Source organism: Sebastes fasciatus, chromosome 1 (assembly GCF_043250625.1).
Source record: "Sebastes fasciatus isolate fSebFas1 chromosome 1, fSebFas1.pri, whole genome shotgun sequence".
Lineage (NCBI taxonomy): Eukaryota > Metazoa > Chordata > Actinopteri > Perciformes > Sebastidae > Sebastes > Sebastes fasciatus.
In genome coordinates, this window is record NC_133795.1 from 43,489,808 (window position 1) to 43,561,896 (window position 72,089).

Sequence of the window (72,089 nt, forward strand, 5' to 3'; positions counted from 1 at the left end):
GAGTCAATTATAGCAGGCAGAGAACAGGCGGATGGGGGGGGGGGGGGGGGCGTTGCGTGGTGTCCCATGGGTGTCAGGGGTTTATTAATAACGATGGGGATTTTTACGTTTTGGCACCAGGGAAACGTAATCCCTCACTGTCTCTGTAACCCAGAAAAGCTTTGCTCCAAGGAGACTCAGCCAGAAAACTCTCCGCTGAAGACAAAGACGAAGACATATAGTACACAGCGGGACCATGATGTCTCTTTTATTGCACTGACTAAACTTCTAACAGTATGTAAATATGAATAGCTTTATTCACAACTTGATAGCTGCTTTATAATGGTGATGCCTTCATTCTTTTTTAAAGAAATTGTGTATTCAACAGCTTATATTTTGAAAAAAAAAACAATGTATCTTTATACATTTAATGGTACAGTTATTAAGCATTAAAGGGACTGTTTGTAAGGATCAGAAATGTCTTGTTAACATCGACACCTGTGGCCGTTAAGTCAACAAAAGTCAGCGTCCTGTTGCTCGCGCTTTTGCTCGCTCTACATAGACATGAACGAGCATCGCTCAAAACAGTGAGGAGACACACGTCAGCTCAAACCACAATATCACTCTATATTTCAGCTGCTTGGCAGTAATGTTAGCTGACCAGACAAAGGTCTCTCCATGAATCAATGCTGATCCTAGTGTTGGCTTTTCCTACCTCAACCTCCCGACCGCGGCCGGAGGGAACAGGGGAGACGCCAGAGTTTTGGTCGGAGACGATAATGTTTCTCGCTGCGGAGCCCCGTCACTTCACAAGACACGGGAAACCTCTGTTGGTCTGGAGGAGCTGCAGCAGTTATTTCTGCACAAACGTCCACTGAACATTCACTAGATATTCTCAGAGCTAAACTAACTCTTCTGCAGTGTGGAGTGTGCGCGCATGCACGTGAGAGGTGGAGAGAGAGAGAGAGAGAGAGAGAGAAGGAGCGCAATGTGTGAGTGAAGGCAGGCAGAGGAGCATCGTCCTCCGACCGCAGCCAACACTGTTTAACAGACGGGCTTCACTAGATACAACGTCTGAGTCTGAACAGCGTAGCTACACGTGAGCGCGTAGGGACACCGACCCTTTAATGACTAACACATGTTTTTTTTTAATGTATAAACTAAATTATGGAACTGTGTCAGTGCTCGTGTTAATATTTTCATTTCTTACCCAATTCATAAAAGTCTGCATTTCATGGTTGAAAACGTTTCAACGCACCATTTACTGTTCTAAATCCGCCCTAATCCTGCAACACCACGACGTGGCCAAGGACTCGACGGGTTGGCAGGGTTAGGGTTAGGGCTAGAGTTTTGCGCTGGAATTGGACCGCGATGGTCTGTCTCCTCCAGAACTGGCGCCGCTCTCCTACCGGCGAAGTTGTCTCCCAGTGGTGGGGAGTGATGCGGCGGGACTGCAGGGTGCACTAGCTAGCTAATTACTGTATCATTTGTGGTCCAATAAACAGTAAATTCATCAAATTCGGTTCCCCACATCGCTATTTTCAAACTAGCTGTGTCAGATTTGTCGACGCAGCGTCAAGGCCTTCGTCATATGGAAGTGGGCGTGGTTTCATCTCTCAACCCCATGCCCACTTTTCAGCATTTTCAAAGTGATATAGTGGATTGACAAAGGCTCAGACCTGGGGGTGAAGTCACGCTTTAAATAGAGGTAAAACCAGACAAAAATAGACCCAAAGCGACTGCAGAAAGGGGTTAAAACTTGACAGCGATCTTTTCACTCGTGGGTGACGTTTCTGTAAATGAAACTTTCCCACCACTGAAGCAAATTCTGAATTGTTGTGTTCGGTGTCTATTGCTATTGCCATTTTTTTCTATCGGAATCAATTAAGTTGATTGCTTTGATCTCGTAAGAGATTATCATTGATGTTTTGTATATAGGCTACTTGTGATTTGACATGAGTCGTGTCCTCCACCTCGTCCAAGATTTTAGTACTGTATTTAGGTAACTCTTCCTGGATGAAAAGCTACCTTAAAAACAAAAGAGAAAAAAAAGGTTTCAGAACTTCTATCCCATTAATTCTACGGCGCAGACTGTTTTCTCCTCTCTTAGATTGATTACAGTCTCCAGTAATAAGGCAGCAGGGTTTAGGGTTTTTCTCATCACAAAGCGACAAGGTAAAAAATATGAAGGACACCCTCAATCAGTCACTCATATGGACTGTGTCAGTTTGAATAACTGCAGAGCAATCTGGTCAATATGGGAGGCTGGCTGCATTAATGGTAACTGATTGATATTTGAAGTGGCTATGAAACCGTCCTGCTGCCATGCAAACTGATCAGCACGGCTGCAGCGAGTGAACTTAAAAAGTACTCTCAACAAACTCTTTATACACTGCTTTGACGGCCTGAATTACTGATTGGTTATTCAACTCAGAGGTGCGTCCAATCCCTACTAAGACATCACACATGTGTTCCAAATCCTACATCAGTTAATTACAGGTGACTTGGGGAGACTGTGATAGGTAATTTTCTTGGCCAATGGTAAGCAATGAATCAAATCTTAAAGTGACAGTCCACAGAGAACCTCTGATTTTAGGATGGCAGCTGTAGTCAATGTTGATTTACAACAGTTACAATGGGTTCAAAGGCCTGGTTGCACAGCAGGACATGCTGACAACTCACATGTGTATTAATGGTAGCTGCGACCCACTGAAGGGAGGTCCTGCTATTGCGTGTGCTGTTTCTCTGTCACTGTTACTGGGACACTTACTGGAACTGAGCCATTGTTACTGTTATTAAGTCCACCGTTTTTTTTTCCTGCTGTGACAGGATTTTTCCACTAGAGGGCCCTATCAGTGTGAGTCAATATGGACATGTAAATGTCCTCAGGACTGGACCATTATCATGCCTGAGAAATTTGGGGCAGATCGGACTATATACAGTGGAGTTGCAACAACTTCCTGTTTCATGGCGAATGGCTCAAAATGGCCGCCACGCCACGGTCTGGTCATTCAGTGAAAACTCACCATTTGAGTAACTTTTCATCCTTAAGGTCTTAAGATGGTCCTGACCAAATTTCAAGCCAATCTGATTAAATCTGTAGGAAGTTTGTTAAAGTACACTAAAAATCACACATTAAATTAAAAATGGCCGACTTCCTGTTTAGTTTTGGGCATACCTCCAAGAGGCTTTTTTGTGCATCTCCAGATGTTAAATCTATCTGCCAAATTTCTTACATGTAGGTAAAGCCGGAGCGAGGGGCTCAATTCTTCCAATTTTTTAGGGGGCGCTAGCGAGCTATGCCCGAGACCCTTAAAATATCAAATTTTGCACCACGTCTGATAAGTGTGCCAAGTTTAACAACTTTTTGAGCAGGCTTAGGCCCTTAAAAAGGCGATTCATTTTTGTGAAAAAGAAAAAGAAGAAGAATTCCTACAGCTTTGATAGGGCCATCGCTGGCCCGACTTTTTTGCTCGGGCCCTAAATTTCTGCTGTCGTCCAGCCAATTGGCAAACAGAGTGTCCAGCAATACTTCTCAAATATTTAGACCATTTGTATGCTTAGTAAGTTCCAAATGCAATCGAAGACGTTGCTAAACACGGCCTCCTTTTATTTCTAGCGCAGCTACCTTTGTTGCACTTAACTGCAGGGCTTCCCCCGGTGTTTTAGATGGTAACTTATTACACTTTTATGAAACACAACATCAATCTTCACAGTAAAAGTGCAGAGGCACTCGCACAGCCAAGGCCACATATTTAATGATAGAGGCATGTGCTTAACCCTTCATCTAGGAACTAAATTCATCACAAGAGGCCAGGGGCGTGAGGCCAAGGGGCGTTGACGTTTTGAAGCACTGAGAATGAGAATTGTCTGGGAGGACAGGAGGGCAGGTGGATGGGTCCAACAAACACAAGGCTTTCATCCAGGAGACCGCTTTGTGTCCCGCGAGTTAAGTTTCACTTTCACAATCAGCTGTTCGTTCGAGCCCCGTGTTCACAACGTCAAGTCACATTTTCACAGTAAAACAGTCGTTTTAAGCCCAACCATGTTGTTTTTTCCTAAACCGAACTAAGTGGTTTTGTTGCCTGATGTAGAATAGCAACAGGGCACTGTGATGTTTTTTAAAGAAGGGAGTGGTGGTGAAGGAATGTGTTATATCCATCCCTGGAAACATTGAGGGGAAAAAATAGTCAGAGTGAACACAGACTGCTCATTTGCCACCGCTTTCAGATGGCCCACACAGCTCTACCTTATGTCTCTAAAAGACAGATAACACGTCCACATTCAGCTACAGATGGTCGGTCGCTCTTCTTCAACGTCATTGATGAGCTTGTGTTATTTGCATAATGTATTTAAAATTAAATAGAAAGCTTCTGGATCAGCAGTCAGACATTTAACTTAAACAGTGACTTTGGGAATAAATTATCTTTTTAATGCTTTTACCATTTACAGTCACGTCATGCTTATTTCTTTAATGGAAAAGTTGACTGGGGGAAATGAGGGTTGTGGGGGGTGGAGGGGGAGAGTTTAGTGAGAGTTTTAAAATACTTTTTCTGTGTCATTAAGAGCAGAACATTGGGTTGAAATACATGATAGGTAGATATGGTGTGAAAAAAAAGTTATTTCTTTGTTCAGTTATTTTAATTCCTGTCATTGAAAAACACAGCCAACCTTTTCTGTCATGGACACGTCTTGGACATTTGGAGGGAGCAGAGGTAGACGCATGTCTCTGTCAATCCTTTGTGATTTACTGAGCCTCTCATTGTGGGAAATAAAGGCACAGGCTACTGTGAGTAAATCAGTACTATATTTATAGGCTAAGCATTTGGTCTCAATGGCTGAGAAAACAATTCAAACACCCGACCAAGCGCAGGACAAAGACGAGGATAAAGAAACTTCTGAAGGAGATGGATAACATTGCAAAACAGCTTAACGGCAAGGTGGATGGACTGTATGGTTCACTGGAAAAGATTCTGAAAGGAGAGCTTAAGAAGTTGCGATAAAGAAATACGAGAAAATATCAATTTAGAAATCAGTGCACTAAAAGCATGCTTGGATCAGCTGAAAGAAAAACTTCAATCAAGCAACTCAAGTACTCCCAACAAATTTGATCTCGATGTGTCGTTCGTCATTACGGATTTACCATACGACGAAGACGAAGATTTAGCCGGAAAATTAAGTGAGCTGTTGGAGGTGGGTTTGCTTGTGAACAGTTTTTCGAGTTGCAAGGCAGCGATTGCGAGCCAGAGGCACAGGCCCCGGGCTGGTGAAAGTGGAGTTTGCTTCAGTGAGGGAAAAGGTGGCCGTGCTGCGTGGGAAGCACAACCTGAAAGTCAACCCGCAGTTTACAAAAGTGTACGTCCGATTGGCAAAGTCGCACACGGATTTTCACATCTTCATGTTCACTGGGACATAAATGGATGGACTCCTTCAAACTGTAAGCGCGGAATTCCGGTTGGGACACCGACAAGATGGCAGCATAGTGAAAAGCTCTCCCGATCGTTCCCGCCTAGATTATTTTTTAACCATCTTAAAGTGCGAATTTTCCATCTAACCTAACTTGAATTGAAAGGGGGAAACAATGGACACCAGGCTAAAAAGCAAGAAAAACATACATCAACCAGAAATGCAGGACGACGAAGCCGAACAACTGCAAGGCCACTCACCAGCTAAAGCTAACCAACATGCCGGCTGCTAATGTTGACGCCTCGCGAGGAGACTACTGACTTGGACATGATTCTTTGGGAGCTGAAGGGTTTTCGCCAGGATAATGAAAAGCAACTAGAGGACATTAAGGGAGAAATTGTGAGGACGAACACCTGACTAGGTGAAGAGCGAAAAATGAACGTCGAGGAGAGAATTCAAAACACAGAAGATATCTTAACAGAAATGCTAAACCTACAAGTCAAGCTAGATGCTAAAATAACTGACCAGGAGAGCCGCTCCAGGTGTGAAAACATTAGGATATACGGAGTTCCCGAGGGAGCAGAAAAAGAGTCGCTATCCTTGATCCCCTTTGTGGAAAAGTTACTCCGAGAAAATCGCGATATACCCGACAAAGCAACTCTCCAAATCGAAAGAGCCCATGGTGCACTTGGACCGCAACCACCGGGGGATGCACAGCCAAGATCCATCCTGACGAGGTTCCTCAGCTTCAAATCGAAGGAAACAATACTCCCTCTGGCATGGCAAAAAAAAGGTTTTACCTGGCAGGGTAAGCAAACTGTAAGCTCAGAGCATTGTTACTGCAGTCCCTTAACCCAGATAGTATTTGACTAAATGAAACACACTTATCCGGTGATAGCGTAATTGAGTTGACTGGCTATTGGTTTGGAAAATTTCAGAAATAGACATATAAGAGCTCCAAAGGGCTCAGCAGGAGTTTGAGTTCTGGTTAGAAATGTACTTTTTCAACAATTTAAGATTGAAGTTGTGGAAAGATCCATTGATGGTATTATTGGAATATGGTTTGAACATCCAGATCTGCAGTATAATTTTGTGATTTTCTCCTGTCCTTTGTATCTCGGAAGAGGAACGCTAGAACACATCCTCAGCTGTCGCCCAAAAGCCCTGGGAGAAGGACGCTACACATGGCGCCACGACCAGGTGCTGAAGGCAATAGTAGAAGCCATCTCCAACGGCATCATCCAGAGTAAGCCTCCCCGACCAGCAAGGCAGGCGATTGCCTTCGTCCAAGCAGGCTTAGAAGCCCAAGCCCCAGCCAAACGGGGCAGTGGGACTCCTTGGAAACACACCGGACTGGCAGATTAAGGCTGACTTGGGGAAGCAGCTCCGTCTCCCAGAGCACATCGCGGAAACAACCCTGAGACCAGACATAGTGCTGTTCTCAGATTTATCAAAACAGGTGGTCCTGCTGGAGCTGACCGTGCCATGGGAGGAGCGGATGGAAGAAACAAATGAGAGGAAGCTCGCCAAATAAACTGACTTAGTGGAGGAGTGCCGCAGGCAGGGGTGGCGTGCACGGTGTGTTCCAATAGCGGTGGGCTGTAGAGGCTTCACAGCTCGGTCTCTCTGCAAAGCATACAGCCTGCTGGGCATCACAGGCGTACGCCAGAGAAAGGCCATCAAGGACACCACAGAGGCAGCTGAAAAGGCCTCTAGATGGCTGTGGATCAAGAGGGGCGATCCATGGGTACATGCTACCTAGACACAAGTCGGGACCTGATCAATCCCAGCTTGGTCGCCTGGGTAAGGGTGTATGATGTTGAAAGCCCATGAAACACCCAATGATCCCAGGTTCTATCACTGACGATGTGTCTAAGTGCATCGGTGGATGTATATTTAACTGATTTTCTCTGGTTATTTGTCCTCAGAAAGATCTACAAGAGGAAGAGATTGTAATACTTTTTTTCAGTTATCTACTTACTCAAGTGTATTCTCTTGACATGGATGCTATTTATTTATGTGGCGACTTAAATAGTCATATTGCTGATAAAGAGGATTGTATTGGGGATTTAGAAAATGTTCCACCTAGACTTGCCATAGATCTGAGTAGTAATGCACACGGTGAATCATTTCTTGACTCCCTTAGGGATTCTAAATGCTGTGTTTTAAATGGCAGAATTAATCAAAAATAATTATGATTTTACATCTATATCAGAAAGAGGAAAAGCTGTGGTGGACTACATAATAACACCTCATGACTATTGGGCAAATTTGTCTTAGGCGCTACCCACATAATCAGCTGTGCTGCTCATCCAACAAATGCATGATCCTTACAAGTTGGATATCATTGTGAAGGTAAATAAACAGGCTTTCCAACGATGTAAAATACAATGCCAATTAGCATTGTAACAAAAGAGAAATAATCCACCAAACACAAATTTCCAAACTTTTTTTTCCGAGTTTATTATTAGAACAAGAATTGCGGAGAGATTTAAAAAAGGCTTTTGATTGGATTCAGAGAGATTTACTTGCTTTAAAACTTTTAAAAGCAGGGGTAGAGGGCAGATTTTATAAAACGTTAAAATCATTGTACAGTTGTTCTGTTGCTTGCTTAGAAGTAAATAATATGCCAACTGATTGGTTTAGTACTACCTTTGGTGTTAAACAAGGTGATGTCCTTTTTCCTACCCTAGTAGTTTACTTGGATTTTGAAATTAAGGAATCCAACTTGGGTATACATTTGAATGATTTAACTCTGGGCATTTTGTTGTACGCAGATGCTATCACTTTACTGACTGAATCTGAGGAAAATTTACAAAATGTGTTAAATTTGTCAAAGACCTGGTGTTACAGATGGAGGTTGTCAATAAATCAAAGTAAAACACAGATTGATCATTTCAGAAAGAAAGGTATTGAAAGAAGTAGGAAAACATTGACTTTTGGGACTGCAACACTGAAATATACATCTGAATACAAATAATTGGGATCTACACTTGATGAATTCATGACCTATGAAGTTGGAATTAAAATCTCAACAGGTTCAGCAGGGAGAGCATTCGGGTCCGTTGTCAACCAGTTCAAAATATGTAGAGATCTTGGGTACTTTAGTTATTCACAACTTTATGATGCAGGTGTCTCCCCGTATTATTTAAGGCAAATGAGCACAGAGGTCAGCTAACACTAACGGAGAATAACACAGTGAACGTACTAGCATATAAATCTACAAAAAAGACGTGAGTAGCTTTTAGGGTGTTCTTAAGACCTGAGTCGCCCAATTTAATTTAGCCTTTTACTTTTAAATCCCTTCAAAATATTTTAATCCTTATTCACTGTTTTAACTTTTTTCTCTTTTTGCACTAATGTACAATTCTGTTAACTGTATAATGATGTAATATGTTCGCCGAGATCATTCCCTAACCTTAACCATACAGATGATGTCATATGTTGTAGAGTGAAAGGCCTAATTCAGGGGTTTGAAGAGTCATCTGTCAATAGGGTTGTTTTCATGACAGTACACACAAATTACTATATGTGCTTTTGTGCTATACTAACAAAGTTATCAATATTATTTAACGCAACATCACCACCTGCTTCTTTCTATTCATCCCTTCATCCATTATTCATTCCCTACTTCAGCGTGAAGCCAAAGCGCCCCACTTAGACGTATGATTGTCGTATCAGCAGTGAGTCTCTCGACGTTGTCAGAATCAGAATCAGGTTTATTTTAGCAAATGCGTACATGGAATCTGACTCCTCGTTGTGTATGTTATTACTTACCCACAAGACATCACTCCGCTGCAGGCAAGAGCAATTTAGCACCTTTTAATGCTAAGTGTTTACCAGTGTGTGGGAATGAACCCGGATCGATAGTGCATCCCTGTTTCTCTTAACGTCTCTTAACACCAGACTCCCCACGCCGCTCTCAGGCCTGTAATTGTTTCTCTTTGTTTCGTGGAAAATCAATCCAGCAATGATTGTATCTCCCCCTCCCTACCCTGTCCTCCCTTAAATGTCCCATCATGCTCTTGGTGATACATATATACATATCTGATGTTTGTGCATTTATTCTGCATATAGCGGTTCCTTTTTCATTTTCTCTGTCTACTGAACAACTCAACAGTCAGTTGGTGGATCTGTGACTGAATACTTGTAACAACAGGAATAAACTAAAAAGCCTTTAGGTTAAATGTAAACGCTAAAGGACTTTGGAGACAAAATTATAATTTTTGTTTGTTGGCAAAAGTATGCTGGTCACCAACCTGGTCACACGTTGCTGTGGGATGGCATTTCATTCCTCAACCAGGATTTGTTGCAGGTCAGCCAGCGTGGTTTTGTGTTCCCTCAATGATGTCACTGGCAAAACAAGGCTTGTCATCACTGAATGCCATCTCAATGCAGTGAGATATCGGGATGAGATTCTGGAACCAGTGGCGATCCCATATCTCCACAATCTGGGACCTAACTTCATCCTCCAAGATGACAACGCTCGCCCCCACAGAGTCAGGGTTATCACAGACTACCTCCACAATGTGGGGGTAGAGAGAATGGAACGGCCTGCCAAGAGTCCACACCTCAACCCAATTCAACACTTGTAGGATCAGCTTGGGTGTGCTGTACCACATAATCAGCTGTGCTGCTCATCCCACAAATGCATGATCCTTACAAGTTGGACATCATTGTGAAGGTAAATAAACAGGCTTTCCAACGATGTAAAATACAATGCCAATTAGCATTGTAACAACAGAGAAATAATCCACCAAACACAAGTTTACTATCTTTTTTTCCTGAGTTTATTTATTTACTATTGTGTTTTTGAAATGGATGTGGAAGATGGAAGGAATTGACACCAAAAACCACACCTAAACACAAAAAGAGGAAACATCCATAATATGCCCCCAAAGATGCACAGCTAAACAGGTTCAAATATTACCAGACACATTTTGAGTCAGTACCAGGTCCATTTCACTGAAAGTTATCTCTCATGTTTTCTGCTTTTTAAGGCATCACTTTCTGTAGTGTTCTCATTCAGTGTGTTGAAACTCTGACTAAACACCTAGTTAAACCGCAGCCAATGAAAACAGAGTCGTAGTAAGGTTGACCATTTACTGTCACACTTCCTCACTGACATGCTGGTGGAAACTGTAAATAAAAGGATACAAAAATATTCAGTCTGTTTTTAACTAAATACATTGTACATACAGTAGCTGTAAATATGAATATACACTCTATACACTTCTAGTAGCAGTTATCATGGCTACTGGCATTGTTTTAGCTTGTATACAATTGTAAACAAAAAGGTTTTTAAACAACTTATCAAACATAATTTTTTAACGAAATCTTTACTAATATATGATCCTTAACATGTCTACCATCAAATGAATCAATTTACGGCATTGCCTCTATGATGCTTCAATGTGGATGCTAGCGGATTGAATTCAGACTGTGCTCACGTCTGCCATGCTTTCTACAAAACCAGGGGTCTTTCCCATTTGTTCTTTTATACAGATTGACTCCTCTCCTCGACTCCTCTCTTCGCGTCTTAGTCCCGCCCACGGGAGATACGAGCGGAGGAGGCGAGGAAAAGACTCGAGGAGAGAGGAAACGAGGAAATGGAGACGTCGTTTCCTCTGAAGCGTCACGTGAAGCGACGTCCGTTTCTGATGACAGCAGCAGCTGATCACAGCTGGACCAGCTGTCAGTCGGCTTTAACAGCTGTAGAGACCTTAGATGGAGTTTATGTCTGAACTGATCTAATACTAATAAAGACACTCAGTTGTTCTCAGTGGCAGAGCAGCAGTGTTTCTCTCTGTAGCCTGTTACCTGTTGAACAAACACCTGCACATGAATAACAGCTGCAGTCTGTATTTCTACTGTGGACTGAGTCCTGCTTAGAGGACCAGGAACCATCTCTACTGGCACAATATCTTTAAATTATTTATTAATTATTAGCGTCTGTAGTTATTGATATTCTGACAGTAGAAGTTATGTATTAGGCTGAATGTTTCAGGAATATTTAAATGATGTAACTCCGCAGCGAGCTACACCTTACCTTCTAACGACATCAACAGTTACCATGGCTGAGTCACAGGTGAGAAAAATACTTTGTCACAGACCACATTTAGCTACCACGGACAACTTTGAACATATGACAACAGACAGTATTTATGCTTAGTGTAAAATAACGCTGGAGACCGACGTCAACAAAAGCTAAAGTAGTGTAAGACTTTGCTGCATTTGAAGTGTTTCGTTTATAGACCGAATAAAAGCAATTGTTTATTTTCTAGACGAAATGACGAGCTAAACTTTAGAAACAACGTAGCCCAATGTTTTATTCAGTCTATAGCATAGCTAGCTGGCTAACGTTAGCCAACGGCCAGTTGCTTCTTCAAGTTTCAGTAACGCTATCTTTCTAACTTTACTGTTTTTTAGTCTGTATAGATAACTTTACACATCTGAAAATAAATAAAACCATGACCATGTTATTCATAATGGAAATGGTAATTTTACATCTGTTACATATCTATTACTAACAGAGCACCGTCAAGTCAGATCCTGACTATGTCCTGGAGCAGTCGGCTACGAATGGACGAGGAAGAGGGGGAGGAAGAGGGCGAGCTAGTGGACGTGGACGTGGACGAGGCAGAGGGTCTGGCCGGGGGAGAGGACAGAGTCAGCTTGAAGACCCTCTGGCTGAAGATGACTTCAGCAGAGTACAACTACTACAAGCTCGACGGATATCAGATGAACAGGTATCTCAAAATATAACATGTCCATACTTTATGTCCACATTATGATCATTATTGTTTATTCATAAATAAAGTAATACTTTTTCCCTGATCTACTGTCTTTCTAGGCCAGAATTCAGTGTTTGAGCCTGCAGCAGTGTCGGGAGCTTCTGGGGAGATGTCTGTTCAGGGATCCCAGCCTCATTTTTGATGTAATGGTCAGCGCTCCTCCACCAGGTCCTCCTGGCCAGGACTCCAATCAACCTGAGTGGTGTGTCTGCATGAGGTGCAGGGAAATGCCCACTGACGTGGAAAGGAAGTGCTGTGGCCAGCCACCACAGAACTGTATTTCCCTGCTACCTCATGTGGACCTCTACATCCTCCATGAGGGTGTCCTTCGCCTGGCCAGGAGGATCTGGAACGACATTAGGGCTCAGCAGGACGTACCCAATCCCGGAGAGGACAACAGACAGTTCCGGTATGCTGCTTACCGGCAGTTTGTCGTGTGGCAGTATGGAGCCTTGGGGCGGGGTAACAGAACTGTGATTCCCAGCTGTTGTGTGTGGAGGATTAGGGACAAATACCCTGACCCCCACCAACAATATGTGGGCTTTATCCCACGCACGCTCTGAATGAACAAAGAATAGCATGTTAGAATTTTGAAATCAGTTGTTTAGTTTTGACTATAACGTCACACATATAGGCCATATATATATATATATATATATATATATATATATATATATATGCTATAATATTTTTTAAAAGGCTGCTGTTATGCATATATAATAACTTATTTAGCATGCAACTCTATGCTGGTTGAGAAGATTCTTACTCTGCCTCTCATGCTATAGTACCATATTATTTCAATGACAACATGTCAATACGTCTCTTTTTGTGTGTCAATGCGTGATGTCTTTACATTATCATAAATTATACCTTTCATATAACATCTCTGTAGTCGTCAAAAAGCTGCTTGTAATTAACAAAATCTATATGCAACCTTTATCAACTAAAATCAGAATCAGTGTAATGAGAAACTATTTTGTGAAGGCTGCAAGGGTTAGTGTGAAAACATGCAATTTGGGTTTCTGAAGAAGGGATGTTGAATGAGGCCCACTGAAAGAACTTCTATACCTTGTCGTCGACTGACTTGTGTGTGCAGTAGCTCCTCTGTGGTTGGAGGTGGAATACCACATAGCACACCATACTGCCGCGGGTCATCAGGCCTCTGGCGTCTCACACGCGGCATGCCTCTGTCTGCTGTGGTGCGGCTTCGGAGGATGGCCCTCTGGAGGTCAGGAATGTAGCCATAGTCCTTGTCGACCTTCATTGTGTACAGGCTCCACTTCCGCGACTTCTTGTTGTACAGCTTCCGGTATCTGACAAAATGAAATTAGCATATGACCGAAACAGGAAAAGATGGTTATTGAAAAATGAATTTGTGATAAATTTGCAAAACTGCTGCCTGCAAGGACAACATTCATGTATAAATTTGACCTTATATTATAAAACTAATATATTTCAGTTTTTGTGGGTATACTGTTGTCAATTTTAAGAACATACTCAATGGAGCCATCAGCTTTTCTCTGCACTGGTCGGTGGACATGATGATTATAATCCAAACCAGCAAGTAGGGTGCGAGCTGAATAGACGGGCGGGGTGAAACTGAATCTCTTGCTGGCATACATCAGTATGTGGTTGTGAAATGACTCAAGTTCTGCTGTAGACCTAAACAGTAAAAAACAAGTGTTAGATCTTTTATGTTGTCATTAGTTGATACATATAGTCACAATCAGTGGTGGACAGTAAAAAAATAAAAAGGACTTTGATCAAGTCACTGCATGATTTACAATCATCTGTATTTTAGAGATTTTTCAAAAAGGGACCCACTCTCTGCATGATCTTTCCCAAGATTTACTCACTTTTTTCTTCCCTATGTGGGTTTATAGGGAGTAAGCCAGGAGCTTCCTTTGTTTGAGTTAAATACTTTTGAACATAAACATTACATGTAAAACACATGCCCACATACCTAAATCCCAGGTACTTCACTACTTGACCCAGCCAGCGTGCATTTAGCACTATCTCAGTGAGTGCTCTGTGTGCCACAGATCCCTTCTCTATCCATTCCTTGTCCCTGTTGTCCGACAAGGGTCCATGGTGACAGGCGCCAAGAGCCCACTCGTGTTCTCCTGTGACGTGATGGAGTAGGCCAGCCCACATGTCCTAAGAGAACAATAACGCATCAGCAATGATCCGACACATTACGCTGAAATGATGTCTGCAGCTGTGAAATATTTCTGGCTCCACAAGTGTAGCAATATAAATAACAGTTCATATAGTACTTACAAAGAAGTCGTCATAGGTTGCCGACATTTTGGCACAAAACCAAAAGTGGTTACACACATCCTTGCTCCAAATGAGTAAAATGGAGCACCCCTTCTGCTGGCTCGCCTGACCACAGAATGAAATGCAAAAACAATCAAAGAAAATTATTGGTGTAAGCAAGTTTTGTGACGAAGTGACAATGAGTTCAAATGAAATACATTCCATAATATTACCTGGTGGATCTTCTTTCCAAGGTTTTTCGATCCGTGCCACATGTCAAGGGTATGGCGAACTCCCCATGACTTATATATGCCCTTGGCTGTATGAACAGTGAACAAAAGACATTTGTAAGTACAGACATCTGCACGACTCCTGCACAAGTCAACACACATATTAAAAATGAATAACAAACTAAAAACCTATATACGTACTAAAGAGTGCAGCTATCTGGCTATGAGCATCAGTACATATTTCGCTCAAATTTCCTATTTCCTGACGAAGTGTGTCAAAAGTCCGGATGAAGGCTTCCTTCTCCATGATGACACTGTTCCGCGCCGTTTCACGTTTGTCCACTGTCACCATGGAGATGATGTCTTTAGAGTCATTCTCCATCACACTATATGTGCAGTACTGTGCACAGAATCCAGGGCTGTCCATCCGACCATCTCCTTTTAAAACAAAACATAAATAATCATTTCAGAAATTGGAACACACTTTTTTTATGATTCACTCTAGTGGATATGATACTGACCACTTCCGGTTGTACAACAACCGGTATTTGTCAGTATCATATCCACAAATCTATGTCAAAACAGAACTTACCCAGGGCCACGACACTGGCTTTGGGCTTTAGCTGGGAAATAACTAATCCTCGCTTTTCTTCCCAGAACTGTTTTATGGTGTCCACACAGTAGGTGTCCTGTATTTTGAAAAATGTGGACCTTCCCACCATCCCCATGTTCATAAATTTGAACAGTAATGCCACTTTCGCATAATTGTTTCCAGAGAGGAGGATATTGACAGCCAACATGAAGTCCCCTATCAGCATCCCATACTTGAGAGCGGACTGTGAACTCCAACGCCACACAATATGACCAAAGGGACACGTCTAGAAAAAAAAGAAGAGTGACAGAAAGCAAAATGGGTTTTATTGTGCATATCAAAGCTTAGTGCGGTGCTGCATATATTTTGCACTATACAACACATAATATGGGCAAAAAGTACCACACACTCCAAAGTCATGAAGTACATATATTTTCCAAAAATGGCTGTTCCTGGCTGGTGTCAGCTCAATGTACAAGATTCTTCACAGCCTTGCCCAATTCCCACCAAGGCAGTTTGTAACAGTTTGTGATGCAGCAATTACAATTTGCTGCTTACATTGTTAAAATATTTTAAAAGACAACATAATATCAATACTGTAAAATAAATACTCACCCACTCAATGATGGCAGCTGTGGCCCTGAATTTGACCGTCACCTGAAAGGGTCCATGGGCCTGGCACGCTGCATTGGTAACAGGGTCCTTGGCGGTACACATGGGGATGGGCAGCAGAAGGTACTCAGCCAGCAGCTTCAAGTTTAGATGATAGGCAATAGAAGCTGGCTTGCCAATGACCTCGTCTTCTCTCTGGGGCTGGAGCTTTTCTGGCATCTCAGGTGCATCTGTGAGAGTCGGACCGACGTCTGAAGAGTCATGCACAGTATCCTCCATACTTATGGCTGGAAGTGCATCCAAGCGAATGCTCGTAGAGGGGAGGGCACCACCAGTTCTGTTGGGAAAATATTATGAATCACAAAAAAAGCACTGTGAAATGGATACATAATTTCAGACATGTAGGACACCTGTTATGTAATTACATTCCTTGCACTCACTGAATGTGAACATAAGCTATAGGTGTAGAGAACCCCAGCCAGACAATGGTGAAGCGTACTGATGTTTCAGAAGCCTTTTATTTATGTTCAGCCGTTAGCCATATTTTGAACACAAATCACTTTGCTTTCTGTAAAATCCTTCCTTCAGAAAACACCTTTCTTCCTTAAAACACCTTTTCTTCCTTAAGCACCGTAAGAGCTAAAGGACAGACAAATAAAATACAATGAGCTCTTACTAAAAATATAAACATTACAAACCTTATCCATATACTGTATTTGCCATACACATTAGCATTAATCAAACCTTAAGCCTAATATGTGCACATGAAAAGCTAGAAAGCTAGCATTACAGCAATGTCCATGAAAAGCTAATGTTAGCAAGACCGTCAGAATGACAACACAATTAAACACACACACACCGTAAATGCGTCCACCTAAATCACAATGTTACTGCATATAATCATAAAACATATTCAACACACAATACCTTGTTCCCGTACTGGCTAGGCGCTTAATTATCAGTTTATGATGACATAAAGCAGCGCAATTGCGTGCTTTCCCTCCTTCAGTAAATCTCCGTAGCACTATCCTTCTTCCGCCAGGAGGTGGCGTCAAAATAAAAGTCACGTAATGTAAAAAGGCGACTTTCAAAATAAAAGCTTGCAAAAGGTAATTACCTTATAAACAGACCTTAATACACATTTAGGAGTCATTTACACTCCCACCAATCATGAGTGCATAATAGAACATTATACAGTTTGTTTTAATCACGAATGATTTATAACTGAAAATGACCTTCACCCTTAAAGGAGCACAGGTAACTTGTGCTAAAACTAGAAAACCTTTGTTAGCTATAGAAGATTAAGAAGGAGGTATTATGAACTATATGGAGGGGAGGCAGTCTTAGCAAGTCTCCAGCAGCAGGACAAGTTTCTGGACTGGGCGCTCGACTTCTGACATCTTGTGGAGACGCTCACCTTTCTTGCCAAGCTTCCTGTCACCGAGGCAGACTTTAACTCTCCTTACTAGTCCGTCCTTGTCAGTAGTGGTTTCTGAGACTCTACCCAGTCTCCACTCATTCCTGTGTACATCATCTTCCTTCATCATGACAATATCTCCAACTTGCAGATTTCTTTTTGGGGTATGCCAACGCTGTCTGAGAGCAATGTTGGCAAGGTATTCCTTTCGCCATCGACTCCAAAACTGTTCCGCCAGGTATTGAACGTGTCGCCACCTTTTCCGGCCATACATGTCTTCTCGGACGAATTCACCTGGAGGAGGCAAGGCCTTGACAGACTTCGTAGTCAGAAGATGATTAGGGGTGAGTGGCTCGAGACTATGGGGATCACTGAGATTGTTAACGGTCAGTGGACGACTGTTGACGATTGCCATTGCTTCATAAAAGAAGGCTCGTAGCGAGGCATCGTCCAGCCTACCACAGGAAAGGCTAAGTGTGTGCCTCAGGATGCTTCTCACTGTCCTAATCTGTCTTTCCCACACCTCTCCGACATGGCTTGAATAGGGTGCGTTCATCTTGAAGTCTCATTGTTTCTCTGCGAGAAATGCAGCCAGCCGGTCTGCATTAACTTCCTTTAAAGCTTCTTTGAGTTCATTTTTGGCTCCAACGAAGTTGCTTCCCTGATCAGACTTGATCTGACGTACAGCGCCACGTATGGCAATGAAACATCGAAGGCCATTAATGAACGCGTCAGTTGACATGTCGACAAGCATCTCAATATGAATGGCACGGGAGCTTAGGCAAGTGAAGAGAAGTCCGTACCTCTTGTTCTCCTTTCTTCCTTGCTTCGTGAGGAACGGGCCGAAGCAGTCCATTCCGCAGAAAGTGAATGGGGGTGATGGTTCCACACGCTCAGGAGGTAAGTCAGCCATCCTTTGCTCCTCCGTTGGTTTCCGATGCCGACGCATTGACGAATGTAGGATGCTACTGCTCGGTTGATTCCTGGAATCCAGTAGCCGTTGAACCTGATATCATTAATGGTGAGACCTTTACCTTGGTGCTTCATCCTGTCGTGGTGATGAGCGATAATCATCCTCGTGATGTGATGATCTTTGGGAATGATTGCAGGGTGCTTGATGGATTTGGAAAGAGAGGCGTTGCACAGTCTTCCTCCCACCTTGAGGATACCATCTTTGTCAAGGAAAGCATCGAGAGAGTATAACTGATTGCGAGATGGCAGGGGGATCCCTCTGCTCAGTAGTTTCAACTCTTCTCGATAAACGTTTTCCTGCAAGTCTTTGATTATGCAACGTTCTGCATCTTCTCGTTCTGTTACAGTACTGAGACTGTTTGACCTGTTTTTCCTGATGCACCTTAGAATGCGTGCAACAGATCGAGTAGCCAGTGACCAAGATGAGATCTTCGACAAGCGATCAACGAGGCTTACTCGTTCTGTGGTTCTTGTGGTAAGTGCTAGAGCACTTCTGACTTCAGGATCACCGATTGTTAACTCTGGAATCTCATCTGCTGGCAGCTTCATTTCCTTGTTCCATAAGAACTTGGGTCCAGTGAGCCAGGTAGATGACAGAAGCTCGCTGGGAGTCAAGCCCCTAGAAGCGTGGTCAGCAGGATTCTCATTGGTTGGGACATATCTCCATTGTTGAGTGGCTGAGCTGAGCTGAATCTTCTGAACACGGTTAGCCACAAAGGTGTGGAAGCGGCGTGCTTCATTTCTTATGTAACCTAAGACCACTTTGGAGTCGGTCCAGAAGAACTCTTCAGCGTCAGTAGGTCCAAATTCCTCCTTCAGCATGTTGCTCATCTTCACAGAAACAACTGCAGCTGTCAGTTCCAATCTGGGAATGGTTGTGACTTTGGTTGGTGAGACGCGTGATTTTCCCACCACTAGGGTACAGTGAACATCTCCCTCTTCGTTCTGAAGTCTAAGGTATGAACACTGACCATAACCTTTCATGCTGGCATCCGAGAAATGATGCAGCTCTGTCTTAGAGACCTTTCCAAATCCTACAGGTGCATAAGTGCGGGGTAGGGTGACCTTATCCAAATGAGCCAGATCACTTATCCACTGTTCCCATTTCGGACGAAGCTCTTCGGTGAGAGGATCGTCCCAGCCCGTGCCACGCCTACACATCTCCTGAAGAACGATCTTCCCTTTTAGCAGGAATGGCGCCACAAACCCGAGAGGGTCATACACGCTGGCCACTGTAGCCAGAATGCCACGGCGTGTTGCAGGCTGAGCTTTGAGGCTGACGTTAAGTTGGAGGCGGTCAGACTCCACGTCCCATTGAATCCCGAGAGCTCTCTCAAGTGGCTGATCGTTGAATGCTAGGTCCGTATTCTTACCCTCGGTTGCTCGCTCTGAGGGTGGTAAACTCTCCAGGACTTCTCTGTTGTTTGATACAAATTTGTGTAGACGTAGACCGCCCATGGCACAGAGTTCACGTGCTTCTCTTGCAAGCTTAATAGCATCATCAGTGCTTTTGACACTTATGACTCCGTCATCAACGTAGAAGTCCCTCATGATAAACAATGAGCCTTGTGGGTAGAGGTCGCTATTCTCCTTAGCTAGATGCTTCAGCCCGTAGTTTGCACATCCAGGAGAGGAGGCTGCGCCGAACAGATGCACCTTCATACGGAACTCACTAGGCTTTGAGTTCAGATCTCCTTGCTTCCACCAAAGAAAGCGCAGGTAGTTGCGATCAGCATCGTCGACATAGAACTGATGAAACATTTTTTCAATGTCGCACATCAGTGCAACAGGGTGCTGTCGAAATCGGATGAGGACTCCGCTGAGGCTGTTCAACATGTCAGGCCCAGAGAGGAGGTGGTCATTCAAGCTGGTTCCTTTGTATCTGGCAGAGCAATCGAACACCACACGAAGTTTATCTGGCTTCTTCGCATGACGAACACCATGATGCGGAATGTACCATCTCTCACCTTCACTCCCTCTATCTTCGATTTGCTCTGCTTCTCCATTTTCAATGACTTCCTCCATGAACTTGACATATTGCTCCTTATACCTTTCGTCCCTTTGCAATTTCCTTTTTAGGTGATTGAGGCGTACCATGGCTGAGTCTTTGTTGTCAGGCAAGCTGGGTCTGTTTTTGAATGGAAGAGGCATTTCATAATGGCCATGTGTATTCTTCCGGATGCCTTTATCTAGCTTGTTTAGGAACGTGATGTCATCTTGTGACACTGTTTTGCTGTCATTGTTGCCATCCTTGAAGTCAGATTCCAGGATTCGAATAGCATCGGCAGGAGTTAATGGAGGCATTTCCTTAACAGAGACTCTGTGACACAGACCTCTTGAGTTCAGCGAATCATCGCCATGTGATGAGCGGCCTACAATACTCCATCCTAAATCCGTCCGTACAGCATAGGGTTCCTCGTTTCCTCCTAGAATGACTTGCCTTGGTGCCATTGCTCTGGAGCAGTTGTAGCCTATCAAAAGGCCTACTTCACAGTCCTTCAGTGGTTGGATTTCACCTTCGATTTCTCTGAGATGACTCCATTGTTTAGCCGTCTCACAAGTTGGAATGTGAGCCCGGTTCACCGGTATGTAGTCCTTTGTATAAACAGCTGGCAGATTGATTTGAATGGCAGAACTGTATCCCCTTACACAAAGACCAGAAACTCTCTCACTTGTGACAAGCGTGTCCTTTCCACTCAAGGTGGTCAGCTTCAGCTTCACTGGATGCTTGTCAGCAGTAAGACCGTTGCTCACTTCTTGGTCGATGAAAGTCGTATCACTTTGTGTGTCGAGTAGAGCATAGACAAGTTTCTCAGCGGTTGGATTGTATTTAGATGACACCCACACTGGTACCACCATTGATGTACTGGATGAGCCTTCGCCTGCTACACTGAGTGACGTGGCAGCGGCACTTTGATTTGTCACTGTAGGCCTTTCCTTTCTATAGTTGTCGTCATGGAGAGCTGTAGGATGCTTTCCCTTGCAGGTGTCACAGAAGTGACGATGACGACAGTCTTTTGCATTGTGGCCAGGTTTTAGGCATCCATAGCAGAGTTTTTTCTCCTTTACATAGTTCCGTCGTTCGTTCAACAGCATCTCGGTGAACTTGAAACATGTATTAAGCTGGTGTCTATTGTCTTGGCACAAAATACATGGTAGCTTGACCTTTCTCTGGTCTGACCTTTGACCTTCATTGTCTGTAACTGTTTGAGTGGTGAGAACACTGGCCTTGTTTCTCTTCATGTCTCTGAAATTTCTTTTGTCTATGCCAGAGTCTGATGAATGAAGAGCATGAAATGACGTAATAGGATTGCAGGCAATCTCAGCTTCAGTCGACATGAATCTGGCAAAGTCCTTGAAACTTGGAAATTCTTGCTTCTCGTTCAGCCTTTGCGTGACTTGTCGGTTCCAGCGAGAAGCTGCCCAGTCTGGTAACTTATGAATGAGCTTCTGATTCTCTTCGCAGTCATTTAATATGTCGAGACCCTTGACATGGGGAATGGCATCTTGGCAGATGTTCAGAAAATCGGAGAGATTTCTGAGTCCTTCTGCGTCCTTAGGTTGAATCTTTGGCCAATTTGTGAGTTTCTCTCTGAATGCTCTCTGAATGGTGAATGGCTGGCCATAGCGACTATTCAGCCTATTCCAGGCATCTTGGTAGGCATCATCGTCGTTTCGGTAGAAGGTGCCATCTAAAACTTTGCGTGCTGGGCCACCAACATATTTCTTCAGATAGTAGAGTTTTCCAGCTGGAGCAATTGACCTTTGGTCAACGAGTGAGGTGAACACTGCTTTCCATTCAATGAACTGTATTGGATCACCATTGAAGACAAATGGCTCTGGAACAGGGAGCCTATTTAAGGCTATACCGTCTTGAAAGACCTGAGCGAGAGCGGAAATGTCAGCATTGGAGTGTGTTGCAACATGGGATGGAAGTACTGCAGATTTAGGCATATTTCTTGTTCCTTTCGTTGTTAATGTGGGCAGGAACTTCGCGTCTTGTCTCCTTGTCGTAGACATTCAGCTTAGCTTGAGCTGCCCTCACTTCCTTCTCTGCCTGTAGTCGCTCCAATTCACATTTTTGTGCCTCCAATTCATGTTTTTGTGCCTCCAATTCACGTTTTTGTGCCTCCAATTCACGTTTTTGTGCCTCCATCGCTTTCCGTTGTTTTCCCTCCTCTAGCATCATCTCATACTCCACTTCCTTCGCAGCCAGTTCAGCTGCTGCCTCTACACGTTTGGCTGCCATAGATGAAATCACTGAGTGATGGTCGGACTTACTGTGAGTTGTTAAGGAAGCAGAAGATCCATAGACAGACCTTGCAAAGTCATGGTGGAGCAGATCATGAAGGCGGTGTATTTCCTGTTCCTCATTAAACTCATCCTCCTGGTCTATTGTTCTGTTGTAGGCGATGGTGACGATTTCTGTGGTTACTGATTCACATAAGTCAATCCGTCTTCTTATGTCATTGGAAGGTATTGCGAGATCTCGAATTCCACAATACATGCTCATTATGTTTTGCTTACTTTGTTTGAGTTCATCGATGAGAGGCCAGAGTTGACTCTCTGGCATGTACGCCTTCAGTTGATCTCGTGCTTTGCGTACAAGAACCTTCCATTTCTCATACATGGAGAGCAGCTTTTTCTCCCTTTTCTTGGCCTCTTCACATTGAAGTGCTTGCATCTTTTCTGTAGTGTGCCGTGTACGTTCAGAGCGTCGGGGACCTTCAAGCGGCTCATCAGATGTGTCTTCCACTGTGTGGAGCTCATTCTGCAATTCTTGAGGTTCACACTGCAAACCAGCCGTCTGCTCCTCCAACTCCCCCTCACTAATCGGCTCTGCCATTATCAACTTAAATAATGAGATTTTTAAGATAGAAGAAAGCTGTTAAACTCAGATATAATAAACCTTTGCAATAAACAGCATAACCATAGGATAGCAGAGCATTAGTACAAAACAACTAGCACAGATGTATTGATGTAGAAACACTCAAATAACTGTATATAACAGTGTAAATACACAATAAACACAATTATCAAAGTACTTGAAATATAGAGTCCAAAAAGTGTCAAATGTCCTTAATTATTAATAGTCCATTGATCTTGTGAGAATTTGTTCCATGCAACGATTGTCCTTTAATGTTGCTGCAGATGAGGTGAGTATTAAACGTTCACTGGTTCAGTCCAAAAAACTTCATCCGTGATTCACCTTGTTGGCAATCTCAAAGACTGTATAATAGGGTAATACTCACAGTTCTGCATCAATGTCAGTGAATATGACTGTACTTGACCATTGCATCGAAACTGAATTGCAGAGTAGATCAGGCTGCTAGCATGGTACCATGTTGCTGCTCCATGAATCCACGTGGACAGCTAGCTAGTGGCCTTGTAGCGGCAGCAGGCACGCTGTGAAGACCCTCCGTCGTGGCCCGTCGTTCATGCAAGATGTCGTCAGGATCGATGAGGGTCAAGCTCTTACTGTAGCGAACCCCAGCCAGACAATGGTGAAGCGTACTGATGTTTCAGAAGCCTTTTATTTATGTTCAGCTGTTAGCCATATTTTGAACACAAATTCACTTTGCTTTCTGTAAAATCCTTCCTTCAGAAAACACCTTTCTTCCTTAAAACACCTTTTCTTCCTTAAACACCGTAAGAGCTAAAGGACAGACAAATAAAATACAATGAGCTCTTACTAAAAATATAAACATTACAAACCTTATCCATATACTGTATTTGCCATACACATTAGCATTAATCAAACCTTAAGCCTAATATGTGCACATGAAAAGCTAGAAAGCTAGCATTACAGCAATGTCCATGAAAAGCTAATGTTAGCAAGACCGTCAGAATGACAACACAATTAAACACACACACCGTAAATGCATCCACCTAAATCACAATGTTACTGCATATAATCATAAAACATATTCAACACACAATACCTTGTTCCCGTACTGGCTAGGCGCTTAATTATCAGTTTATGATGACATAAAGCAGCGCAATTGCGTGCTTTCCCTCCTTCAGTAAATCTCCGTAGCACTATCCTTCTTCCGCCAGGAGGTGGCGTCAAAATAAAAGTCACATAATGTTAAAAGGCGACTTTCAAAATAAAAGCTTGCAAAAGGTAATTACCTTATAAACAGACCTTAATACACATTTAGGAGTCATTTACAATAGGCCCCTCCCGTGACACCAAAAAAAAAAGAAAATGGATGGATAGATAATTTCACACACCACAGTGACTTACCGGACACACAAAGGGAAGATGTAATCAGCATCACTGTCATCATCACTGTCGACTTCCCTGGTCTCCTCCTCCTCCTCCAAAGATGAGACAGACTCTGTCTCTTCAGCGTGGCACAAGGTGTCATCTGCCCAGTCAATGCTATAGACAGGATAACATTATTTAGTAATATTATCTTGCACCAATATACAAAGGGGCACATGCTCAAAATATAAAGAGGAAATTCAAAAACAGATAAACTTACATGGAATTCTGAATGTCGTTGAACTCCTCTACATTGATGCGGTCAGCATTCAAATCAAGTGATGCCATACTAAGCACAATGAAATAATAAGAGAATAAGATCACATTACTGCTCATCACAAACTCTGAGACCAGAATATAACCACCAAGAATGCAGGATATAACTCATATGCTACCATATTTGTCACTGGCATGGAAAATATACCTTGCATCAAGTTCCTGTACTGATCCATCCTCATTGTTGCTGGTATCCAGCTCTCCAACACCAGCTACTGAGAAGTCATCATCTCTGAAAATTAGGGAATCAAGTTTAAATCAAAATGAACCAGAGGGAGGGCATCTGTCTTGACAAGTTCAGCTGGTTTCCCAATGATTCTTCATGTGGACATCAATGGAAAGGCATAAGCCAATTCTGATTGCGCATAATAGCCAAAAAAACAAAACAAGTTAGACTCACCGGTCAGAGAGAGATTCAGCCAAAATGCAAGATACTGCTGGGTCTGGCAGTCTGGCAAAGTGTCCAACCTTGTGTGGTGTTGACATTACCCGTATCTTCTCATAGCTGTAAAAGACATACATACAATACCATTATAGATTTTGATCATATATGTCATTGCAAAAGGAATATAAAACAAAGTATAAATAAGAAATGATGACATTCTAGGCTGAGATTACTAAGAAATGACTGTACAGGTTGTGAATGAGGGTGAAACCTAACTCCATTGCTGGTGGGGTTTAGTGTTGTGGGGGGGGAGATGAAGCTTAGCTTGCTTATTGTTGAAAAACAAATAAAATGGGAAAATATGAATCACAAAATGGAATGTAATTTGGAAATCAGGACTCAATAACATATAAAAAATAGTAATAGTAATAGTTTAGTTCGCTAAATAATAATTGCTGCAAGCCCTGTTCACATTATGACTGTAAACACAAATAACTATCCAGGGGGTGGATGTTGCTGGGATGGGGGATGGGGGATGGGCATGGGGTAGTTTGAAGGCTGTTTGTTTTGTGCAAACCACGAAGACTAAAGAAACTGGTTTATAACAATATGAAGGCTAGATTATGTCAGTGGAAAACGCGCTTCCCCCATGGGACAATAAACAATACTGAACGGGGAATTATGAGTAGTGTTACTCATACAGGTATAAGTAGCGTTACTGTATGAGTAACGTTACTGTATGAGTAACGCTATACATACAGGTTACTGTATGAGTAACACTACTGTATGAGTAAGGTTACTGTATGAGTAAGGTTACTGTATGAGTAAGGTTACTGTATGAGTAACGTTACTGTATGAGTAACGTTACTGTATGAGTAACGCTACTCATACAGGTTACTGTATCGAGTACTACTGACTGTGATGTGTCGTTATATAGCGGCAATTCTATGGGAATTACCGTCCGTTATTTCTCTTAGTAAACTTATGGGTCTATAAAGCCCTTTGAGATGACAGACTGCGATTCAAGGATCTAGCTACAGTAGCTACGTAAACATAAACATGGACTTGAATTAGCCGCAGCAAGCCTCGGGCTACGGTTAGCAGAAGGCTAACGTACTTTCAACCTGGCTACTCATCGCCTGCTTTCACGGTAAAGCTACCTACAAACAAATCAGTACAAAACATTTAGATATTACAGGAAAACGAAGTTAGTAGCTTACCTGTCCAGGAGAAGAACTGCAAGCTCGGAGTCCAACGTGAGGCCGATGCTGTCCCAGAGATCTCTCCACCGCTGAAACGCTTCGCCGATATTGACACGCGTTTTATTCCGCTTATTGTCGGACTCTCTTTTGGACTGTCTTCTTGAAAAGTCTGTCTTTCTTTTTTTGGGTTGTTTTGAGGTGTAGGCAGTTGCTGCCAATGCTGGAATAGCAAGCTTTTCAGTAGGTTGTTCCGCCATTGACCGAGGCTTTCACTATCTGCAGAGACCAGACGTGAACGCGCATCTCCTTTTGTGGAACAGCCAATAGGAACGCTCTCTCTGAAATGCCCTGTGATTGGTCAAAGTCTGCCGTCACGGGCAAGATTTTCTAAAGCCTGTAAACAGAGCCATGAGGAGGTGCAGAGGTGTAGTTTTCTCTCAGATCACTTGAATTACAATATGCTGAAAGGTTATTATGGAATTTTTGCCAAATTATGCCAAAATATTGTTGCCTACTGCCACTTTAACACTGGTTATAACTAGATGGTGAATCAGAAGACAACTAAACAATAAAACGTTTAATCTGTGATCTGTCTTCACTCCGGTATAAAACTCTAGTGATGTTGATGTATCAGATCAAACCGATCAGCAGCAGCGTCCAATCAGTAACTGATATCCAATAAGGGGGCGTGTCGGTCGGTAAATAACAATCGTGGAGGAGACACTGGAGGATACACTGGTGCATCCTCGCTCATGGCTCCTCCAGCAAGCCTCCTCGATCCTCGATCCTCGATCCTCGATGCGCATTTTATGAATTGGGACGTCCTTCAAGATGGAGCGCTGAGATCGATTTCCGGGTCACAGCCGATAGGATCGAGGAGCGAGGAGACGAGGAGGCGAAAAAACGACAAATGAGATGCACCTCAGGTTGAGCTAAACAGGAAGTTAGTAAACAGGAAGTGACTACAAAGGAAATGACATTGTGAAATGACAGGAACTGACAAATAATGTGAATTTACACATGAATTTCTTTAGAACTATAAAGTAATTATTTCCATCTTGTTTTTTACATATAATTGCTTAAAGAAGACGTGAGAAAATGAAATAAATGCCTTGAAAGGCAACACACTTTCTTTTGAAGGCTTTGAAAAGGTTGAGAATCACTGCAAGTGACCCTTAGTTTGACCCGTCTCTGGAAGCTTTGAACACTGTGATAGTGGGTCTGGGTTTTAATACAGAGTTCTGGAATAATGCCTGTAAAATAAGTCTTTTCTGGCTATATGAATCACTTGAGAGGAGTGAGTCAGGTATTGCAGTGTAATTAAAGGATCCCTTGGAGGACTTTCGTGATAAACCAGAACCCGGGCTCAAGTGTTTTATGTGTTCTTGTTGAAACGTGTCTTTCAGAAAGGAAGTGTGTAATCACTGATTTGTGCAGTAAACCCAGGAATTATATGGTGCCAGATTGTGAACATTTCTGCACCTGCTTGCTGCGAGTTTCCCCATTACTTTTCCATTTCCCCCAACATTATCCTTACGAACATAAACAACCAACATGGCTGCTGTTAGTACTCACAGCTGGCAAGATAGAAGCTGGTGGAAGACTCCTAGCGCAAGGCCTTTTGAAGATATAGCCTTTGTCCACTTCAAATACCCGGGGCCCTGTAGTAAGGGATGTGAAGTGGACTTTATTTGTCGACTTCACATCCCTTACTGCGGGGCCTCGGGTATGCTGAGTGGACAGGTTGGGAAGCTGGACTTTGAATATGCTGGTCCCTGGGGCTCTTCAAATACCTAGACCCTGCAGTAAAGTATGTGAAGTGCACTTGATTTGTCCATGTGACAGCCCCTCTGTTTTTGGATCTTCTACTGTGTTTGCTTCCTCTCTTCAGGGCTGCAGACCTGATGAGGCTAATCAGCAGCATGGGACACACCTGGCCTGGTGTGCTCCCTGCATATAAGCCAGAGCATGCAGCAGTCTGTGGCTGGCAGATCTCCTTGCACATTTTACCTTTGTTACTTGGTTTTGGTTCTTTTTCTTTGTTTTACAGCACAACATCCATGCAGAACATTTTCACACATCCACTCCCTACACTACTGAATCTACAGATTCCTCCCATACATTCTTTTGACTTTTTACATAGTTCTTGGTTAATAAATCACTTTATTTATTCACTATACCCGTGTGTCTCCCGTTTTTATCACAGCTCTAGAGCCGGGCTTTGACAGTCCACTTCACATCCCTTACTGCAGGGCCCAGTTCACCTTAGCTGGAAGCCTCCTAATGGTGGGATGCAACCAGAGAAAACCAGCGCAGACACACAGAGAAAACACATTCTCCCAACTCGTCAAGTACCGCCGCTTGGTCAGTACCGCGGTACGGAGTACCCCTCTAGAGTTACTGTTGGACGGACCGGGGACGTGCTTTCAAAATGAACTTCTGTTTTAACAGGAAGTTTGACACAACATAACCACTTAGTTTATTTTTAGGAAACAAACATGGTGATTTCAGTGCAATATTTTTGTCAAACTTTGCACAAGTATGAATAATCACATTACTCGATGAGGGTCAGTGGTGTGTTTTTGTGTTACTTGGTCTTAATGCTGTTTGAAAACGGTTATCATTCTGCAGTAGTCTTTGCTCTTGATCCCCTTGTTTCCCATCCAAACACTTTATTACGTACAGCTGATTGCTGGGCATTTAACATTTTAATAGTTTGCAATTTTAGTCACGCCATTGGTAATACGGTTCGTAGAGAGGCAGTGGTTAATGAGTTTCTACTTCGGGGTGCTCCCGCCGCGACGACACAGGAATAGATCTCTCTGGTCGTTCTACCTCAGCTCTGTGTGTGTGTGTGTGTGTGTGTGTGTGTCCTGAGGGCTTATTGCCAGTGTAGAATGTATCACATGGAACTAAATAACCCACGGCATCCATTGGTACAGCACCCTGTCATGCCTGTCAGGCTTATCTGACCTCCAGATATGTGAATGAAAATGGGTGAGTTTCCCATTTACAGACATGCCCACTTTTCACACATGCAGTTTTTCGAATGCAGTTGAGACGACCCCTCCACTCCACCATGTGTCCCTGTGTCTTTTTGCTGGTTCTTCTTTGTTTTGCAGGTCTTCAGGCTGTTGAGTCTCACCTGGGCTCGGTGTGGTGGTGAGAGAAAAGCTCCCTACCTTCCCACAGATGTCTCTCTCTTCCTTGGCTGGCACAGCTGTTTTGGTTTTGTTTGCTGCAGACATTTTCACACACCCACACATGCCTACATTACTGACTTTCCACATTTATTGAGTTATTTATTGTTAGTTTGATAAATAAATTCCTTTTCATTTTAAAACTTGTCTGGTCTCCCATTTTTGTTGCAGCTTTTGAGCCGGGTTGTAACACAGTATAAATATGTTATTGTCTCCTATATTTGAAATGGTGTATATGAATATTTCTTCATACTGGGGTCCCTAAACAGTCCTGAATTAAATAAATTGGTTCTCACTGTAAAGCTGAGACTCTGGTGGATCCAATGAGCCCAACTGTATTCATGTGTGATGATGTTAGTCCCCATAGGAGACATTTCATTGAGCTCACTGTATAAAATGACCTGTGGTGACCTCTAAGATAATCACAGCCTCATGAAACTCTACAGCCACAAACTTGAGACCTAGAGCATTCAGAGGATGGATGGATCAAACTAGAGACCTAGAGCATTCAGAGGATGGATGGGTCAAACTAGAGACCTAGAGCATTCAGAGGATGGATGGGTCAAACTAGAGACCTAGAGCATTCAGAGGATGGATGGATCAAACTAGAGACCTAGAGCATTCAGAGGATGGATGGATCAAACTAGAGACCTAGAGCATTCAGAGGATGGATGGATCAAACTAGAGACCTAGAGCATTCAGAGGATGGATGGATCAAACTACAGACCCAGAGCATTCAGAGGATGGATGGATCAGACTACAGACGAAGAGCATTCAGAGGATGGATGACTTTACTAGCTAGATTGACAATAAGGGGGTTTCTGAGCAGTTTGCACAACACAAGTGCTCGCCATACAATCACCAAAAATGCAATTCTTGCAGAAATCTCCAAATGTCAAAAGTTTTTGATCCCAAATCACAGCATGTCTTTTTCTATGGTGTTCCTCAAGGTCTTGGTGCCTTAATGTGGTAGTTTGGAGGGATTATTGATCATTTTGATCAGTTCTCCAGTGATAAAAAGATGATTAAATTTAGCAGCAAATCTGTGTAACAAATGGTATCAACCATTGCTGCAACAACTTATGAGACATAATACAGCATGGGGATGACCATTATATATGTCTATCATAATGTTCTAAGACCTTATAATTTAAACATTTATTTGAATTAATTCATTGAGTCATGTTTATTTCTGATTAAAGGGACTATTTGTAACTTTGTAAGCGTATAAATGTAGCAGGTCGGCACACATGCGCGCTCGCATATGCGCGTTCGCGTGTAGCCGCTGTACCCTCCTCCTCTGCCTGCTCGCCTTCACTCAGACAGCTCAGCTCGTTCCACCTCTAGACGTGAACGCACGCTCACTACACACTGCAGAAGAGTTAGTTTAGCTCTGAGAATATCTAGTGAATGCACAGGGAACGTTTGTGCAGAAATAACTGCTGCAGCTCCTCCAGACCAACAGAGGTTTTCCGTGTCCTGTGAAGTGACGGAGCTCTACAGAGATTTACGTTGTCTTCTCGTTACCGACCGGGTGCCGGTGTCTCCTCTGCTCTCTCCGGCTGCGGGCGGAGAGAGCAGGGAGACACGCTGGAGAGCCCTGCTGCCTCAGCCTGCACTTAGGCAGGAAAAGCCAACACTAGGATCAGATCTAAATCATGTTCATGGAGAGACCTTCGTCTGGTCAGCTAACATTACTGCCAAGCAGCTGAGATATAGAGTGATATTGTGGTTTTAGCTGACGTGTGTCTCCTCACTGTTTTGAGCGATGCTCGTTCAGGTATATTTAGAGCGAGCAAGCGCGAGCCCGACGCTGACTTTCGTTGATTTCACGGCCACAGGTGTCGCTGTTAACAAGCATTTCTGAAAGTTACAAATAGTCCCTTTAATGACTAGAACAACTTGACACACAGTGCTGAGCTGCATCTCAAATTAATTAATTAAGCTTTCAGATAATGTACACCACTTCTATGTAACATCTACTATTGACCTGCTATCTCCCCCCTAAAGGCCCCCTGGACCTCCCTAGAAAAAGACAAAGACAGGTCTATGTGGGTCTCATAGAGTTAAAAAGAGGGAAGGACATGATGGGTTTGAAAAAGGTGAAAAAGCAGCAGAAGGAAATAAATGAAAAGCGAGCAGAGAGCAGAGATAACACAGGGAATAAATCTGTCCTAAAAGAAAAGAGGAGGATAAAAGACTAGACCATCTTCTCTGTGAATCAAACTCGTCTCAAAGCCTTTGAAAAGGTTTCAGATCAAGGTCCCTAACTAGCTCACTCCCTCCGCTCTACGCTGGATGAAGTGAACGGGCCAGTTCTGCTCTCTTTCTCTGCCATCTTCAGTTTATGCATTTATGTAAGCGTCTGCACAGAGCAGCTGTACAATAACTTTTAATCATCAACATTACATAGTAGCATCAATAAAGAGGTCAGATCTTTACGTTTGGTCATGTCATCCCTCCTCCATCTCACTTTTCTAATAACTTTAGATCTTTCTTCTTTTCATGCTGTACTTTCTGCCCTCTCACTACTTCTTCAAATGCATTTTAATTCAAATCTCATCATTTGTTTACTTTTTATCAGTAATATCAGCAATCTGACTGTAACTGTAATGTCAAATATATAAATTATTTTTATATCAAAATAAACAAGAACATTTGTTCTTTGTACCATGAAAGTTACCAAATAGGTCCAGATAATACCAATACCAGATAAAGATTGACTGAAAGACAGCTTTACAAAGCGGTGTGCTGAGGATCTCATCGCTGCTTTTTGCAGATAACGTGATGCTGTTGGCTGGATCGGTTCGCAGCCGAGTGTGAAGCGGCCGGGATGAGGATCAGCACCTCTAAACCTGAGGCCATGGTTCTCAGCAGGAAACCGATGGATTTCCTACTCCGGGTAGGGAATGACTCCTTACCCCAAGAGAAGTACCTCTGGGTCTTGTTTGCGAGTGAGGGGACGATGGAACGTGAGATTGGCCGGAGAATCGGAGCAGCGGGGGCGGTATTGCATTCGCTTTACCGCACCGTTGTGACGAAAAGAGAGCTGAGCCGGAAAGTAAAGCTTTCGATCTACCGGTCAGTCTTTGTTCCTACTCTCACCTATGGTCATGAGGGCTGGGTCAGGACCCAAAGAACTAGATTGCGGGTACAAGCGGCCGAAATTGGTTTCCTCAGGAGGGTGGCTGGTGTCTCCCTTAGAGATAGGGTGAGAAGCTCAGTCATTCGTGAGGTACTCGGAGTAGAGCCACCCACTACTTTGCATTGAAAGGAGCCAGCTGAGTTGGTTCGGGCATCTGGTAAGGATGCCCACTCCCCCCCTGGGCGCCCGAGGTGTTCCAGGCACGACCAGCTGGGAGGAGACCAAAAGATTATATCTCCACACTGGCCTGGAAACGCCTCGGGATCCCCCAGTCAGAGCTGGTTAATGTGGCCCGGGAAAGGGAAGTTTGGGTTCCCTTGCTGGAGCTGTTGCCCCCACGACCCGACCCGGATAAGAGGTGGAAGATGGATGGATGGATAGTTTTACAAAGCAGCTTACACAATATACAAACACACGTAACTAGCTAAAAGATTTACAGCAGAACAATCATCAATATTCATATTCTTTGTGTTTTTCCATTTCACCGTGTGTCAATACCTGTCATGTAACCTCTATCATTAATGAGCCGCGAGGACACTGATTCTCTGTTTGATCCTCCTCGTCTTTGTCTCTCTCTACCTTCCCTCTGTCTTCCTCATTTTACGATTATGTCTGTTCCCATCGCTTCCCTTCATATTTTTTCTCACCCCACCCTTCATCCCTGTCTCTTGTTCTCTGACCCAGGCTTTTGATTCTCTCTGATTTTATGTCAAAGACGGAGAACCGGCTAATAGAGATTTAAATCATGGACGGCATCGGGGCTCAAAAAAAAAAGAAAGAAAAAAGGCAAGTCATTGACTCTATTTTTTATCTCTTCCATCCTCATCTCTCCCCTTCAGAACACAGTGTGTTACAGTATATACTGTGTATATATATACATATATATATATATATATATATATATATATATGTATATATATGGACATCAATGGCCAATGAAAACATCTATCTGTTTCAATAAAATCACGACTTATCACTGCGTCGCTCAAGGAGGGGACGAGAAGATGGACTGCATGCAATGTTTCTATAAGTTATCAATATTATTATTTATATTATTATTATTAATAATAATAATAATAATAATAATTTGTGAATGTTATGAATGAAGCTTCAAACCATTCGGTACAGCCTAACAAATTTCCCAGTTTGTCCTGTATTATGTTTGCTGGACCAGAAATCTTTTCCCGCTGCGATGCCTCTCAAGAGAAAGAACCATCTTGATGAACTGGAAAGTGTACGAACCATAATGCTTTGTGATAACTTTCACTATGATTTTTTCCCCTTTTTCTGCTTTACATACAAAATAACGGTGAAATTTCCATCTAGTGAAGATATTTTTTTCCATCAGGTCTAAAATGAGTTACTTTAAGTTTCTGTCACTCCAGCAGTGCATAAAGTTGTGAAAAAGTATTCAACCATATTATCAAGTGAGCAGGTACAATTATAGATTGTTTTAAAAATAGGAAGTCGACGGTTGCACGAATAAATAAAACTGCAAAAGAATGGATGACGTGCCAAATAGCCGTGAAATAGCAGACTTACTTAATAGACTTCCTTTGCTTCACATCACTTCCCCTCTACATGTGCATGACTGACAATCATGCACTTCCTCCCCAGGCTGACAATAAGCAGGCGGCGACATCAATTAGCCCCTTTTAGCACGGAGGCCGTCGGGGGGCACTTAACAATGGCCAGTGCTGGGAGATTAGTGCTTTTCCGGCTTAGCTTTCTCAGCCCAGCCTATTGGGGAGATACTAACTGGATGCTAAAAGGCAGCTAGCCCCAGATGGCTGATCATGTGAGGGTGATGCAAGCCCCATTACAGTAATCTAAACGCGGAAACTATTGTAGTCAGACAGTGAAGGGCAGGCCACGAGAGGGTTGGAGAGAAAAGTTGGGAGCAGGAGTGAAAGATATAAGAGAAGGAATGAGAGGGGATGAAAACACAAAGGGTTGGATAAAAAAAGAAAAAATGTATAATGAAAGCTGCAGAGAAAATGGAAGAAAAGGAGGTGATGAAAAAACAAAAATATATGGAGAGAGATGAGAGGATAAAGAAAAAGAATAAAGGAGATAGTAAGATGGTACAAGGCTCATCAGGCAAAGACAGAGACAACCACAGAGGACATAAAGAAAGAGGAGAGGATCTAACGGAGAAAGAGAAGGTGATGAGATGAGTGAAGAAAAGGAAAGATAATCAAAAGAGGGGAGAATAAAATGAAGGGAAAGAAAAAGGAAAAGCAAACGTGATGAGAGGACGGCAGAACGAGACTCATCATGCAGATTCAAAGATATGGAGAGAAACGTATGCGGTTATCCGGCCTGTTCTCATTCCCAGGGCGTCAAATACTGACGTGTTGTCACGGCCGATACCGCCGTACAAGGCACCCTTTAGCTCCAGTATGAGACACTCCGGGTGTTCCATTAACGACAATGTAAACCCATGGACGGCAGTAAACGCTCAGAGAAAGTGCTGTGGTGACGTAGTTCAAAAAGAGAGAGACACACAGGGGGTGTGGGGGTCCAACAAACTCAAGGCTTTCATCCAGGAGACCGCTGTTCACGTCCCGTGAGTTAAGTGTCACTTTACGACCAGCCATTTGTTCGTCCAAACGTAGTCGTTCTAAGCGTTCTAGTTTTTTCCTAAAGCGAACTATAGTGGTTTTGATGTCTAATCCTAAACAAGTGCAGTGTAGTTTTTTTGTAGTGTAGAATTACACAAGTGTTTGTGTAATGCACAGCAGTAAGCACATGTTTTCTGTGACCGAAAATTGATGCTGAGAGGTCTGACAAAGAGTTGGGAGGAGAAGGAGTTGGGTTATTTGGGGGAAAGGAGAAAGAGATCAGGGATGTCTGGGAGAAGCAAACATAGAAGACGTTCCGCCGAATGCCAGGAAGGAGTCTTGCCTGGCCTCTGTAGGACCAGACTACAGTCTACTGTTTATCCTGCTGCACCTGATAAGACACGTAATTCCCAGCAGAGCACCATCCAACCCAAACCTGACTAGTGTCAACCTGTCAGAGGCTCTGACATGGTTTGACTTCTATCCAGTTTTAGACTATATTTTTATGTTACACTTTTAGATCTTGGTCGTTCTAACATCATCTTTTGAACTGGTGAACAGATTTTAGTCATCAAACGTGGTTTTACAGCTGTTTTAAGGATGTGTCTGTGCTGCACTTTCACAGAAGAGCGAGACCATACGTCCGCATAACAAAGTTTTTTTAACGCTATTCTTTTACAGATCGTGGGAATACTTTTACCTTGGTTTTAAGTATTTCCTGATCCGTGTCGGCTAGCCAGCCTCATCAGCGTTACAGCCTGATTCCACCGTGCCTCCACTCACCTCTCCACCCGGGTGTGACAGCTGCCTCCGCTTGTCCCAAACCGTCAGAGATCTGGAAAGACGGATCTCTTCTCTCTACCAGATCCGAGAAGAGGAATGACTCCTGGACGCCCTGATTGCCGAAAACTCCATCACCACCGCCCCGGCTGCTGTTGAGCCGGACTCGGCTGTCCTGGCAGGGAACTCCCGGCTTGGTCACCCTTTGGTGCCGCCGCCACCGCCTACACTGATGCTGAGCTAGACGGCACCATCCCGGTTGCTCCACCCCAGTTTGAGGATCGCTGGCTACAGCAGCTGCTCTGCAGTCCAACTGTCTTGGTCCCTCGTCCAGAACAGCCGCAGCAAGAAGAGGAAACCAATCTCTCACCACTTTCCCCCCGCTGAGCTGGAGCTGACCAACAGGTACAACATCTTGAACCTGCAGGACTTCCCACCGCTGGCCGCAGATCCACAGCCCTCCTCCACCCCTCCGTCCCGGCCTGGCTGCACACCGCTGCCCGCAGCTGTCGCAGCAGCTTCCAGACGTGTGACCAACATCTGGGCTCATGGGGCGAAACCACCCGTCACCCCCACAAAAACTGGCGCTCCCATCTTCCGTCGGATTATGTCCACATCCAAGCCAAATGTTACTCCAGCACCGCGGAACCCAATAAACACTCTTTCGCCCCCAACTCCACCACCTCCGGCTCACCACTTTCCACCAGTCCCTCTCCCAGTCACACTTGTCATTGGACACTCCATTGTGAGAAATATTAAAGGGAAAATCCGTTAAGACTGTCCGTTTCCCTGGCTCAAAGGTTTCAGATGTACAGGAGAAATGCCTCAGCCTCCTGGATAAATATAGCAGTGTTAAAAACATAATTTTCCACGTCAGCTGCAACGATGTCTCCGACCGGAGATCAGAGATCCTAAAGCGTGATTTTAGCAGGCTCCTTGATTCCCTACATGAGTGTGGAAAACGGGTTTTTATCTCTGGTCCCATCCCCTCTTTCAATCGAGGTGCTGGTCACTTTAGCCAGATTCTCAATCTCCACACCTGGCTTAAATCGGCCTGCCCAGCCCATCACGTGTTTTTCATCGACAATTTTAACCTCTTCTGGAATCTTCCCTCCTTTTACAGGAATGACGGTATTCATCCCAGCGATCTTTAACTGACAATGTAATCTATTCAATTTGAATACTCCTTGACTGCCAACGTCCTCATGCATAGACCAAATGTCGACCACTTCCGGTCACCAAGAAAGTGCACAAACCACTGACACACAAAATCATACTAATAAATAAAAAAGAGGAAAAAAAAAAAAAACTGTAGCCAGATAATTAAAAGAGTGATGTGTAGGAAGAGTTAGAGGTCATAGGCCTTGATGAACAGGTGGTGCTTGAGATGTTTTTTGAAAGTGTCCAGGGATGAAGCATTTCTGATTTCAAGAGGGCGAGAGTTCCAGAGGGCGGGGGCCGCGACGCTGAAGGCTCTGTCGCCAAAAGTTCTCAGCCGGGTTTGGGGGGTGGAGGGTGATCGTAGTTTCCGGGATGGAGTGTAGGGGTGAAGAAGGTTGGTTAGGTACTGGGGGCAATGGAGGGATTTGTATGTGAGAAGGAAGAGTTTATAGTTGATGCGGGAATTGATTGGAAGCCAGTGAAGGTGGATGAGTGTCGGGGTGATGTGCTGCCAGGGCCTAGTGCGGGTGAGAACCCTGGCAGCTGAGTTCTGGACATACTGGAGCCTGTCCAGGGCTTTGCTGGGAACCCCGGACAGAACTCCATTACAGTAGTCCAGACGGGAGGTGATGAAGGCGAGAATGAGGGTCTCTGCCACAGAGTCGGAGAGTGATGGCCGGAGTCGGGGAATGTTTTTGAGGTGGTAGAAGGCGGATTTTGTGATGGATTTGATGTATGACTGAAATGAGAGGGTAGAGTCCAGGATGACGGTTGCAGACCTCGGAGGAAGGGCAGATGGAGCTGTCGTCATGTCTGGCTCTCCAGAATGCGAAATCACTTTCAAATAAGACATTTATCCTGAATGATTTTACCTCTGTTGCCCAGTTGGACTTATTGTTTTTAACTGACACATGGCGGAAACCTGGTAATCAAGCCCAGCTGCTGAAATTATGTCCTCCCTAGTTAGGACTCTTTTAGCTCCCCTAGAACTACGGGCGGTGGTTGAGGACTATTTTTTTTTTTTAAATTTAGATGCTGCCCAATTACTTTTAAAAGTGTATTCTCATTTGAAACTTTTATGTTCAAAATCTGCTGCTCAGAGCCTATCCTGTGTGTAGTTGTCTACTGCCCCCCCTACTCAAATGCTGATTTCTTACCTGAATTTTCTGATTTTATGTCCTACATCGTGCTCAACTACGATAAAGTGATTATAGCTGGTGATTTTAACATCCATATCGACGATCTTTCAAATAGGTTTGCCTCTGAGTTCTTAAACATTACAGAGTCTTTTAATCTTGTTCAATATGTGTTTGGGCCGACCCATAAATGTGGACACACCATAGATTTAGTTTTTACCCTGGGCTTGAATGTCAGCTCTGTTATCCAGGAGGATGCTGTCATTTCTGACCACTGCCCCATTATTTTTGATGCCCAGTTTCCCTGTCAACCTGTTAACCCTTGTGTCCCAGCTCGATCTTCTCGCCTTATCAATCCATGCACCACTATAACATTTGCCAATGCTTATGCAGCTTCTGCCTGTACCCACTCCCTAAAATCTCCTCCTGTACACCTGAGTGCTGAGAAATGGTCACATTATTTAATTCCACCTGTACAAATATTCTAGATTCTGTCTTCCCTCTCAAGACCAGACGAGCTAAATGTAACTCTCAGCCCTGGCTAAATGCGGTGTTGCAGGAAGGCTGAAAGAAAAATGGAAAAAAAAGACAAGCTACAAATGTCCTACGAGATGCTCAGAGATTACCTGATAGAGTACCAGGACTCTGTCAAAGCAGCGAGGGTGAAATATTTTTCAGATTTAATTTAAAAAAAACTGCCATAGACCCAAAGTCCTCTTTAACACCATAAATGCTGCTATAAAACCAAACTGTAATAGTATTCCTGACCCCTCCGCAGCAACCTGTGAAAATTTCCCTAATTTCTTTGTCAACAAGATAGCCGATATTAAAAGCCAAATCCCAGCCTCCCCACCTGTACCTATTGTTTATCCCCCAGCCCTGTCTGTTTTTAATCAGTTCAAACCTGTGTCTCTTCCAACTCTGCGAAAAGTTGTTTGTCACCTGAAGTCCACAACATGTCCCTCTGGCTGCATCCCCGCACTATTACTAAAAGAGGTGTTTGATATTGTGGGCCCCAGCATCCTATCCATCATAAACTGCTATCTCTCCACTGGTTGTTTTCCCTCATGTTTTTAACATGCAGTGGCTCAACCACTCCTGAAAAAACCCAACTTGGACACCAATGTTTTATCACATTTGAGGCCCATTTCAAAGCTCCCCTTTTTATCCAAAATACTGGAAAAAGTTGTTTACCATCAGCTTCATCCATTTTTAAACAAGAATGACATATCCGAAGCTCTACAGTCTGGTTTTAGGGAGCAACATAGTACTGAATCTGCTCTTTTAAAAGTTCACAATGATTTATTATTAGCAGCTGACAACGGGGATTGTGCTATATTAATACTTTTAGACCTTGGAAAAATGTGTTGGGATCCAGGGAACAGCACTAAAATGGTTCAAGTCCTGTCTAGAAAATAGAGGCTTCTCTGTGTCTGTAGGGAATGCTACTTCCTCCTTGGCCCTCTTTACTTGCGGGGTCCCTCAGGGCTCTGTTCTGGCTCCTCTCCTCTTCTCCCTTTATATGTTACCGCTGGGACCCCTCATTCGGAAGCACATCATCTCCTTCCACTGTTTTGTGGACAACACCCAGCTGTAGCTACCATTAAAAGGACCCAACCCTTTATCTTAAAAACCTCTGTTTGACTGTCTCCAGGACATTAAAGGCTGGATGTCCCAAAACTTCCTGATGTTAAATGAACTGAAAACTCAGGTGGTTCTCTTTGCCACCAGCTTTCTGTGTGAAAAGCTCGGCCCACTGTCATCCTGTGAAAAAAATAAAACCCTTTTTATCTTTCTCTGCCCTTTTAACTCCCTATAGCCCACCAAGGTCACTCAGATCTTCCGACTGGTCACTTCTGGTCATCCCTCGGGCTCGGAGGAAGCTCGGGGGCGACCGCGCCTTCTCAGTTGCGGGCCCCAGTCTGTGGAGCAAACTGCCTCCCCACATCAGATCTGCCCCCTCTACGGAGTCTTTAAAAGCACAGCTCATGGCCCATCTCTTTTCTTTGGCTTTTGAATGTACTTAAATTGTAAATACTAATTGGCCTTTTATAATGCTAATAACAGTCTTTTACTCATGGATTTTATCTCGGTCTCTGTCCTTTGGATATCTGTGATTTTGTTGTCTGCTCTATTGACCTGTTTTTATTCTGCCTATGTCTGTAAAGCACTTTGGTCGGCTCATGTTGTTTTAAATGTGCTATAGAAATAAATTTGACTTGACTAGATTATTAGCAATTAATGGCCAATGTCATTAAAAACACCTGTGTGGGTGTGTAGGGCCTTTACGACAGCATGTCTCTCGTGTTTTATTTTCTCTTTTTGATCAAAATATGATATGATATATGATATGACATGATATGATATGATATGATATGAAGAATTCCCTGGGCAGTACGTTTGCTTGTTGTCAGGTAAGAAGAGTACATTATCCTCTGAATCACAAACTGCTTGGTTGAGACACATGAGGTCCCAGAATGAATACTGTCACATTGTTTTAGATGTTTTGGGACATTCAACATTAATTATGCAAGAAGCATCCTTTAGACCATAAAGGCCTCACGGCCTACTTGATTTTATGAGTATATCAAATTTCATATCATCTGGATGGCAGTGAAAAAGTTGTCACAAATGGGAAACAGAAAACAACAAAAGGCCTAGTCATCGAGTCAAGTCAAGTCAATTGTATTTGTATATTTGTGGTTTGAAGGTGGTAGATTATGTTGTGTATTTTGGCCAAGCGTGACTCCCGTAGTTAGGAGTGTTAAAGGGATTATGGGTAACCTCCATGCTCTGTTTTGTTGTTATCAGCCGTGCTGCTATAGGTGCATCGCCGATCGGACTGATCTGATAACTTTACCTCTCAACATCACTGGAGTTTCATACCGGAGTGAAGATAGATCACAGATTAAACGTTTTATAGTTAAGTTTTCTTCTGATTCACCATGTAGTTAACATCTGTGTTAACTGTAGGTGAGAACAGTGTTAGCTGTAGGTGTGAACAACAAACGGACCATGTTGATGGTGAAGTGTTCCAGCAGCAGAAGGACCTGCAGTATCTCTGCTTCACACACCGCGGCTGAAGGAGTCTGTCACTGAAAGCGCTTTATAAGACCTGACAACGAACAGACCTCAAACAACTTTCTTCATTTATTAGAAAGTTTTCTTTTCATGATCTGTTATTTCCCCCGTTAACTTTAATTAAGGATACAGTTAAAGTCAGAGAGAGGAGAGTCTGTCTTTTACATCTTTTACATAATTTATTGTCATTTCCATTGTGTCACATGTGAGGCTGATAATTCCTGAACGTCGGGTTTGATATGAGTTACATCATTTAACACAATAATTTCTAGTGTCAGAATATCAATAAATATAGAAGCTAATAATGAATAAATAATATAAAGGTATTTTTCCATTAGAGATGGTTTCTGGTCCTCTAAGCAGGACTCAGTCCACAGTAGAAATACAGACTGCAGCTGTTATTCATGTGCAGGTGTTGGTTAAACAGGTAACAGACTACAGAGAGAAAACACTGCTGCTCTACCACTGAGAATAACTCCATCCATCCATCTTCAACCACTTATCCGCCGTCGGGTCGCGGGGTCACAGCTCCAACAGGGGACCCCAAACTTCCCTTTCCCGGGCCACTTTAACCAGCTCTGACTGGGGGATCCCGAGGCGTTCCCAGGCCAGTGTGGAGATATAGTCTCTCCACCTAGTCCTGGGTCTTCCCCGTGGTCTCCTCCCAGCTGGTCGTGCCTGGAACACCTCCCAAGGGAGGCGTCCAGGGGGCATCCGTACTAGATGTCCGAACCACCTCAACTGGCTCCTTTCGACGCAAAGGAGCTGCGGCTCTACTCCGAGTCCCTCACGGAGAACTGAGCTTCTCACCCTATCTCTAAGGGAGACACCAGCCACCCTCCTGAGGAAACCCATTCCGGCCGTGTGTATCTGCGATCTAGTTCTTTCGGTCATGACCCAGCCCTCATGACCATAGGTGAGAGTAGGAACGAAGATTGACCGGTAGATCATTTCGTCACAACGGTGCGGTAAAGCAAATGCAATACCGGCCCCGCTGATCCTTCCAGGATCCTTGCGAGAGTGAAGAGCTGGTCCGTTGTTCCAGGGCCAGGACGGAATCCGCATTGTTCCTCTTCGACCCTCCTTTCCAGCACCTTGGAGTAGACTTTACCAGGGAGGCTGAGTAGTGTGATACCCCTGTAATTGGCACATACTCTCTGGTCCCCCTTTTTGAACAGGGGAACCACCACCCCGGTCTGCCACTCCCGGCACTGTCACCGACTTCCACGCAATGTTGAAGAGACGTGTCATTCAAGACAGCCCCTCCACACCCAGAGCCTTCAGCATTTCTGGACGGATCTCATCAATCCCCGGGGCTTTGCCACTGTGGAGTTATTTGACTACCTCAGTGACTTCCACCAGGGTAATTGATGATGGTCTCCCATCAGCTTCTAGCTCTGCCTCTACAATAGAGGGCATATTGGTCGGATTCAAGAGTTCCTCAAAGTGCTCCTTCCACCGCCCGATTACCTCCTCAGTTGAGGTCAACAGTGTCCATTCCTTACTGTACACAGCTTGGATGGTTCCCCATTTCCCCCTCCTGAGGTGCCGGACGGTTATCCAGAAGCACTTTGGTTCCGACCGAAAGTCCTTATCCATGGCTGCTCTGAATTCCTCCCACACCCGCTGCTTAGCCTCCGTCACGGCAGTGGCTGCTGCTCTTCAGGCCTGTCGGTACCTTGCAACTGCCTCCGGAGTCCTCCGAGATAACATATCCCGGAAGGCCTCCTTCTTCAGTCGGATGGCTTCCCTGATCACCGGTGTTCGAGGGTTGCCGCTCCTTGAGGCACCTAAGACCCTAAGACCACAGCTCACTGCCGCAGCTTCAGCAATGGAAGCTTTGAACATCGCCCACTCGGGTTCAATTCCCCCAGCCTCCACAGGGATGCCAGGAACGCTCTGCCAGAGGTGTGAGTTGAAGATCTCTCCAACAGGGGCCTCCTCCAGAGGTTCCCAGTTCACCCTCACTACCCGTTTGGGCTTACCAGATCTGTCCAGAGTCTTCCCCCACCCTCTGACCCAACTCACCTCCAGATGGTGATCAGTTGACAGCTCTGCCTATCTCTTCACCCGAGTGTCCAAACATGCGGCCTCAGATCAGACGATACGATTACAAAATCGATCATTGACCTTCGGCCTAGGGTGCTCTGGTACCACGTACACTTATGAGCATCCTTATGTTCGAACATGGTGTTCATTAAGGACAGTCCATGACTAGCACAGAAGTCCAATAACAAACGACCACTCGGGTTCAGATCAGGGAGGCCGTTCCTCCCAATCACGACACTCCAGGTGTCTCCATCGTTGCCCGGGTCCGGTCCGTCGAGGCAGCGCACCCGACTCCAGCGTTTCTTCCTGCAGGTGGTGAGCCCACAGGATGGAGAGGAGGGGGGTGCCACGTCGTTTCTTCTGGGTGTCCCCGGCCGGGCTCCGTGGCAAGCCCGGCCACCAGGCGCTCACTGACGGGCCCTCCGTCTGGGCCTGGCTCCAGACGTGGGCCCCGGGCTTCCTCCGGGCCGGATAACTCTTCCTCTTCCTCAATTCTTCATTGGGGTTTTATGAACCATTCTTAATCTGGCCCCTCACCTGAGACCAATTTGCCATGGGAGACCCTACCAGGAACACCAGGCTCCAGACAACACAGCCCTCAGGGTCATAGGGACACACAAACCTCTCCACCACGTTAAGGTGATGGTTCCCTGTAGTATTAGTACAGTGCAGACATAAACAGCTGTTAAAGCCGACTGACAACTGATCCAGCTGTGATCAGCTGCTGCTGTCATCAGAAACGGACGTCGCTTCACGTGACGCTTCAGAGGAAACGACTTTTCTCATTTCTCATTTCTCTAAAAACATATTTCCTCTCTTCCTCTCTCATGTCTTTTCCTCGCCTCCTCCGCTAGCATCTCCCGTGGGCGGGACTAAGACGCGAGGAGAGGAGTCGAGGAGAGGAGTCGAGGAGATGAGTCGAGCCGTATAAAATCAGAAATGGGAAAGGCCCTATGAAACACGCCTCTTTTGCAGAATAAACTTTCATGCGGAGTGTGAGTTATACTTGTTATATAGGTAACATGAAATGATTGAAGATATAACCGATTATACTCATGCTCAACGTAAGGGGACGCCACATGAGTCATGAGTTAGTTAGGAAAAAATGTCCCCTGTGAAGTCCTGTGGGGGGTACTGCAGGAATATGAGGTAACAGGGTTGTTTTTACGAGCCATCCTGTACTTGTATAACCAAAGTGAGAGCTGCGTCCCGGTACTCGGCACAAAGTGGATGAAGGTGAGTGATGCGGACAGGCTCCGGCTGCTCAGTTCCCAGAGCACAGGAAGCAGACAAAAAGTAGTTCAGGTACAATCATACCAGGAAAACTTACCTTACAAGGCAATAATGATCTGGCGAGGCCTGGGAGGAAAGCCCACTTTGAGATACTGTGAAGTTGATGAGGTGACAGGTGTGTGCAAAGCAGAGATGACGAGCTGATTGACAGCAGGTGTACCGGGCTATTCTCATTCCAACGCCGTCAAATACCGATGCGCAAGGTACCCTTTAGCTCTGGTATGAGATGCACTGGGCGTTCCATTAGCTAAAATGTAAACCTATCCACGGCAACAGTAAACACTCAGAGAAAGAGCTGACATAGTTTAAAGAGAAAAGAAAGCCACACAGGGTGGGGGAGTGGAGGTGGATGGGTGCATAAAACGCAAGGCATTCATTCAGGAGACCGCTGTCCGTGTCCCTTGCGTCATGTTTTGTGTTTGTTGTCAAATCCCACCTGTCTGTCAGACAAAACAACAAATTATAAATTCCAATTCTGTTGTGAAAAATAGTGAATGAGACAACGCAAGGATGTTCTTCTGAAAGGAAATCAAGTAGAAAAATTGAAGCAATGGTGCAATCACACAAAGATTATAATCATAACAATCTTTTGTTTATAATTTTAGATATTTTTGAAGACTGATTGTACTGTTTTGTTTTTTAACGTGGCACACAGCACATTTTAAATCATCCATTACAAAACCTATCCATAAGCATTCCTGCTACGGTGTCCTGGTTTAATCTGTTGTCCTCATTCATCTTGTTATCTCAACTGGACATCTAGGAGGTTTCTGAGCAGTCCTGACCCCTGAAAAACCAGGTCCACAACGTCTAGTACCCGCTTTTAGACTGGTACTTTTTAAACTGCAGTGATTAAATGTAAAGGACCCAGGAACTTTTTAATGACATGAACAACAAATGCTACATCTTTGATAGAGATGAGCCAGGTACCTGTGTTGTTCAAATGGGTCATTGTCATGCAAATAATCAGTCTTAAAATTTAACTCAAGCATAGTTTACTTGGGAATTTTGAACATACATACAAATATCTTTAGCGCTACAAAGTAAGCTGCCATGCAATAGTTGAAGTAAGTAGTAAGGAGGCAAAAGTTTTCATTCTAAGCATCTTTGCTGGAATTCAAAATATAATTTTTATGAGCATTACTAAAAACAAAAGTCTTGCTGAGCGTTTCTTCAATTGTGTTACATGTTGTCTTCATTATGAACAATCTCTACGAAGCTACGTAGTCACAGTTCCCGTGGTGTTCATGTGGTAGCTACATAGCCGAGATGTAGTTACGAGCGCTGCAGCCTCCAGAATGACCTCCGCAGCTCCACGGCATGGGGGCATGAATCCAGCTTGAAAATATGAATTCATTGTTTTTACTGCTCATTTACTAACCTGCAAACTAGAGTATTTGTGTTTCCTGAAGGACGTGCGTGTGATTGCTGCATCTGCTGCTGCTGCGTCTCATTCAGGAAGGAAAACGGTCGGTATAGAGAAGCTGGGGACAAAATTTCATCTTATTATTAATTATTATTATTAACACAACATAAATGTAAATGTATCATGTTATATTGTTACTGCAGCGCCCCTGTGGGTGGAATTATATATACTCTATATACAGTATATACATATAAGTATATACTGTATAATAATACATTTTATTTATATAGCGCTTTTCAAGAAACTCAGACACTTACTTTTAAATATATACTAATATATACTGTGTGTATATATATATTCAATGCAATTCAATTAAATTCCTCATTCACAACATGTTATCTAACAAAATATTCTGCTTCATATTCTATTTATTGGCACCCTGTATGAAATCCACTGCTGCTCCGATAATTCTTACAGTCTTTAATGCACATTTTTCTGCAACATGTACATGTCATCTGTCACTTTATGTACATATTGTAATATGTACATACCTGTCACTGTAAATATAAATCCTACCCACTGTACATACAGTGTATAGAAATCTCCACATGTACATAATCAACCAGTTCGAACAGTCCTTGGACAGAGAAACGTTCAGTCTTGTATACACAGCGTTTGGTACCACAATGTTTATCAGTCAACCAGACATTTTGGAGACTTTAATACAAAGGCAGGTCACAGACGTTGCTGTAATTCAACCCAGACAGCCTGCCACCATAGTAATGCTGCTAACCTTGTCACAAACAAATAAGAAAACTTAGTTTCACCTGTTAAACCCGCGTTCAACTTGTCTTTCTACACTTTAATGAGTGTATATGAGCTTTGGAATGAAATGTTGTTTCTCTGCTGTAAAAACACGGCATGCTCGTCTGTCCTTTCAGTGCAGAGATAGAGGTGGTAGTGATTAATACGACTGCCAAGAGATCAAGACAGCCAGAGATTGTTTTTCAAGATATGACAATGTCCAAGGTCCAGTGCAGCACGACGATATTTATAATAAAGTTTTGCACTGTCCATGTATACTGACAACGCAGCCTGATTAATTCACCTTTTCACCATCGACGATGTTGGGGACGCAGATAGGAGCTGGTCTAGTTATTAGAAAATATTCAATATAATTATCAATAAAATTAATATTATTAAATTATCAATATATGTTAATAATAACAGGGCACCAAATTACAATGGTACATAAGCTCAACGACATTAAAATGGCTGTCAAAAGTAAATAATGATTATCAAAATAATTAATTATATTGAATAATATGATTTAATGTATATTAAATCATCCTCGGGGCACCACTCTTTGAAACAAAGAGAAAATGATAGCACATTAATGTAGTCTCATAGATAAGTCTCATTAAATATACTAAGCTATCAATTTGGAACTTTGATTCATAATTAAATTAATAACTATAACCAAAATAGATAGTAAAGGTTGAAGGATATTGGAGTTCTTGACACAGCAGCGGTTTACATTATTCACTTTTGTACAACATTAAACAGACCAGCATGTATAATCCACAAACATTTATTTACAAGATAATAAAGGTGTAAAACACAATAATAATCTAACTTAATAACTAAACTAAACTAAACAAACCAAACACAGTGTGCGTGCGTGCGTGCGTGCGTGCGTGTGAGAGAAAGAGAAAGAGAGAAAAAGACAAGATGGCTACTTGTCTCAAGATGTCTGCATGTGCCTACATACAATATGGCGAGCACTGTAAAACTACAAAGATGGCTGGATCAAAGATGGACGCCAACATGTTACCACATAGCCTCTTTGTTCTTCGGAGCACATGTGCTCAGGAAGAACAAAAGGGGGTGATATGGGGGTTGAGATTATCTGTTTGTGTTTAAAACTAATTCACAGTTCATGTATGTGATCTTAATATGTGTCAGATAATGCAGTGGGTTAGAAAAGATGGTTAGTTTGCATGCAAGACCTTGTCTATGTTAAGCATAAACTAAACACATCAGATGTGGCGGTCAACTACCAAAATATCTTAACTACAAATAATATCACAACAATCAAACTCAATGAATAACATTAAACATATCAGTACAGGTACATTCCAGAAATCAAAGTTGAACAGTTTTGCTCAGCCATGTGCAATTGCTAATACTAAAGTAAGCCCAGTACATTACCAAACCATGGAGGAAAAGGTTGCAATTCCAAGTTGGAGGAGTTGGAGAAAGCAGGCTGGAGAAAGTGGTTCCAGGGTCAAAGTTGTTGTCCTTGCTGTGCTCAAATCCAGTTATGCAGATTGGAGGAAGCTGGTTGCTCTAATACTTTCTTCCCAGCAGCTTGATAGCTTGGTGCTAACTTCCTAGCTCTTGTTGCTTGAAGTTAGCTGGTCAAAAGGCAGGCTTTCGTGTCTTCTGCCTTAGAAGAAAGTTCCTTGTGTTTCTATGTCTGTTTCCTAACAGGCCATAGATCAGAGCGGAACTGCTTATACAGCTTCTGGTCTGGAGGAAGAGCAGCAGCTCACCTTCCGCAGGTCAGCGGTGGTGAAGGGGGGTGAAGAAAGAAAAAAAGAGAGAACAAAAGAGTGTGCTTAGGTTTTGTCCTGGGTGAATTTCACAAGTATGTGTGAATGAGTTATCAAGCACAGTGGCCAATGGCTACTGAGCAGAGTCCACGGGTCAAGGATCATGTGACTGAGTTCATGTGGTCTCTTGCCACCAGTCACATTGGTGGGTCCCACAATGACCTCTGTGTTATCAATGCCTAAGCCTTACATAGGCCTCCGTCGGTCAGGGTGGGACCATGTTTGGCGCATCTGTGTGTGGTTTCTGGTCTGCCTGCGTTGCTGCTTTCTTTCCTGCGGGCCCTCTTTTCTGCCGCTGCGTCCTTCAGTTTTTGCTCCCCTGTCATGAGGTGTTGGTGCAAGGTGCTTCTTAACCTTGTGCGGTCCACCGCAACAGCCTCCCAGGACTTGGTATCGATGTCTAGGTTCTTCATGTTTCGCTTGCAGACATCTTTGAAGCGCAGGTGGTGGCAGCCTGTTGTTCTGCGCCCAGTTGCCAATTCTCCATAGAGGAGGTCTTTGGGGATGCGACCATCCCCGATGCGACAGATGTGGCCCAGCCAGCGCATCCTGCACTGTCTGAGCTGAGTGTGCATGCTGGTGATGCCAGCGCAGGTCAGAACCTCGGTGTTGCTGGTTTTGTCCTTCCAGGATATGCCCAGGATGCGGCGGAGGCTTCTCTGATGGAAGGAGTTGAGCCATCTCTCCTGTCTGCTGTAGGTTGTCCATGTCTCACTACCGTACAGCAGTGTACTGACGACGCAGGCGTTGTATACCACCATCTCGGTCTTACAGTTTTTCTCGATTGTTTACACACATTTTCTGAAAGCATGCCTCATACTCTCAGAACTCTACACACAAATCAAAAAACACACACACAATGGGCAAAACCCCTCAATTCTCCTGCAAAATGAAACTTTACATTCAAAACAATGTTATTTCTTCTCAAAATGGTATTTTGTTTTCAAATGACACACACAAACCATCATATGAATAGACATGTATAAGAACCAGTTGAACACTGATGTGCTCAATGTAAAACACTATGATGAATGGAAAATACTTCTTCTCCATTCATCATAATGACTTAGGTCTTTTTTTTGTTCAGTGTTACACTTACTACAGACAGTACATACATAAGTGTGTTGTAAAATATTTTAGAATATTGTTTTTATACTCAGAACACACAAATACACGGTAACAAATATATTTTATTTTCCCCACAAAAACAATGTACACAGTGTACATCCCAACCAACACAAAGTTGCACATACAGTGGTCTACATACAAAACAACAGAAGAATTTACTGTATACAGTTACAGTAAAAAAAAAAACTATGCTGCATCCTCTCTTCTGTTTCGGTCTGGCCACAGCACCTCATCCACATCACAAGCAATGTTTTCCCTGGCCAAGCAGCGGGGGAAATATCGCTTAGCATGTCGAATCCAGCCATGAAAAGCATCAACTGATTGCTAATTGTAACACTGTGTGACAGGTGTTTGCCCATGTGATGAGTCAGTGTGCATAGTAGGGCAATTGACTTTAGAATTTTGAATGACAGTGTGTTCCTTGTGAAAACGAGATTTTCTTCATGAAAATTGTGCCAAATGCAGAGAATTGTGTGTAGTGTTTGGAAAAAAGTGTGTTTTAGAACTGCAATTTGAGTGTAAAGCAGGAATTGTGCTTGTAGTTTAGCAGAATTGGTTCAGGGGGTTGGTGCATGAGTTACATGTTGTGGTCATTGTGTGTCAAGTACCAATATTTGTGTGTAAACAATTGAGAAAAACTGTAACTGTTAGCTTGGTGTTTTCCCACAATCGTTTGGAGAGGTGGGCGAGTGTTGTTGCTGCCTTCCTAATCCTCTTGTCGATTTCCGTGTCCAGGGAAAGGCTGTCGCCTAAGCCTTACTCTACGTCAATTCACTGCCGTCGGATTTAAGTTCAGTTTTTTAAGCAGTTTTTAAAGGGTGACATCTGATTGGCCATCCCATGCTGCATCCAACAATGGGATGGCAAGCAAACAATTCATTTATAGCCTGATATCTTCTAATATAGGCTTTACTGGTTCCATCTAATTTCTCGTCCTGATACTCCACTTGGAGAAACTCCTTGTCTGTCATCTCCAGAAGGCAACGTAGACCGTAGACACCTGGTTTCATCTCACCACCTCCTCCTGTCAGCCAGCACAGAGAGAAACCTATAGGAGATCTATCTAGGAAAAAAGTAGGGATGCACTGATACCACTTTTTTTCAGACCGAGTACAAGTACTTACATTTGGGTACTCGCCTATACCGAGTACCGATATGAGTACTTCTCTGTGCCAAAAGACCCTCGTTAACAGCCAGCTGGAGGGTGTGAGCGTCACACGGCAGGCTGGGGAGTCCCGCATACGAGGCGGTGCGCCACGACCGGCTCTAGGTCGGCTTGGAAAGGCTCTGGGCGTAGGTGGTTCGCGGCCGCAGCTTTACAGCGCTCTCCACCCAGACCTCGTCGCACAGTGGAAAAAGGGCTCGCTGTGCCCTCTCTCCCAACCGCGTTGTGCCGCCAGATCGGGGCTCGGCCCACGTAAAAGGCGCCAGGGGTCTGTGGCGTTGTCGGCAAAACCCACCCGACCTGTCTTGAAACACGATCCAAGGAGTCTAACGCAAGCGCGAGTCAGAGGGTGCAAGCAAAACCCCGTGGCGCAATGAAAGTGAGGGCCGGTGCGCGCTGAGGTGGGATCCCGGCCCAGCGGGGTCGGGTGCACCACCGTAAAGTGGTATCGGTGCCGTTGTATCGGAGCCGTTTTGCGAGTCTGACTACGAGTGCATGAGCACAGTATCGGACCGAATAACCAAGCAGGAGGTATCAAGGCAAAAAGTAGTTCAATCCACACCCCTTTTCACTCGCATTATAATATTAATTTACTGTTGCTGTGCATCAGATCGTCATCAGGCACAAACAACTCCACAAGCCTTATATCACAAGACAACGATATTTGTGTATTTATTACATGAATACAAAGTAATGAAACGGACCGATTCACTATTTACTGGCTCGCTGACGATTCTTCTGTCTGTTCCATCACCAAGGGGGAGACGTGCCATTTTTGTCCGGATTTGCAGCGCGAACGTGCACGCAGAATGCCACCCATTTGCTGGGACGCACACTCACCCGATAGCGGCGTGGAGGGAGATGGGTGCTGGTATGCATGTGTGCCGCAGAGCCGGTTGAGGATCGGAAAAAGTTTCACTTTTGGCGACATCACATCACCAGATATTATCAATCCACTTGACGAGGATGCCTTCCTCATGTGCATTCGTTTTTCATTCAGATAAATTTATTTTGTTTTTCCCGTCATGATGTCAACATGCACGCGGCATTAGCCTCACGTATCCAGCCGGAGAGCAGGCAGTCTGTGAGGCAAAGCATCATGGGAGTAAATTAAAGAACATAACAAACATTCAACTAACGTTAGTCTAACATAGTTTCAACATAGTTTTTTCCGTATGTTGTCATGTATGGCATAAAAGACCCCAAATGAACCATGCAGGTGGACTACTTGATTACTATAAGTGAATTATTTAAACAGCGTCTGTATCGGGATGATTCTAGAGCTGGTTGATCACTAGAAGCTTATGATCTCTGTATAACTTTTCCAGTTACTCCCAGTCATGAATGGCAAAAGTGTTTGTTGACATTCGGTATTTTGTAGAGACAGGAATCAGAGCTAACAATAATGCTTTGGAGATTGAGAGGATATGATAGTTTATGCAAGCTATATGCTAACAATCATAAATTCAGTCTTAATCACAAGAGACTTTATTTTGGCTGCAGAATGCAGAATGAAGATGTCGTTATTGCCCAGAGAGACTGATCAGGAAGGGGCAACAAAGAGTCACACCTGTGTGTGTGTGTGTGTGTGTGTGTGTGTGTGTGTGTGTGTGTGTGTGTAAAAAGCAAAGGCTGTGACTAATACAGTTGAGGTTGGGATTAACTTTTCCACCCTGAATATCATTCTCTCTTTAAACCTCCTGACACAATATGCTCTCTAACACGCACACACACACACACAAAGTATGCAAGTTGCTGACTTCTAAAATAGCAAATGTTTACTGAGATGAAAGGTTTGGCTTATTTTCTCCCCACTAAGAGGATCCAAGCCAGAATGAGTGACTGCCAACAGTTTCTGTGTGTGTGTGTGTGTGTGTGTGTGTGTGTGTGTGTGTGTGTGTGTGTGTGTGTGTGTGTGTGTGCGTGTGCGTGTGAGTGTGTGAATGAAAATCTGGTTCTTTGTACCTTCTCTCTTCCTTGGCTCGTCTTCAAACACTAATGTGTAATCTAGGTCTGTGTCATCGGCACCACAAAGAGAAATGTGCACAGCTAACATGTATTATTCTTTAAATCTGCGTCTCTTTTTCCTGGTAATGAAGTGTACTTTAAATATCATCGTTTTCTCTTCACCACCTCACTCTCTATGTGCCCTCACCCCAAAAACACCTTTTTTCTCCCTTCCTTATTTCAAGTTTGAATAATGAAGCTCATCTTTGCAAATGGTTATATTTAGTTTGGAAAGATTGTGTGCCTTGAAATGTGTCAGTTTATGCCACTAATTACAGACATTAATAGAGTATGCTGAGTATTAGTATCTACTTACTCCTAAAATCTCATCCCCTGGATTTTTGCAAACACATCAAATCACTGATATCAGACATTTTAAAGGTTGCTCTTTGTGTGTGCATGTGTGAAATCCTCTGAGCTGTAACGCAGACCTCGGTCACCAGGTATGGTCATCAGTCATTTAGGGAATCCTCTCTTACACACCAGGAACGTCAGGAGGGTGTGGCGGCTGCATTACCTGTTGTTGTTTTATTTCGCCGTCCGTGTTAACAGGTTAGAGCAGCCACACAGCCCGCGTGAGACGCAAGTCTCTTCTAGAGAATAAAGGTCTCGCCTATTTTTGATGCGTGCCTCGCATGTCTCACAGCAGCAACAGACAATGAAAGTGATCTATTGACTGTATATTAACATCATATCAGCTACATTAATACAGTTTACATGTGTAGACATCTGTAGAATATGTCACGGACAGTGAAGGTGATCTATTGACAGTATATTAACATCATACCCGCTAAATTACTACAGTTTTGATGTCTATCTGTAGAATATGTTACAGAGATGAAGAAAAAGTCAAATCAACACTTCCTGCTTTCATTTCAAAATAAAAGCCCTCAAGCGTTTTTTGTGTGGACAGAATTCCGTCATTTGTTAACACAAGGCTTTTTTTCTGAAAACATGCTTCTAGAACATGTAGTGACTTGAAGAGCTCCATGAATGAATATAGTACAGAGTTTTAATTGTGGATTATTACTATTATTTACAAATTACCACACATTTCTTAACCTTTCTCTGTCTAAAATAAATATAAATGATATTTATAATGAAATGAAATGGCCATTCAAAGGCAAACTCTATGTAGAAAGAAAGGGCTGACAGCAGCAGCTGCAGCAGCAGAAACGCAACAGATACGCAGCTGAAATGTGTGAATCACACAGCCACCACGCAACCGCCATGCGCTTCTGGCGTTCCTGGTGTGTCCGAGGCTTTAGAAATCAATGAAATCTGCTCCGTCACAGCGTTACATGTGCATTGCATCATATCTGATTGAAGCATTAACATCAAAAGGAAATGACTGCTGCATGAATCCATCCTGAGATTGTACAAATGGTGAAAAACATTGTGTCTCTTTGTTGTACATTAATGTATAATGAAATATATAATGTGATAATCCTTTTCTGTTTATATCAGCGTTTTGTTCCCAATCTATAGACTTGTGTCTCCTAGTGAATGTGATCACTGTTCCTTCTAAACTACAGTTAACACTGCTGTTCTTCTTCCCTTGACTCTGTCTTTATGTCTAACTAGGGAGACTGGTGGTGTTCCTGAAGAGATGTAGACTGGTGGTGTTCCAGTAGAGATGTAGACTGGTGGTGTTCCTGTAGAGATGGTAGACTAGTGGTGTTCCTGTAGAGATAATAGACTTGTGGTGTTCCTGTAGGGATGTAGACTGGTGGTGTTCCTGTAGGGATGTAGACTGGTGGTGTTCCTGTAGGGATGTAGACTAGTGGTGTTCCTGTAGAGATAGTAGACTTGTGGTGTTCCTGTAGAGATGTAGACTGCTGGTGTTTAGGTCTCTTTATCTCCCCTCACTCCTCCCTCTACTCCACCTCCTTTAGGTCTCTTTATCTCCCCTCACTCCTCCCTCTACTCCACCTCATTTAGGTATCTTTATTTCACCTCACTCCTCCCTCTCCTCCACCTCCTTTAGGTCTCTTTATCTCCCCTCACTCCTCCACCTCCTTTAGGTCTCTTTATCTCCCCTTACTCCTCCCTCTCCTCCACCTCCTTTATGTCTCTTTATCTCACCTTACTTCTCTTTATCTAACCTCACTCCTCCACCTCCTTTAGGTCTCTTTATCTCCCCTCACTCCGTCCTCTCCTCCACCTCCTTTAGGTCTCTTTATCTCAGCTCACTCCTCCCTCTCCTCCACCTCCTTTAGGTCTCTTTATCTCACCTTACTCCTCCCTCTCCTCCACCTCCTTTAAGTCTCTTTATCTCACCCCCTCTGCCCTCTCCTCCACCTCCTCTAGGTTTCTTTATCTCACCTCACTCCTCCCTCTCCTCCACCTCCTTTAGGTTTCTTTATCTCCCCTCACTCCTCCCTCTTCTCCACCTCCTTTAGGTCTCCTTATCTCCCCTCACTCCTCCACCTCCTTTAGGTTTCTTTATCTCCCCTCACTCCTCCCTCTCCTCCACCTCCTTTAGGTTTCTTTATCTCCCCTCACTCCTCCCTCTACTCCACCTCCTTTAGGTCTCTTTATCTCCCCTCACTCCTCCCTCTACTCCACCTCATTTAGGTATCTATTTCACCTCACTCCTCCCTCTCCTCCACCTCCTTTAGGTCTCTTTATCTCCCCTCACTCCTCCACCTCCTTTATGTTTCTTTATCTCCCCTCACTCCTCCCTCTACTCCACCTCCTTTAGGTCTCTTTATCTCCCCTCACTCCTCCCTCTACTCCACCTCATTTAGGTATCTTTATTTCACCTCACTCCTCCCTCTCCTCCACCTCCTTTAGGTCTCTTTATCTCCCCTCACTCCTCCACCTCCTTTATGTCTCTTTATCTCACCTTACTTCTCTTTATCTCACCTTACTCCTCCACCTCCTTTAGGTCTCTTTATCTCCCCTCACTCCTCCCTCTCCTCCACCTCCTTTAGGTCTCTTTATCTCAGCTCACTCCTCCCTCTCCACCACCTCCTTTAGGTCTCTCTATCTCACCTCACTCCTCCACCTCCTTTAAGTCTCTTTATCTAACCTCACTCCTCCACCTCCTTTAGGTCTCTTTATCTCAGCTCACTCCTCCCTCTCCTCCACCTCCTTTAGGGCTCTTTATCTCCCCTCACTCCTCCACCTCCTTTAGGTCTCTTTATCTCCCCTCACTCCTTCACCTCCTTTAGGTCTCTTTATCTCCCCTCACTCCGTCCTCTCCTCCACCTCCTTTAGGTCTCTTTATCTCAGCTCACTCCTCCCTCTCCTCCACCTCCTTTAGGTCTCTTTATCTCACCTTACTCCTCCCTCTCCTCCACCTCCTTTAAGTCTCTTTATCTCACCCCCTCTGCCCTCTCCTCCACCTCCTCTAGGTTTCTTTATCTCACCTCACTCCTCCCTCTCCTCCACCTCCTTTAGGTTTCTTTATCTCCCCTCACTCCTCCCTCTTCTCCACCTCCTTTAGGTCTCCTTATCTCCCCTCACTCCTCCACCTCCTTTAGGTTTCTTTATCTCCCCTCACTCCTCCCTCTCCTCCACCTCCTTTAGGTTTCTTTATCTCCCCTCACTCCTCCCTCTACTCCACCTCCTTTAGGTCTCTTTATCTCCCCTCACTCCTCCCTCTACTCCACCTCATTTAGGTATCTATTTCACCTCACTCCTCCCTCTCCTCCACCTCCTTTAGGTCTCTTTATCTCCCCTCACTCCTCCACCTCCTTTATGTTTCTTTATCTCCCCTCACTCCTCCCTCTACTCCACCTCCTTTAGGTCTCTTTATCTCCCCTCACTCCTCCCTCTACTCCACCTCATTTAGGTATCTTTATTTCACCTCACTCCTCCCTCTCCTCCACCTCCTTTAGGTCTCTTTATCTCCCCTCACTCCTCCACCTCCTTTATGTCTCTTTATCTCACCTTACTTCTCTTTATCTCACCTTACTCCTCCACCTCCTTTAGGTCTCTTTATCTCCCCTCACTCCTCCCTCTCCTCCACCTCCTTTAGGTCTCTTTATCTCAGCTCACTCCTCCCTCTCCACCACCTCCTTTAGGTCTCTCTATCTCACCTCACTCCTCCACCTCCTTTAAGTCTCTTTATCTAACCTCACTCCTCCACCTCCTTTAGGTCTCTTTATCTCAGCTCACTCCTCCCTCTCCTCCACCTCCTTTAGGGCTCTTTATCTCCCCTCACTCCTCCACCTCCTTTAGGTCTCTTTATCTCCCCTCACTCCTTCACCTCCTTTAGGTCTTTTTCTCTACCCTCACTCCTCCCTCTCCTCCACCTCCTTTAGGTCTCTTTATCTCACCTTACTCCTCCCTCTCCTTCACCTCCTTTAAGTCTCTTTATCTCACCCCCTCCGCCCTCTCCTCCACCTCCTTTAGGTTTCTTTATCTCACCTCACTCCTCCCTCTCCTCCACCTCCTTTAGGTTTCTTTATCTCCCCTCACTCCTCCCTCTCCTCCACCTCCTGTAGGTCTCTTTATTTCACCTCACTCCTCCCTCTCCTCCATCTCCTTTAGGTTTCTTTATCTCCCCTCACTCCTCCCTCTTCTCCACCTCCTTTAGGTCTCTTTATCTCCCCTCACTCCTCCACCTCCTTTAGGTTTCTTTATCTCCCCTCACTCCTCCCTCTCCTCCACCTCCTTTAGGTTTCTTTATCTCCCCTCACTCCTCCCTCTCCTCCACCTCCTTTAGGTCTCTTTATTTCACCTCACTCCTCCCTCTCCTCCACCTCTTTAGGTCTCTTTATCTCACCCCCTCCGCCCTCTCCTCCGCCTCCTTTAGGTCTCTTTATTTCACCTAACTCCTCCCTGTCCTCCACCTCCTTTAGGTTTCTTTATCTCCCCTCACTCCTCCCTCTCCTCCACCTCCTTTAAGTTTCTTTATCTCCCCTCACTCCTCCCTCTCCTCCACCTCCTTTAGGTCTCTTTATCTCCCCTCACTCCTCCACCTCCTTTAGGTCTCTTTATCTGACCCCCTCCGCCCTCTCCTCCGCCTCCTTTAAGTCTCTTTATTTCACCTCACTCCTCCCTCTCCTCCACCTCCTTTATGTCTCTTTATCTCACCTCACTCCTCCCTCTCCTCCACCACCTTTAGGTCTCTTTATTTCACCTCACTCCTCCCTCTCCTCCACCTCCTTTAGGTCTCTTTATCTCACCTCCCCTCACTCCTTCTCCCTCCCTGATGTCCCTTCTGTCTCAGCAGGATGAGATGAGTACCCAGAGGCCATGGTGGTACAATAAAACCATTATTGAAGGTGTCCTGAAGGGGTGAGATACGTAGGTGTGTTTTCCTAAACAAGCCATCCATTCTGCTTTTAGCAGGACGTATTAGACTCAATTAGGACAAACCAGTACCATTTGCTAATGTCCCGCTTTGCCCAGGAGATTAAGCCTGTTTGTTTGTGTGCATTTTAAAAGACCCGGTCACAGGTAAAAGGGAGTTCGGACCCACCGTCAAGATGGTGCCAAGTGACCGCATGAACTTAGTCCCATGATCCTTGACCCATGGACTCAGCTCAGTAACCATTGGCCACTGTAGCATGATGACTCATTCACAAGTACTTGTGAAATTCTATCAGGACAAAAGCAAAGGGATCCCCTTTGTTCTGCCTCTTTTTCTCTTTCCCCTTGGCTCTTCTCCTTCTCAACTGATCTGCAGGAGGTCAGCTCCTTCAGCCCAGAGACTGCAGGAAGAAGCAGCTCCACTCTGATCTATGGACTGTTAGAAAACAGACATAGAAACACTTTCTTTTAACGTAGAAAACCTGAGTGCCTGCCTTTTTGACTAGCTAACTTCAAGCAACAAGAGCAAGGAAGTTAGCACCAAGCTATCAAGCTGCTGGGAAGAAAGTATTGGAGCGACCAGCTTCCTCCAATCTGCACAACTGGATCTCACACAGCAAGCACAACATCATTGACCCTGGAACCATAGCTTTCTCCAGTCTGCTTTCTCCAACTCCTCCAACTTGGAATTGCCACCCTTTCTTCCATGGATTGGTAACGTACTGGGCTTACCTTAGCATTAGCAATTGCACACGGTTGAGCAAGACTGTTCAACTTAACTTCTGTGAATGTACCTGTATTGATTATGTTTAATGTATTCATTGAGTTTGACTGTAGTGATATTATTTGTAGTCAGGATATTTTGTTAACTGGCTTCGCCACATCTGATGTGTTAAGTTTATGCGTCACAAAGACAAGGTCTTACATGCAAACTAACCATCTTTTCTAAACCACTGCACAAACATACACATTCAGATAATCTCAACCCCCACATCACCCCCCTTTGTTCTTACTGAGCACATGTGCTCCGAAGACAAAGAGGCCACGTGGTAACATGTTGGCGGCGGCCATCTTTGATCCAGCCATCTTTGTAGTTTTACAGTGCTCGCCATATTGTATGTAGGCACATGCAGACATCTTGAGACAAGTATCCATCTTGTCTTTTTATCTCTTTCTCACACACACACACACACACACACACACACACACACACTGTGTTTGGTTTGTTTAGTTTAGTTATTTAGTTAGATTAATATTGTGTTTCACACCTTTATTATCTTGTAAATAAATGTTTGTGGATTATACATGCTGGTCTGTTTAATGTTGTACAAGAGTGAATAATGCCAACCGCTGCTGTGTCAAGAACTCTACAAAATCCTTCAGTCTTTACTATCTATTGATATTGTGATTTTTTGGTTATAGTTATTCATTTAATTATTAATCAAAGTTCCAAATTGATAGTTTAGTATACTTAATGAATCTTATCTATGAGACTTCATTAATTTGCTATCATTTTGTCTTTGTTTCAAAGAGTGGTGCCCCGAGGATGATTTAACATACATTAAATGATATTATTCAATATAATTACTAATTATTTTGATAATTATTATTTACTTTTGATAGCCATTTTAATGTCTTTTGAGCTTATGTACCAATGTAATTTGGTGCCCTGTTATTATTAATATATTTTGATAATTTAGTAATATTAATTTTATTGATATGAATAATTATCTTTAATATTTTCTAATACCTAGACCAGCTCCAATCTGCGTCCCCAACAAGGTTTTGTCTTAACAACATTTAATTAAATTCTCATTTTATTAGAAACTGATTCTATTGAGGGTTATTTTCCATAATTGATGTCTTCCATTTGAAATAAGTAACACACTCTCATACAGCTTGATGGATATTTCAAAAAACAAATGATGTAAGCTTTACCCTCCAGAAAACCTTGGTCACTGTGGTCACTGTGCGCCCTGCACAGCACGTTCACTGCAAATTATATTATTGATATTATTGAAAACTATTAACGCTCTGTTCTGTAATTCTGTAATTGCTTTTTCGATGTTTTCTTTGAATTCTACAACCGATGATGATAACCTCATCAGCGGCGGAGCGCTCCGAGCAGCGTAGGCTACCGCCGCTTCCCTCAACTTTGAAACCTCCAGAGACCCCAACGGGGATTTGTGTCTGTCAGACGGTCTGAAGGGGAAACTAACAGCAGAGCGATAACGTCATGTCCAATACCCAGTGTAGGCTACTGTTACTGCACATTTAAAGAGGTTAAATGTGCCCCTCTCCCCCCCCCCATAGTTGGTGATACTTTACAACCCGTGGTGGACATTTGATCGATCTATTCTATTTTAAATATTTTAACTGCATAAGCTGCTATTGGGTGCTCCTCACTGGGGTCCCCTAGGACCTCAATACATTGGTCTCTTTAAAAAACAATAATTAAAACAGAAACAGAAAACAATGATATGAAGTCATGAAACATTGGAATGAGATATGACAGACAATAGCTATATCTCTGGGGTCTGGTAGGATAGGGTTAATGGACAATAGCAGACTCCTACACACACACGCACGCACGCACACACATCAGATGAGGTTAAATACAGCTCAAGACAATAGGAGTGTTTTTGGGTCAGCTGTCCCTCTGCGTGGCAGACAGATGCTTCGCTGACACTACACCCCTTCAACCACATCATATAATGGACGTTTCGGGCACACTTTACGGCTTAGAGCGGCCTTTCTAACTGCTTAGACTAAGCTCCTCCGTGGCACTGAAAAAAGAGCATTATAGGGTAAAAACGGGGTAAAACGACGGCATCCTCTTCAGATGATAGCCAGACAATAGCCACGCACTTAACAGATTAAACGCTCATAAGATATTTGAAGCAGCACAAACAAAGCTAAGTGGAGGATTTTCACTTTCTCTCTGCGTATCTAGCTCTATCCCTTTTCCTCTCCTCCGTTCACTATCTCTCTCTTTGTTTGTACAATTATCCACTTTGCACTACTTTGTCTCTCTGTAAATGCTCAGATGAGCTGTAAGGGATGAGCCTGTGCTCGGGTTTTAAAGCAACGAGCTAAGCTAGAATCACTGAGGGGATTGTGGTTGTAAATGTCACTGCGTCCCCTGATGGGGATTCACAACAGACGACTGCTGCTATTGTTTTACCCGCAGTGTGCTGACGAGGCTCGAATGCAAACTGTAAATGAGGAGGATGAAAGTCAAGACACGAGTGATGAGTCATCGTGTTTTTAAGACGCTCATTGTTTGGTAAAAGAGACAAAGCCTGCATTTTATTTTTTTATTCTTTCTACTTTCTGCACTTGTTGTTGGAGCACAGATTAACTGAAGACCACTAGAGTAAATGCAATCCAACATCTAGACCGTCTGTTTGTGACGACCCCTCCACTCCACCAAGTGTCCCGTGTCTTTTTGCTGGTTCTCCTTTGTTTTGCAGGAGAGAGGGTTGTCGGGCTGATGAGCCATGCCTGGCCTTGGTGTAGTGGGAATAAAAGCTCTCTACCTTTTAACAGATATCTCTCTCTTCCATGGCTGGCACATCTGTTTTAGTTTTGCTTGCAACAGACATTTTCACACATCCACACATGCCTAAATTACTGATTACTGACTTTCCACAATTATTTAATTATTTATTATGATCCCGGGACCTCTCGCACCGAAGCGAGAATCATACCCCTAGACATAACATAACATATTAGTTAGAAAGTCGGTCGATATCTGCACAGTGCATGTAGGGGCAGGGCTCAGAGGGTAGAGCAGGTTGTCCACCAATCGGAAGGTCGGTGGTTTGATCCCTGGCTGCTACGGGTCACGTAGCTGTCCTTGAGCAAGACACTTAAACCCAAATTGCTTCCGAAGGTATAGCCATCGGTGTGTGAATGAGTATAAGTAGTGTAAAGTGCTTTGAGTGGTTGGAAGACTAGAAAAGCGCTATATAAATGCAAGTCCATTTACCATTTACCATGTAAACGAACCGAGTTGAAACAGGAAGTTGGTGATGGATAATGTCATTGACCCCTGGTTGGTTGGAATGGTTGCACAGGGGTGAGGTGAGATTGGGGCGTAACTTTAGCTCTCCTATTTGAAGTTGAAGGTGAAAATTAATTTAATTTATTCTCTCTTTTCAGGTTACACACAGAGAGACAAAGCACATTTAAGTCCCGCCCACACCGTTGGGGAAAACCATCCATCGCTCTCCATTCAATTCAATTCAATTCAATTCAATTCAATATGCTTTATTGGCATGACAGTTAGGTGAACAATATTGCCAAAACGTCAATACAAAATGAGAAAAAAAACGAACAAAATAAAACGAAAACATATACTGTATATACATATATACAATCCATTAAGCAAATTACACAATATATATATATATATTTAAAAAGAACTTGAAAATTGTAGAAAATATTACAGCAATAATTCATGTTTTTGTGTCAATAATTCAATTCAATTCAATTCAATTTATTTTTGTATAGCGTCAAATCACAACAGAAGTTATCTCAAGACGCTTTATATATAGAGCAGGTCTTAGACCGTACACCATAGTTTAGAGACCCAACATGATCCACCAAGCGCGCTGTAGCCAGGAAACGTCCAACGACTACCATCATCCAACGACCACCAACATCCAACAACAACCAACATCCAATGACCTCCAACATCCAATGACTACCATCATCCAACGACCACCAACATCCAACGACTACCAACATCCAATGACCACCAACATCCAACCGTACCAACGTCCAACGACTGCCAACATCCAATGACCACCAATATCCAACGACCACCAACATCCAATGACTGCCAACATCCAATGACTGCCAACGACCTCCAACATACGACTTCCAACATCCAATAACCACCTAAATACAACGACCACCAACATCCAACTACTGCCAAATTCCAACGACTACCAACATCCAACGGTTGCCAACATCCAAAGACTGCAAACATCCAACGACTACCAACATCCAACCAATACCAACATCCAATGACAACCAACATCCAACGACCACCAACATCCAAATACTGCCAAATTCAAACGACTGCTAACATCCAACGACTACCAACATCCAACGACTACCAACATCCAATGACTACCAACATCCAACGACTGCCAACATCCAACAACATCCAACGACTACCAACATCCAACGACTGACAACATCCAACGACAACCAGCATCCAACGACCACCAACATCAGACAACCGCCAACATCCAACGACTACCAACATCCAACAACTGCAAACATCCAACAGCTACCAAAATCCAACGACCATCAACATCCAACGACCACCAACATCCAACAACCGCCATCATCCAACGACTACCAACATCCAACATCCAACAACTATCAACATCCAACAACGCCAACATCAAACGACTGCCACACATCAAACAACCTCCAACATCCAAAGACCGCCAACATCAAACGACCGCCATCATCAAACGACCGCCAACATCAAACGACCGACAACATCCAACGACTACAATCATCCAACGACCATCAACATCCAACGACCACCAACATCCAACAACCGCCATCATCCAACGACTACCAACATCCAACATCCAACAACTATCAACATCCAACAACGGCAACATCAAACGACTGCCAACATCCAATGAGCGCTACACATCAAACAACCTCCAACATCCAAAGACCGCCAACATCAAACGACCGCCATCATCAAACGACCGCCAACATCAAACGACCGACAACATCCAACGACTACAATCATCCAACGACCAGAAACATCCAACGACTACCAACATCCAATGACTACCAACATCCAACGACTGTCAACATCCAACGACCGCCAACATCCAACGACCACCAACATCCAACGACTACCAACATCCAACGACCACCATCATCCAACGACCACCAACATCCAACGACTACCAACATCCAATGACTACCAACATCCAACGACAACCAACATCCAATGACCTCCAACATCAAACGACAACCAACAGCCGACAACCAACATCCAACAACTGCAAACATCCAACAACTACCAACATCCAACGACTGCCATCATCCAACGACCATCAACATCCAACGACCACCAACATCCAACAACCGCCATCATCCAACGACTACCAACATCCAACATCCAACAACTGCCAACATCCAACAACTATCAACATCCAACAACGCCAACATCAAACGACTGCCAACATCCAACGACCGCTACACATCAAACAACCTCCAACATCCAAAGACCGCCAACATCAAACGACCGCCATCATCAAACGACCGGCAACATCAAACGACCGCCAACATCCAACAACTGCCAACATCCAACGACTACAATCATCCAACGACCAGAAACATCCAACGACTGCCAACATCCAACGACCACCATCATCCAACGACCACCAACATCCAACGACTACCAACATCCAACAACAACCAACATCCAATGACCTCCAACATCCAATGACTACCATCATCCAACGACCACCAACATCCAACGACTACCAACATCCAACGACCACCAACATCCAACCGTACCAACGTCCAACGACTGCCAACATCAAATGACCACCAATATCCAACGACCACCAACATCCAAGGACTGCCAACATCCAATGACTGCCAACAGTCTCCAACATACGACTTCCAACATCCAATAACCACCTAAATCCAACGACTACCAACATCCAACGACTACCAACATCCAATGACTACCAACATCCAACGACTACCCACATCCAACGACTACCAACATCCAACGACCACCATCATCCAACGACCACCAACATCCAACAACTACCAACATCCAACGACCACCAACATCCAACCGTATCAACGTCCAACGACTGCCAACATCCAATGACCACCAATATCCAACGACCACCAACATCCAATGACTGCCAACATCCAATGACTGCCAACGACCTCCAACATACAACGACTTCCAACATCCAACGATCACCATCATCCAACGACCACCAACATCCAACGACCACCAACATCCAACGACTACCAACATCCAACGACCACCAACATCCAACCGTACCAACGTCCAATGACTGCCAACATCCAATGACCACCAATATCCAACGACCACCAACATCCAACGGCTGTCAACATCCAACGACCGCCAACATCCAACGACCACCAACATCCAACGACTACAAACATCGAACGACCACCATCATCCAATGACCAGCAACATCCAACGACTACCAACATCCAACGACTACCAACATCCAACGACAACCAACATCCAACCGTACCAACGTCCAACGACTGCCAACATCCAATGACAACCAACATCCAATGACCTCCAACATCCAACGACAACCAACATCCAATGACCTCCAACATCCAACGACAACCAACAGCCAATGACAACCAACAGCCAACGACTACCAACATCCAATCACTACCAACATCCAACGACCACCATCATCCAACGACCACCAACATCCAACGACTACCAACATTCAACGACCACCAACATCCAACCGTACCAACGTCCAACGACTGCCAACATCCAATGACAACCAACATCCAATGACCTCCAACATCCAACGACAACCAACATCCAACGACTACCAACATCCAATGACTACCAACATCCAACGACAACCAACATCCAATGACTACCAACATCCAACGACTACCAACATCCAACACCACCATCATCCAACGACCACCAACATCCAACGACTACCAACATCCAACGACCACCAACATCCAACCGTACCAACGTCCAACGACTGCCAACATCCAATGACCACCAATATCCAACGACCACCAACATCCAATGACAGCCAACATCCGATGATGCCAACGACCTCCAACATACAACGACTTCCAACATACAATAAGCACCTAAATCTAACGACTGCCAACATTGAACGACTACCAACATCCAACCACTACCAACATCTAACGACAACCAAAATCCAACGACCACCAACATCCAACTACTGCCAAATTCCAACGACTACCAACATCCAATGGTTGCCATCATCCAAAGACTGCCAACATCCAACCAATACCAACATCCAACCAATACCAACATCCAATGACAACCAACATCCTATGACTACCAACATCCAACGACTACCAACATCCAACGACCACTATCATCCAACGACCACCAACACCCAACGACTACCAACATCCAACGAACACCAACATCCAACCGTATCAACGTCCAACGACTGCCAACATCCAATGACCACCAATATCCAACGACCACCAACATCCAATGACTGCCAACATCCAATGACTGCCAACGACCTCCAACATCCAACGACTTCCAACATCCAACGACCACCATCATCCAACGACCACCAACACCCAACGACCACCAACATCCAACCGTACCAACGTCCAATGACTGCCAACATACAATGACCACCAATATCCAACGACCACCAACATCCAACGACTGTCAACATCCAACGACCGCCAACATCCAACGACCACCAACAGCCAACGACTACAAACATCCAACGACCACCATCATCCAATGACCACCAACATCCAACAACTACCAACATCCAACGACTACCAACATCCAACGACCACCATCATCCAACGACCACCAACATCCAACGACTACCAACATCCAACGACCACCAACATCCAACCGTATCAACGTCCAACGACTGCCAACATCCAATGACCACCAATATCCAACGACCACCAACATCCAATGACAGCCAACATCCAATGACTGCCAACGACCTCCAACATACAGCGACTTCCAACATACAATAACCACCTAAATCCAACGACTGCCAACATCGAACGACTACCAACATCCAACCACTACCAACATCTAACGACAACCAAAATCCAACGACCACCAACATCCAACTACTGCCAAATTCCAACGAATACCAACATCCAACGGTTGCCATCATCCAAAGACTGCTAACATCCAACGACTACCAGCATCCAACCAATACCAACATCCAATGACAACCAACATACTATGACTACCAACATCCAACGACTACCAACATCCAACGACCACCAACATCCAACCGTACCAACGTCCAATGACCACCAATATCCAACGACCACCAACATCCAACGACTGTCAACATCCAACGACCGCCAACATCCAACGACCACCAACATCCAACGACTACAAACATCGAACGGCCACCATCATCCAATGACCACCAACATCCAACTACTGCCAAATTCCAACGACTACCAACATCCAACGGTTGCCATCATCCAAAGACTGCCAACATCCAACGACTACCAACATGCAACCAATACCAACATCCAATGACAACCAACATCCTATGACTACCAACATCCAACGACTACCAACATCCAACACCACCATCATCCAACGACCACCAACATCCAACGACTACCAACATCCAACGACCACCAACATCCAACCGTACCAACGTCCAACGACTGCCAACATCCAATGACCACCAATATCCAACGACCACCAACATCCAATGACAGCCAACATCCGATGATGCCAACGACCTCCAACATACAACGACTTCCAACATACAATAAGCACCTAAATCTAACGACTGCCAACATTGAACGACTACCAACATCCAACCACTACCAACATCTAACGACAACCAAAATCCAACGACCACCAACATCCAACTACTGCCAAATTCCAACGATTACCAACATCCAATGGTTGCCATCATCCAACGACTGCCAACATCCAACCAATACCAACATCCAACCAATACCAACATCCAATGACAACCAACATCCTATGACTACCAACATCCAACGACTACCAACATCCAACGACCACTATCATCCAACGACCACCAACACCCAACGACTACCAACATCCAACGAACACCAACATCCAACCGTATCAACGTCCAACGACTGCCAACATCCAATGACCACCAATATCCAACGACCACCAACATCCAATGACTGCCAACATCCAATGACTGCCAACGACCTCCAACATCCAACGACTTCCAACATCCAACGACCACCATCATCCAACGACCACCAACACCCAACGACCACCAACATCCAACCGTACCAACGTCCAATGACTGCCAACATACAATGACCACCAATATCCAACGACCACCAACATCCAACGACTGTCAACATCCAACGACCGCCAACATCCAACGACCACCAACAGCCAACGACTACAAACATCCAACGACCACCATCATCCAATGACCACCAACATCCAACAACTACCAACATCCAACGACTACCAACATCCAACGACCACCATCATCCAACGACCACCAACATCCAACGACTACCAACATCCAACGACCACCAACATCCAACCGTATCAACGTCCAACGACTGCCAACATCCAATGACCACCAATATCCAACGACCACCAACATCCAATGACAGCCAACATCCAATGACTGCCAACGACCTCCAACATACAGCGACTTCCAACATACAATAACCACCTAAATCCAACGACTGCCAACATCCAACGACTACCAACATCCAACGACCACCATCATCCAACGACCACCAACATCCAACGACTACCAACATTCAACGACCACCAACATCCAACCGTACCAACGTCCAACGACTGCCAACATCCAATGACAACCAACATCCAATGACCTCCAACATCCAACGACAACCAACATCCAACGACTACCAACATCCAATGACTACCAACATCCAACGACAACCAACATCCAATGACTACCAACATCCAACGACTACCAACATCCAACACCACCATCATCCAACGACCACCAACATCCAACGACTACCAACATCCAACGACCACCAACATCCAACCGTACCAACGTCCAACGACTGCCAACATCCAATGACCACCAATATCCAACGACCACCAACATCCAATGACAGCCAACATCCGATGATGCCAACGACCTCCAACATACAACGACTTCCAACATACAATAAGCACCTAAATCTAACGACTGCCAACATTGAACGACTACCAACATCCAACCACTACCAACATCTAACGACAACCAAAATCCAACGACCACCAACATCCAACTACTGCCAAATTCCAACGACTACCAACATCCAATGGTTGCCATCATCCAACGACTGCCAACATCCAACCAATACCAACATCCAACCAATACCAACATCCAATGACAACCAACATCCTATGACTACCAACATCCAACGACTACCAACATCCAACGACCACTATCATCCAACGACCACCAACACCCAACGACTACCAACATCCAACGAACACCAACATCCAACCGTATCAACGTCCAACGACTGCCAACATCCAATGACCACCAATATCCAACGACCACCAACATCCAATGACTGCCAACATCCAATGACTGCCAACGACCTCCAACATCCAACGACTTCCAACATCCAACGACCACCATCATCCAACGACCACCAACACCCAACGACCACCAACATCCAACCGTACCAACGTCCAATGACTGCCAACATACAATGACCACCAATATCCAACGACCACCAACATCCAACGACTGTCAACATCCAACGACCGCCAACATCCAACGACCACCAACAGCCAACGACTACAAACATCCAACGACCACCATCATCCAATGACCACCAACATCCAACAACTACCAACATCCAACGACTACCAACATCCAACGACCACCATCATCCAACGACCACCAACATCCAACGACTACCAACATCCAACGACCACCAACATCCAACCGTATCAACGTCCAACGACTGCCAACATCCAATGACCACCAATATCCAACGACCACCAACATCCAATGACAGCCAACATCCAATGACTGCCAACGACCTCCAACATACAGCGACTTCCAACATACAATAACCACCTAAATCCAACGACTGCCAACATCGAACGACTACCAACATCCAACCACTACCAACATCTAACGACAACCAAAATCCAACGACCACCAACATCCAACTACTGCCAAATTCCAACGAATACCAACATCCAACGGTTGCCATCATCCAAAGACTGCTAACATCCAACGACTACCAGCATCCAACCAATACCAACATCCAATGACAACCAACATACTATGACTACCAACATCCAACGACTACCAACATCCAACGACCACCAACATCCAACCGTACCAACGTCCAATGACTGCCAACATCCAATGACCACCAATATCCAACGACCACCAACATCCAACGACTGTCAACATCCAACGACCGCCAACATCCAACGACCACCAACATCCAACGACTACAAACATCGAACGGCCACCATCATCCAATGACCACCAACATCCAACTACTGCCAAATTCCAACGACTACCAACATCCAACGGTTGCCATCATCCAAAGACTGCCAACATCCAACGACTACCAACATGCAACCAATACCAACATCCAATGACAACCAACATCCTATGACTACCAACATCCAACGACTACCAACATCCAACGACCACCATCATCCAACGACCACCATCATCCAACGACCACCAACATCCAACAACTACCAACATCCAACGACCACCAACATCCAACCGTATCAACGTCCAACGACTGCCAACATCCAATGACCACGAATATCCAACGACCACCAACATCCAATGACTGCCAACGACCTCCAACATACAATGACTTCCAACATCCAACGACCACCATCATCCAACGACCACCAACACCCAACGACCACCAACATCCAACCGTACCAACGTCCAACGACTGCCAACATCCAATGACCACCAATATCCAACGACCACCAACATCCAACGACTGTCAACATCCAACGACCGCCAACATCCAACGACCACCAACATCCAACGACTACAAACATCGAACGACCACCATCATCCAATGACCAGCAACATCCAACGACTACCAACATCCAACGACTACCAACATCCAACGACAACCAACATCCAATGACTACCAACATCCAACGACTACCCACATCCAACGACTACCAACATCCAACGACCACCATCATCCAACGACCACCAACATCCAACAACTACCAACATCCAACGACCACCAACATCCAACCGTATCAACGTCCAACGACTGCCAACATCCAATGACCACCAATATCCAACGACCACCAACATCCAATGACTGCCAACATCCAATGACTGCCAACGACCTCCAACATACAACGACTTCCAACATCCAACGATCACCATCATCCAACGACCACCAACATCCAACGACCACCAACATCCAACGACTACCAACATCCAACGACCACCAACATCCAACCGTACCAACGTCCAATGACTGCCAACATCCAATGACCACCAATATCCAACGACCACCAACATCCAACGACTGTCAACATCCAACGACCGCCAACATCCAACGACCACCAACATCCAACATCCAACGACTACAAACATCGAACGACCACCATCATCCAATGACCAGCAACATCCAACGACTACCAACATCCAACGACTACCAACATCCAACGACAACCAACATCCAACCGTACCAACGTCCAACGACTGCCAACATCCAATGACAACCAACATCCAATGACCTCCAACATCCAACGACAACCAACATCCAATGACCTCCAACATCCAACGACAACCAACAGCCAATGACAACCAACAGCCAACGACTACCAACATCCAATCACTACCAACATCCAACGACCACCATCATCCAACGACCACCAACATCCAACGACTACCAACATTCAACGACCACCAACATCCAACCGTACCAACGTCCAACGACTGCCAACATCCAATGACAACCAA

General features: G+C 44.2%; 3 protein-coding genes and 1 long non-coding RNA gene across 4 annotated transcripts; 1 reads left to right on the forward strand and 3 right to left on the reverse strand.

Moving 5' to 3' along the window:
• Window positions 1–11,458: 11,458 nt before the first annotated feature.
• On the forward strand, window positions 11,459–12,742 carry LOC141768939 (P2X purinoceptor 7-like). Its single transcript, XM_074637907.1, has 3 exons — window positions 11,459–11,473; window positions 11,919–12,134; window positions 12,239–12,742. The coding sequence occupies exons 1-3, from the start codon at window positions 11,459–11,461 to the stop codon at window positions 12,740–12,742; spliced, it is 735 nt and encodes a 244-aa protein (XP_074494008.1).
• Window positions 12,743–12,979: 237 nt separating this feature from the next.
• On the reverse strand, window positions 12,980–26,771 carry LOC141775854 (uncharacterized). Its single transcript, XM_074649601.1, has 8 exons — window positions 26,411–26,771; window positions 25,206–25,310; window positions 24,954–25,037; window positions 24,750–24,818; window positions 24,509–24,646; window positions 15,876–16,209; window positions 13,677–13,841; window positions 12,980–13,492 (listed from the first exon to the last, which is right to left on the reverse strand). Exons 1-7 carry the CDS (start codon window positions 26,647–26,649, stop codon window positions 13,824–13,826), a joined length of 987 nt encoding a protein of 328 aa, XP_074505702.1. The 5' UTR covers window positions 26,650–26,771; the 3' UTR covers window positions 12,980–13,492; window positions 13,677–13,823.
• Window positions 13,966–15,486, reverse strand: LOC141776635 (uncharacterized). Its single transcript, XM_074650359.1, has 6 exons — window positions 15,261–15,486; window positions 14,936–15,106; window positions 14,672–14,757; window positions 14,460–14,564; window positions 14,143–14,336; window positions 13,966–13,969 (listed from the first exon to the last, which is right to left on the reverse strand). Exons 1-6 carry the CDS (start codon window positions 15,484–15,486, stop codon window positions 13,966–13,968), a joined length of 786 nt encoding a protein of 261 aa, XP_074506460.1.
• LOC141775850 (uncharacterized) lies at window positions 23,147–24,422 on the reverse strand. Its single transcript, XR_012595701.1, has 2 exons — window positions 23,910–24,422; window positions 23,147–23,873 (listed from the first exon to the last, which is right to left on the reverse strand). It is a non-coding gene; the product is annotated as an uncharacterized LOC141775850 (long non-coding RNA).
• Window positions 26,772–72,089: the final 45,318 nt, after the last annotated feature.

Excerpts from the sequence above, each read along its gene's own strand:
- LOC141768939 (XM_074637907.1), top strand. Across the intron at positions 12,135-12,238 it reads GACGGATATCAGATGAACAG|GCCAGAATTCAGTGTTTGAG; the intron begins GTATCTCAAAAT and ends CTGTCTTTCTAG.
- LOC141776635 (XM_074650359.1), bottom strand. The coding sequence starts at position 15,486 with ATGCTGATAGGGGACTTCATGTTGGCTGTCAATATCCTCCTCTCTGGA. Across the intron at positions 14,758-14,935 it reads CCGGACTTTTGACACACTTC|CCAAGGGCATATATAAGTCA; the intron begins GTCAGGAAATAG and ends CTGTTCATACAG. Across the intron at positions 14,337-14,459 it reads CAACCTATGACGACTTCTTT|GACATGTGGGCTGGCCTACT; the intron begins GTAAGTACTATA and ends TTGTTCTCTTAG.
- LOC141775854 (XM_074649601.1), bottom strand. The coding sequence starts at position 26,649 with ATGGCGGAACAACCTACTGAAAAGCTTGCTATTCCAGCATTGGCAGCA. Across the intron at positions 25,311-26,410 it reads GCAGTTCTTCTCCTGGACAG|CTATGAGAAGATACGGGTAA; the intron begins GTAAGCTACTAA and ends TGTCTTTTACAG. Across the intron at positions 25,038-25,205 it reads GCTGAATCTCTCTCTGACCG|AGATGATGACTTCTCAGTAG; the intron begins GTGAGTCTAACT and ends CCTAATTTTCAG.